At 38.4% G+C, this 70,358-nt stretch overlaps 7 protein-coding genes across 17 annotated transcripts; 4 read left to right on the top strand and 3 right to left on the bottom strand.

Moving 5' to 3' along the window:
* Positions 1–14,220: 14,220 nt before the first annotated feature.
* LOC109151305 (dual specificity protein phosphatase 1-like) lies at positions 14,221–17,567 on the bottom strand. Of its 10 annotated transcripts, none has more exons than XM_019299247.1 (7): positions 17,485–17,567; positions 17,198–17,252; positions 16,159–16,253; positions 15,914–16,049; positions 15,708–15,825; positions 15,476–15,623; positions 14,221–14,702 (listed from the first exon to the last, which is right to left on the bottom strand). In XM_019299247.1, the coding sequence occupies exons 1-7, from the start codon at positions 17,542–17,544 to the stop codon at positions 14,616–14,618; spliced, it is 699 nt and encodes a 232-aa protein (XP_019154792.1). In that variant the 5' UTR covers positions 17,545–17,567; the 3' UTR covers positions 14,221–14,615. The 10 variants fall into 10 exon arrangements, with proteins under 10 accessions (XP_019154792.1, XP_019154844.1, XP_019154835.1 ...); XM_019299299.1 differs by having other exon boundaries at positions 14,252–14,702; positions 16,159–16,260; positions 17,198–17,262; positions 17,485–17,513; XM_019299290.1 differs by having other exon boundaries at positions 14,252–14,702; positions 16,159–16,260; positions 17,485–17,503.
* A 1,939-nt stretch (positions 17,568–19,506) lies between these two features.
* On the bottom strand, positions 19,507–22,071 carry LOC109151795 (mediator of RNA polymerase II transcription subunit 7a-like). Its single transcript, XM_019299456.1, has 5 exons — positions 21,767–22,071; positions 21,436–21,505; positions 20,783–20,949; positions 20,571–20,644; positions 19,507–19,691 (listed from the first exon to the last, which is right to left on the bottom strand). The coding sequence occupies exons 1-5, from the start codon at positions 21,899–21,901 to the stop codon at positions 19,631–19,633; spliced, it is 507 nt and encodes a 168-aa protein (XP_019155001.1). The 5' UTR covers positions 21,902–22,071; the 3' UTR covers positions 19,507–19,630.
* A 7,999-nt stretch (positions 22,072–30,070) lies between these two features.
* LOC109153567 (IQ domain-containing protein IQM6-like) lies at positions 30,071–34,503 on the top strand. Of its 2 annotated transcripts, none has more exons than XM_019301423.1 (9): positions 30,071–30,340; positions 31,345–31,796; positions 32,132–32,246; positions 32,334–32,399; positions 32,486–32,574; positions 32,661–32,748; positions 32,842–33,081; positions 33,169–33,270; positions 33,564–34,503. In XM_019301423.1, the coding sequence occupies exons 2-9, from the start codon at positions 31,360–31,362 to the stop codon at positions 34,275–34,277; spliced, it is 1,851 nt and encodes a 616-aa protein (XP_019156968.1). In that variant the 5' UTR covers positions 30,071–30,340; positions 31,345–31,359; the 3' UTR covers positions 34,278–34,503. The 2 variants fall into 2 exon arrangements, with proteins under 2 accessions (XP_019156968.1, XP_019156974.1); XM_019301429.1 differs by having other exon boundaries at positions 30,089–30,340; positions 31,456–31,796.
* A 4,152-nt stretch (positions 34,504–38,655) lies between these two features.
* Positions 38,656–39,414, top strand: LOC109153309 (ethylene-responsive transcription factor ERF113-like). Its single transcript, XM_019301204.1, has one exon. The coding sequence runs from the start codon at positions 38,656–38,658 to the stop codon at positions 39,412–39,414; it is 759 nt and encodes a 252-aa protein (XP_019156749.1).
* Positions 39,415–42,502: 3,088 nt separating this feature from the next.
* LOC109150588 (5'-adenylylsulfate reductase-like 5) lies at positions 42,503–47,449 on the top strand. Its single transcript, XM_019298541.1, has 4 exons — positions 42,503–42,890; positions 45,816–45,997; positions 46,148–46,272; positions 46,476–47,449. Exons 1-4 carry the CDS (start codon positions 42,693–42,695, stop codon positions 46,889–46,891), a joined length of 921 nt encoding a protein of 306 aa, XP_019154086.1. The 5' UTR covers positions 42,503–42,692; the 3' UTR covers positions 46,892–47,449.
* Positions 47,450–51,651: 4,202 nt separating this feature from the next.
* Positions 51,652–53,082, top strand: LOC109150580. The gene is made up of 2 exons (XM_019298528.1): positions 51,652–52,547; positions 52,842–53,082. Exons 1-2 carry the CDS (start codon positions 51,996–51,998, stop codon positions 52,890–52,892), a joined length of 603 nt encoding a protein of 200 aa, XP_019154073.1. The 5' UTR covers positions 51,652–51,995; the 3' UTR covers positions 52,893–53,082.
* Positions 53,083–61,469: 8,387 nt separating this feature from the next.
* On the bottom strand, positions 61,470–65,562 carry LOC109150572. The gene is made up of 12 exons (XM_019298516.1): positions 65,313–65,562; positions 65,168–65,224; positions 64,949–65,035; positions 64,177–64,275; positions 63,740–63,835; positions 63,582–63,647; positions 63,402–63,492; positions 62,965–63,032; positions 62,807–62,872; positions 62,265–62,315; positions 61,981–62,045; positions 61,470–61,736 (listed from the first exon to the last, which is right to left on the bottom strand). The coding sequence occupies exons 1-12, from the start codon at positions 65,514–65,516 to the stop codon at positions 61,688–61,690; spliced, it is 999 nt and encodes a 332-aa protein (XP_019154061.1). The 5' UTR covers positions 65,517–65,562; the 3' UTR covers positions 61,470–61,687.
* Positions 65,563–70,358: the final 4,796 nt, after the last annotated feature.

Here is a 70,358-nt window from a genome sequence, read left to right as displayed (position 1 = left end):
GCTGGAAGCGAGGAATAGTCGAGCCGTCAAGATAACGGACGAGAGGCCGACTTGAGAAACCAGCTGAATAGGAGAAATGCCCGAGGCCATGAAAACGAGACGACACCGCCGCCGACGCCGCTGAGAAACCCGCAATTACCTCAAGTGCTGCTCACCCCGGAGCAGCTGCGTGCAATCGGACGCGCCTGCGCGGAAGCGAGCCTAAGAGTGAGAGAACAGTCCATCACCCGCCAACTGCAACGCGAGTTGCAACCGCCTCAGAGGCCAGACAATCGGCAATTGAGCCGACGGGCTGAAAGCCAACCGGTGCAATCCGTCCATTCCCGGCTAGGTCCCAGCGTCGGACGTCAGTCGGCAAGAGAACGATTAGGCCGGAAGGAGCCCAGTCGTGCCCCGTTAGTCGCCCGCGACCGACAAGCTGCACGAGAGAAGAGCCGAACCAAAAGAGCCGGAACTGAGACTCGTCGTGTGGAGCAGCCGCCTCGCAACCCCGTCCAACTGGCTGAGTCTGAAGTCGGCGAAAACACGGAATCCACGGGAAATCGCACCCGGGAGAGGATCGAAGTGGCCAACCTAGTACAGGAGGTACGAAATCTGAAAGAACGGATGGAGGGAAAAGCCAAATCCCCAGGACGTACGTTGCTGACCGCCTTACCCTTCTCAGATGAGGTTATGGCCTTTAAGATACCGAGCGACTTCAAGTTCCCGGAGCAAGCCACATTTGACGGATCAGGCGACCCGCGAGAACATCTATTGAGTTACCAAGCTAAGATGCAAGTCCTAGGAGTGCGGGATCCGGTCATGTGCCGTGCCTTCTTACCCACGCTGAAGGGGCCCGCCCAAAGATGGCTTGTAGGTCAGCCCCCAGGGTCGATTCACAGCTTTGAGGAACTGGCAGACCGCTTCATGAGCCACTATGCCGCTAACATCAAGCCACAGAAGGATCTGACGCACTTAGGCGACATCCATCAGGATGAAGGCGAGTCCTTGAAAGCCTATCTTGCTCGCTGGCAGAAGGAGATCCAGTCAATAGAAGAGGTGGAGGACCAGACAGCGCTCACCTTCTTCATTGAATCTTTGCGATCCGGACAGCTGTATCGAGACCAAAGGGACAATCGCCCGGCGACATACGCGGAGGCTGTCCAGATGGCCAACAAGAGGGCCAACACAGAGCAGGCCATGAAGCATAAACGGCAGCGCGAGGTCGGTGGGTCCGCCGGCGGAAAAAGGACGCGGGTGGAAACGAGAGAAAGGCGTTCGGATGCCGCCCGGCGATCCGAGGTCAGGCGACCGTATGACCGACCCGTCGTTCACACCTATCGACCGGTTCCAGAGCGACCAGTCCACGAAGTACAGGCGGTCGCCCCGCCTCCGCCTCCGCCGATGGACGACCGTGCAGCGGACGAGGATACGGGTAAGACTTTTAAATATTGTCGCTATCACAAATCTTATACTCACAGCACAGAAGAATGCTACTACCTAAAGAAGATTATGGAGGGGATCATCCAGCAAGGGACACCGCCCCCTAACCAATGGAAGCGAAGATCGACCAGTCGAGGAGGTGAGGGACCCGTCGCCGACTCAGAAAACAGCCGAGGCAAGCAGCCGGCTTCCGAAGAGGACGAAGCCCAATGGCGCCAGAAGCCGGTCATTAACATGATAGTCGGTGGGCCAGAAGGCGATGATTCCGCAAACACCCGAAAAGCCTGGGCTCGGCAGCTATATGTCGGAACAGTCTATGGTCGAGAAGAGAGCTCCAAAAAGATATGCCGGGAGCCCATCGTGTTCACCGATAAGGACCTGCCAGCCGGGGAAACCCCGCATCGAGACGCGTTGGTCATCGCCATGGACATCAACGGTGTGGTCGTTCGCCGAATCCTGGTCGACACCGGGAGCAGCGTCAACGTACTGTACCTGGAGACCTTTACCAAGATGGGGCTGACCCAAGAACAGCTCAGACCCGTGAACACCCCTCTCGCCGGTTTCACCGGGGACTCGGTGGAGGCGGAAGGGTCCATCACTCTTCCTGTGGAAATCGGCAGCTATCCGAACGTACAACAGTTGAGCATGAAGTTCATCGTGGTCGATCTAGCCTGCTCACACATCGCCATACTCGGCCGCCCGGGTTTGGAAGACCTCGGGGCTCTGATCTCAATCGAACATTTGTGCCTGAAGTTTCACACGCCGAACGGAATAGGAACGGTGCGTTGTGACCGCAAGGTCGCCCGCGACTGCTATCTGCAAGCATGTAGAGGAATGGGCAAGCGTGGGATGCAGGTCCACGAGATCACCGAGAGGCCCCCTAAGAAAACAGTGATACCTCGCCCAGAGCCGGCTATCGAGCTAGAGGAAATTGAGATCGACCCAGCACAGCCGAGCAGGCGAGTGAGAATCGGAGTCGGTCTTTCGGAGAAGTTAAAGGGGGAAATCACGAGAGTACTCCAGGAGCATCGGCTGGTTTTCGCCTGGGGCCCAGAAGATATGCCCGGCGTAGATCGATCGATCATATCGCATCGACTCGCCGTAGACCCGGAGCACCGGCCGGTCGTGCAAAAGAAACGATACTTGGCCAACGACCGGAGGGAGTTTGTGAAGAAAGAAGTTAGCACGCTGTTAACAGCCGGGCACGTCCGTGAGGTCAAGTACCCGGAATGGTTGGCTAACGTGGTCCTTGTGCCCAAGCCCCCGACGTGGCGAATGTGTGTAGACTACACGGATCTCAACAAAGCATGCCCAAAAGATCCATTCCCTCTGCCCCGAATCGACCAACTAGTCGACGAGACGGCCGAGTCGGCGCTGCTTAGTTTCATGGATGCCTTCAGAGGGTACCATCAAATATTCATGCACCCGGCAGACGAGGAGAAGACCGCCTTCCTAACTCCGGACGGAGTTTATTGCTATCGAGTCATGCCATTCGGACTCAAAAATGCCGGGGCTACGTACACCCGAATGGTCGCCCGGTTGTTCCACCACCTGCTAGGAAAATCGATGGCCGCATACGTCGACGACATGCTCGTCAAGAGTCGAGAAGAGGACAAGCACGCAGAAGACTTAGCCGATTGCTTTAAAGTAATGATAAAGTACAACCTCCGATTGAACCCCAAGAAGTGTGCGTTCGCCGTCCAGGGCGATAAGTTTTTGGGCTACATGGTCACCAAGCGAGGCATCGAGCCTAACCCAGAGAAAGTACAAGCCATCCTCGACATGCAGCCTCCTACTACTATCAAGGACCTACAACGCTTGACCGGACGACTGGCCGCTCTCAGCCGTTTTCTGAGCAAATCGGCGGATAAGACTGTGCCTTTCTTCGAAGCCATGAAGAAGAAAGAGGGATTCGCTTGGACTGTCGAATGCCAACAGTCGTTCGAGGAATTAAAACGATATCTGTCGACTCCCCCAGTACTGTCTACCCCCCAGGAGGGCGAGCCCTTACTGTTGTACCTCGCCGCCTCGGCCAAAGCGGTAAGTTCGGTGTTGGTTCGAGAGGAGGACCGAGTCCAGCACCCGGTTTACTATGTAAGCCGCTCACTGAAAGCTGCCGAGACACGGTACACCGCCCTGGAAAAGATCGTGTATGCCTTGGTGGTCACCGTGCGCAAGTTGGCGCCTTACTTCCAAGCCCATACCGTCCGGGTCCTGACGGATCAGCCACTCGGGAGTGTGCTACGGAACCCCTTGTCCTCCGGTTGGCTGGTAAAGTGGGCCGTCGAGTTGACTCAATACGGGATCGAGTACCAACCCAGGCCCTCCATCAAAGGAAAAGCTTTGGCCGACTTTCTGGTCGAGTGTACCGCGAGTGAGGAGGAGAAGGAACGCGCCTCGGAGAGCAATCCGGGTGAATGGTGGGAGATGCATGCGGATGGAGCATCAAGTCGACAGCACTGCGGAGGCGGCGTTGTGTTCATCACCCCGGAGGGATTTCGGCTGTATTACGCCCTAAGGTACTTGTTCTCTGCATCGAATAACGAGGCCGAGTACGAAGCGGTGTTGAACGGCCTTCGACTCGCCAAGGATCTAGGAGTCGAACGGCTACGAGTCAAAACCGACTCTCGACTAGTAGTCGGGCAGATCTCGGGTACGTGCGAAGCTAAGAACGCGAGGATGGCGTTGTACAAAGAATGTGCCACCAAGATGTCGAAGGGGTTCGAAGCTTACGAAATGGAATACATATCCCGGACGGACAATGTAGTGGCCGACATCTTGTCTAAAATCGCCCTGGAAGGGGTGCCTGACCGCTTAATAAAGATTTGCCAGAAGGAGGAGCTAAGTCGACCGAGTATCGAAGAGGCGCCGCTAGATGTCCAGCAAGTAGACATCGAAGGGTGGGATCGAGAGAAAAATCCTGAGATGTTCTGGATAGATGACATCCGGCGATTCAAGGAAACGGGCGAGTTGCCAACCGACCCAGCAGTCGCCGCGAGGGTTCGGCGGAAAGCCCCCTCCTTCCGAATCATTGACGGAGACCTATATAAACAGTCGTTCGGAGGACCCCTGTTGAAATGCCTACTTAGGCCTGAGGCCGAGAAGGTAATGGATGAAGCTCATAGAGGCATTTGCGCTGCGCACCAGGGTGCTCACACGCTCGCCCGAAAATTGGTCGTTCAAGGGTATTACTGGCCGACCATGATGCGAGATTGTGTTGAACGGATGTCCAAATGTGGCGTTTGTCAGGCATTCGCCAGGAAAGACACTCGGCCAGCCACCTTCTATACGCCGGTCACCACTGCCATTCCCTTCGCCAAATGGGGAATAGACCTGTTGGGACCGCTACCCGTCGCCCCGGGAGGATTGAAGTTTTGCGTCGTGGCCATCGATTACTTCACCAAGTGGGTCGAGGCGGAACCCTTGGCTACCATCACCGAGTACGAGTGTCGACGTTTTCTGTGGAAAAAGGTGATTTGTCGCTTCGGTTTGCCCGAGCACATCGTCAGCGATAACGGGCGACAGTTTGATTGCCAAGCATTCGCCAAATTCTGCCGCCGACACGGCATTAAGCATACCAAGGTGTCGGTGGCCTACCCCCAAGCAAATGGGCAGGTTGAGAATGTGAACCGAACCTTGGTCGATGGGATCCGGAAGAAACTCGAAGACGTTCGAGGACACTGGGCGGACGAGCTTGATCGAGTCCTATGGGCCTATCGCACTACCCAGCGGCGAGCGACGGGAGAGAGTCCGTTCTCGCTCGCATACGGCTTTGAGGCCAAGGTTCCTGTCGAAGTGGTCGAACCCACCCACCGGGTTCGCACCTACTCGGACGCAACAAATGAGGAGAGCCTGCAGATTGAGAAAAACTTTCTAGAAGAAAGAAGGGAAGCCGCGAGTGCGCGAATGGCTGAGTACCAGCAGGCAGTGAAAAGATACCGCGACCGTAGAACTCGCCCGCGAACCTTCCAAGTTGGCGACCTAGTGCTACGGGATCGACAAGCCAGCCAGCCTACCGAAGGAGGCAAGCTCGCGGTCAAGTGGGAAGGTCCGTACCGCATCGCGGCTGTAGTTCAGACCGGAACTTACAAATTGGAGACCATGGAAGGCAAGCGTATAGATCGTATATGGAATGCTACGCATTTGAAAAGGTTTTATCAGTAGCCAATGATAGGTCATGTATGAGATCGAGGATTCCAAGAAATCTGAATAAAGCGCGTGGATTGCAGCCAATCGCCCCAGGGACTCGGCGAGAGAAAGATAGGAAACAAGGGCCCAGACCCTTAGACGTTTCCGTGAAAAAGCCAAAAGGAGTCGCCTCGACTGAGGGACTCGGCAAGTATATATAGAAACAACGGGGCACTGACCCTAAACCGTTTCTGAGAACAGAAAAAGCCTAAAGGGTCGCCTCGACTGAGGGACTCGGCGAGAGAAAGATAGGAAACAAGGGCCCAGACCCTTAGACGTTTCCGTGAAAAAGCCAAAAGGAGTCGCCTCGACTGAGGGACTCGGCAAGTATATATAGAAACAACGGGGCACTGACCCTAAACCGTTTCTGAGAACAGAAAAAGCCTAAAGGGTCGCCTCGACTGAGGGACTCGGCGAGAGAAAGATAGGAAACAAGGGCCCAGACCCTTAGACGTTTCCGTGAAAAAGCCAAAAGGAGTCGCCTCGACTGAGGGACTCGGCAAGTATATATAGAAACAACGGGGCACTGACCCTAAACCGTTTCTGAGAACAGAAAAAGCCTAAAGGGTCGCCTCGACTGAGGGACTCGGCGAGAGAAAGATAGGAAACAAGGGCCCAGACCCTTAGACGTTTCCGTGAAAAAGCCAAAAGGAGTCGCCTCGACTGAGGGACTCGGCAAGTATATATAGAAACAACGGGGCACTGACCCTAAACCGTTTCTGAGAACGGAAAAAGCCTAAAGGGTCGCCTCGACTGAGGGACTCGGCAAGAGAAAGATAGGAAACAAGGGCCCAAACCCTTAGACGTTTCCGTGAAGAAGCCGAAAGGAGTCGCCTCGACTGAGGGACTCGGCGAGAGAAAGATAGGAAACGAGGGCCCAGAACCATAGACGTTTCCGTGAAGAAGCCAAGAGGAGTCGCCTCGACTGAGTGACTCGGCGAGAGAAAGTTAGGAAACAAGGGCTCCGACCCTTAGTCGTTTCCAAGAGAAAAAGCAGAAAGGAGTCGCCTCGGCTGAGGGACTCGGCGAGGAAGAGCTGGGAGACAAGGGTCCAGACCCTTAGTCGTTCCTCGGAGGAAGTGTAAAGGAGTCGCCTCGACTGAGTAAGGTCCAAAACCTTAGAAGAATACCAATATTAAAAGAACCCCGAAGACAAACCTCGTGAAAAGAGAAGGGAAAGTTGCTTTTATTAAAATATGGCCGATAAGGAGGCCAGCCCTTACAAAAGAGGGTCTATTCTAAAAAGACCCTAGGCTACAGGAGGGGGGGTATCGACGGCGACCCCTTCAGCTTGCGCCCCCGCCGATGGTCCAGCAAGGGGAACAGAGGAAGGGTCCTCCGCCTGAGGAAAGGACTCGGCGAGCTTTGGAGGCGTCGCCGCAGGAAGAGTCGCCAGGTCAGTAGGCGCAGTCGGCCCATCAGCGTCCAGCACCGGCTTGAGACCCCAGCTCTCGGGAGTGAACGAAGAGTCGCGGGCTAACAAGGTGGCGTGAATCTCCATCTGCGCCTCACGGAAGCCGAGGCGGTAATCTCGCTCACCCAGGTCGAGGAGGAAATCATCGCCCTCTGGGGTCGCCAGCCACTCCTTGGCCACCTCTCTCCTTCGAGCTGCCACCGCCGCCTGCACATCCGCCTCGAAGGCCGCCGACTTCTTATAATCTGCGACAGAAGTCGCGGTGATCGTGGCCACTTTGCCCTTCTCCTCCTCCCACTGGCGGGTGACCCTCAGCAACTCGGCGTTGTGCACCTCCACCATCTTGAGCTGCTTCGCCTGCTCTTCCAGGAGAGCTTCCTCCGTCTGGCGCTGCTTGGCGGTCATGGCCCGCATATCGTTCCTAAAGCCCTGGAACCGATTGCCCAGTTCCATCTGGAGGGTGAGGTCCTGCACGCCAAACCGTCAGTCAAACAAAAAAGAAAAATGAAAAAAAAAGAGAGTAAACATAGGGAAAGGCCGAATGGGTAACACTTACGCGATACGACTGCCGGAGCAAGGCTTCGATGATGAACCCGTCACCAAGGGCACGGGTCGACTCCACATCCTTTGGCAGAAGGACATCCTTGCACCACTTGCGAACAGAGGTGTTGCCCATCCAGATTTGGGCATCCTCGTCCACCTCGTGGCATAGCCGGATCCTCTTCGGAGTCGGCCCCTCCGTATGCTCAGCAGGCCGCTTAGAGCTCGGACTCTCAGTAGAAGGAGGAAGCGGCTGCCGACTGGGCGATACCACGGGCGAAGGTGTGAGGTCGACCACGTTGTGGGAAGGTGGAGGAGTCGGTCGAACCACCGGCGACGGCTGAGAAGAGGACGCAGTGGCAGCACCGGTAGAGCGTTGCGTCAGGCGACGCCTCATCTTTTCCGCTCTATTTGCCATCTTAGGAGTCGGTGCGATTGCTTCGCCGGAGCTGGAAGAGTCGGAATCGTACGGACCTGTAAAAAAAAAATTCACTCGCTCGTGAGTGTTCCCATAGGAAATAAGAAGCAAGTCGAGAAAGAGATGAAAAAGACGCTACCTACGGTGGCGGCGCCCTCCGGTAGAAGGCCATGCTTGGCCATGGCCCGGACTCGGGACCAGTACTTGACGGAGTACGGCCCGAAGCCCTTCAAGAAGTCGCCGCCCATGACAGCATCCTCCGTAAAGACGGCGCGCCGAGAGCAGGGCTTGAAGAGAGTCGCTGGCCAGAGGGTCGGAAAGGTGAAGGAAGAGGAGCGAGGTCGGACGAAGAAATAAAGGGGCTTCCACTCTTTTATCGAGTCGGACAACCCCTCGAAAAGTTGTCGCCCCGGACGGGCGGCGACTTGGATGAAGCCGGGCGAGTGAGAGCCGACCTTGTTCACGGTAAAGAGGTACCGGAATAGGTCCAAATCTGGCTCGCACTGCCACCAATGGCAGAGATTGATGAAGCTGGTCAGGAGTCGGTGAGAGTTAGGCACTAACTGGCCCGGGACCAAGTTATAATGCCGAAAGAGAAGCAAAAGAAATGGGTGTGGGGGCACTCGAAAGCCGAATGCAACCGAGTGCAAATGGATACCCACAAAACCCTCCGGCGGGTCGTGGATAGGCCGGCTCTCCGCCGCGACGACCATGGCCGATGGGCCAAGCAGAAAGCGGGCCATATCCAGGTCCGCCGCTGTGGCCGCCGACGGAAGACCGGACGGCCGGACAACCGAGTCAAACTTGCCTCGCGGCCGTACAACACCGCCCGGCAAAGCCGCCACCGTAGTCAACGGGGCTGGGCTCATCGGAGTGGCCGCCCCAGAAGAAGAAGGGGCTAAGAGCGAAGAAGAAGACACCGCCTGGAAGCCCGCCGGCATTTCCAGGCGGCGAACGACGGAAGAAGAAGAAGAAGACGACGGAGAGGTCCCCGCCGGATTGTCAAAAGACGGCCGACGGGAGGAAGAAGAAGAATGAGAAGAGGAAGGCATTACTTACAGATTAGGAGTTGAGGCTGAGAAGACGATGAGAGAGCAGAAGCTTGGTGGGAGAATTGAAGAAGAAGAATGGAAGGAAAAGGCCTTTTAAAGGGGGAAAAGAAGTCCAAGAGACTGCCACGCGGCGCCTCCGTAGTGGAGGAATTGGAGGCGACAAGACGTCGAAGGGACGCCGCATTTAATGCCTCGATGGGCGGAACGACGGTTCAGGCCTAGGGCTAGCCTGCAAACGGCGCGTCTACCCTAGACCGAGGTCGAGTGACAATGACCCGGCCTGCCAGGCCAAAGGCCCATCAAGGCAAAAGCTATGGGGGCCCATCCAGATCACGCTAGAAGTTTCTAGAAGTGACCCGGCTGGGTCTGGCCAAATGGAGAGGCCTGGACGAGCTTCAGGTCGCAAGGTCGGCCAACGGATTTGTCGAGTCCTTCATCCACAGGGCTTAGTCGGACAGGGCTTACAGGTCGGTCATGAAGACCAAGAGTCGGCCAAAGGAACACGCAAAAACCAGGAACCGAAAAGTAAAAACGAGATTTTTATTCCATAAAGACAGGGATACAAGGCCGAGGACTCGGCCACAAGCATTACACAGAAAAGACGGGCCTAGGGCTTAACTTCCTCCTCCTCCGCGTGACGCACCGGCTGCGGACCCTCTAGGTAGTAGTGGGGGCGGAAAGGCAACGGACTCGGCTCAGGCTCGGGCTCGGGCAGTTCATCCAGATACACGGCAGGCTTCCCGTCAACGACCATCCGCAGTGGCCTCTCCAGAGCACTTGGTGACATGGCCACGCCAAAAAGCGGAGGAGCCTCCCAGTCTAGGTCCTCCTCTGGCTCTGGGTCTTCTACCATGGGCTCCATCTCGTCCTCCTCCGGCTCCACGACCATCAGATCAAGCATGTCAGGAGGCACCACGATGGGATCAGAAGTGGAGTCGCCCACCAAGTGCCCTCCGCTAGCCGCCCTCTTCCGCCGGAGCTCCTCCTGCCGGGCATGCTCCTTATTACGGATGGACCAACGACGATCACCGTCCCTGAAACTCATGGCTTGAGGTTTTGAAATGTGAAATGGTGAGAAAGCACAAAGCTACCAAGAGCCCTTATATAGAGCCTCGAGAGAACGACGACCGAGGCACAAATCACGGAGGGAATCGTAACTGACATAACTGAGCCGGATTGGATGGGCAGCGCGAATCTCTGTCAGAGATTAATCCCATCCAATTAGCTTGGGAAGGGTGAGATTCGCACGCTAAACTGAAAAAAGCCTGGCTCGCCCTGGGAAGCGAAATTTTACAGGTGTCAAGCGGAGGGAGGACTCGACATCGCAGCCGACTCCTCAACAATTGGGACGGACGAGTACACTAAATATACTGAAAAAGATGAAAATTGAAGGCCGAAAATATTTTATTATAAAATAAAGAAGGTGCAGGTTACAAGGAGCTTATTACAGAGTAAGCAAGTGCTCCTAAAAGAGCTACCCCTCTAGAGAATCCGGCCGACCCCAGTTCACAAAGATCACTCACTCGGCGATGAGGAGTCGCTTCCAAAGAACCCTCCCGATGGTCCAGGAAAAGGTGGGCAAAGCGAGTCCCAGAACGCCGGCATGAGTGGTGGAATAACCAGCTCTTCGTCGTCCGGGTACATCTCCTGATAACGAGTAAAGTCTTCCTCGTTCATTAGCCCTGTAACCGGACCGTCCAAGTCATCCAGAGGAATAGAAAAGGTCATACGGAAGGTCAGCTGCTCTGGGACAGGCACGTCAACAACGGTCCCGCCTGGGGAAGTTACTCGAGCAGCCCTCGGAGGAAGAGAAGGGCGAGAAGTCGAAGCGACTTCGCGACGAGCAGGAGTCGGCGGATGAAGAGCCATGGAGGCAGTGCCAACAGGTGATCTCTGTGGAGTCGGACGGGGAGCCTTCCTTTTAGGCTCCCTCTCAGGCCGAGTCCGTTTCGAAGGCAAGGGGCGCCGGGGCGACCCAAAGTCAATCCGCTTCCCTTTCAGTGGTGAGCGACCCATGAGGAATTAGTGAGTTAAGAGAAGAACGGCCAAGATCATTTATAGGTGCCAGGCCAGGCCGAGGAGATCAGAACGGTCCCGCAAGATCCGGGAGATCGCAGATAATCTGGGCCAATCCGGAGTCATTCAAGGCACGGATTCGGTAAGCAGGAGGCGGTTACTACTTTTCCAAACCTAGGATGGCGGACCGGGTATGGAAAAGTGAGGGACTAGTTGATGGGGTGAGAACCCCGGCCCAAGAAAAGAGGCCCAGAAGGAATGCATGGGCTGAGTCCAGGACTCGGCCCAGGTCCAAAGAAGGACGGCCCAATGCCGAACGGGGGCGAGGAGTCGGCCCAGGCACGGCCCAGGAGAGGACCCGGCCCAGAGAGCCGTTGAAGGAGCCTTCAGAGCAGTTAAGGCAAGGAGCCGTTGAGGCATTAAAGGTCGGACTCGGTCCGCCAGTTACCGGCCAGAGAGAGCCGTTGGCAGAGTCCGTAACGTCGCCCAACGGCTCGGCGCATTAAATGTAATCTTGAAGTCGGCCATCGTGAGCCTTTAAGTCAGTAGAGGAGGAGCCACTATAAAAAGGGCTCCTCCACCCTTGTAAGAGGGAGATTGGAGAACCCGGAGAGGGAAATAGAGAGCACTATTGAGCATCATACTTCACTAAAAATATAGACTTTTTGTGAAAGGTGTATCCTCCAGCTTAAGGTTGTGTTGGACCTCCTTGGGCCCGAAAACCCAAAAACCATCATATTGTATTAAAAATGATCTTTCATTATACTAAAAATAAATTTTATGTCAATGATCTATGGTATAATGGTTGGCTAAGCTAAGGGTTGAAATGGTACAAGGGGCTCAATTTTATGAGAAACGTATTCAAAGGAGAGGTATGTTCTTGACGTATCGATTCAACATCTCTCGAGTATACCTTGGTGTTGAATCCTTATTTGTGCACCCAAGTTTATGCATTTTTTTTGAATGATGAAAAAAATCCACAATCACTATCTAAAGATGTGCACTGGATAAACTCTACTGGCCACAAAGGACCACAAGGAGGTAAACCAGCCTAAACTATCGATAAATGACCGACTGAAACCAAGAAAGTTGGAATTCAAACTCGTGATACTGTGATTACAAATTTGTATCCTTAATCAAATTAGTTAGTGTTTATCGGTCTCCGGGACAGTTGTGCACCCAGGTTTATGCATTGATTTAGTGGAGCAATGAGTAAGATTATTTTAACAAATACGCATTGAAAAAGTAATTGGTAAATATTTATATGAAATCTTGTACAAAATGCAAAACCACCTCTTTAAAAGTTGATATACATTTAAATAACACGACTAAAATGCTCAAATGTTCCATGTTCACTTTTGTCTAAATTAAATAATGGGAAAATGACACTTTTTTCCCTGAATTATATATTTATAGCACTTTTTTCCCTTGAATTATTTATGTAAGTATATTAGTCCTTTCAATTATTTTAAAAGTGGCAGTTTTTTCCTGATATATTAAATTGATATTTCTAACTCTTAAAATAAACATTTTATTTATTTATCTTCTCCAACAAATTATTGTGTATACATAGAGATGATCACGATTCGATTCGAATTGAACCGGACACTATAGGAATCGAATAAAAGTTTTCAGTTATAATTCAGATTCAGAACCCAGTATTTGGATTTCAGTTTATTAAAATTATGAATCGAACAAACTGGATCCTGAACCGTGAACCGGCGGTTCCAGATCTGATTCGCGATTTTGAACCGTCTTTATTTTAAAATAGTCTAAATTCAACAATAAATGCATTTTATTTTTTTCAGTTCGGAACATGAATCGGCCGTCCTCGGTTCGCGATTTTAATAAACTCTAAATATCGAGTTTCAATTCTAAATTGTAATTAGAATATTTCGATTTGGTTGCTATAGTGTCTGTTTGGTTTGAACCAAATTGTGGTCATAATTTGTTGGAGAAGAAAAATAAATAAGGATAAATATGTCCATTTAACATTTCGCGAAAAAAAATATTCACTTGAATAATTCAGGGAGAAAAAGTGCTATATATAACTCTAAGGGGAAAAAGTGTCATTTTTCCTTAAATAATTCTATATGTGACAGTGACACATTCCACTAGATGCTAGAGCCGAAATCTTTTTTATCAACAACAGTGGGCGGAGGGGAAAAATAAAGAGAAATTAGTGTGTAATTCCCCTATTTTGTTATTTCAATAATGATTATGATTATTATAATAAAGATATATACGCAATTTGGTGCTTCAAATAGTTTGTAATATTTGTGGGGAACCACAAAAGATTCATGTTTTTGAGACTTATCTGTTTTGCAGGAGAAAGGGGAAGAATGATCACTTTCTAGTGTACAAGCAACTCTTTTGCTCAATACGTAGAAGAATTGTACTCCAAATACAGACACACCTATGGCCCCGCTATACAAAAGTTTTTTTTTTTTTTTTTTTTGTTTTTTTTGGTTTTGCAAGTACTATTTACGTTGTTACAATGTAATGGCCCTGTTTGGAGTTGTTAGCTGATTGTGTTAATTAGATGATATAAATAGTTGATAACATTAGCTGATTGTAGAAAAGTGTTTGGTAAATTAGCTGTTAGCTGATAGCTGTTTGGTATAATTTCTTTTCTTAAAAAGCTAATTGAAAAAGTTGATTGGAATAGCATTTTGAATTTTAGCCTTTTGGAGTTGCAAAAAGCTAATTAACCAAACATTTATATTGATATTTTAACTAAATCAAACAATTAATAGTGGTCAAATAAGCCAAAATTGACCTATAGACCAATTTTTTTACCAAAAAGGGCCAATAACTATCCATACATACTTTCTCAATCTATTGAAGCACAAAAAGTCATTAATCCCACATGTCTAGCCTCTGTGTTAAACTGAGTTACCATCTTCGTGTTAAACTAAGTTACCATGATTCACATCCTCCCAGATGCTCTGTTGGGCCGGGGCGTGGAGCCCAGGGATTCAACTTCTTGGGAACAAAAATCCTATTCCCAGGTTGGATAAAGTTGGTCTCAGTTCATTAAGTATAACTGTGATTGGAACGAAGGTTTTAAGCATATTTAACCCAATAAGTTCAGAATTTCAAGGTCTAATTCCTGACAGGTGAAGAAATAAAATGGATTAACAACAAATAAAGAATAAGCAGGCAAAGGTAAAAAACATTTTTTCATACAAAATACAAAACTTGATATCCAACTATTTGGCTTCGTTCTAAGGTATTTATGGAAATGAATTATGCTTGCAATACACATGGTGGAAGTAAAGCTCATCATCACACAAATTGAGTATAACCAGAAGTATATAACTAAATGTTATCATAAATGAGACAAATGCAGACGCTTATAGAAATCTGTATGTCAGCCAATAAACCTGTAAATCCTACATATCCTATATATGCATTTATTTACTCAAAACCATGCACTTCAATGCTATGAAACATGATCTTGGAGGAAAGAGATTGCAGAAAGATCAGACCTGCAATCATGGGGCAGCTTGCGGACCAAGAGACTGGTAGGAGGTTCCCTAAATCGCCCTCCACGGTGACCTCTTTAGCTTGGACTTCTGTATCTCCTGCTATAGCCCCGTGGTGGTGAAGGACTGTAACTATAGCTTCTTCCCCTCATATTTCGACCGAGCTTCCTAATTCAAACACCAAAAAAAACAAACAATCACAACCAAACCGTAAAAAACTCCATTTTCCTCAAACGATTCATACTATTTCTAAAATTCGACACCATACCAAATCATATATATATATACTGGTTCAAATGAGGACAGGGCTTCCCGTGCGGCCGGTGCGGATTGCATCATTAGGTATGCATAAATGCACTACACAGTGTTCCGAAATGCACAAATGCACCACAAAATGCACTACACCAAATGGTGCATTTTCGGACACTTTGTGGTGCATTTATGCTTACCTAATGGGGCGTGACTGCACGGCCGCACGAGAACCTGACCCTATATATATATATATATATATATATATATATATTCCAGTGACAAACTTATAAGCAACTAATTTTATCAAACACATCTAGCCCCAATCGCCTAATTCCAAGTTTTAAGGTGTTGAATTAAGTTTTCAGGCTAGCCACCTGACAAAGTTTTTGTTGAGTTGAACGGTTTGGATTGATCCCCCAAGATACACACCCACCCCTTAGAGTAGTAACCCATGCTTAAGTTGAGTTTATGTTGAGCCAACCCCAATAAAACTAACAATTATGATGTATGAAAATAAATGCTACCTAAAATTGTTATGACCTATATGAATTATGAAATCCCTTAGCCAAATCTGATAATTCTTTGAAGGAAATTAACAAGTGACACCAGGCCAAATATTTGGTTTTAACCAAAACTGAAATGTTGAACTTTGTTCAATCACGTGATAAAAAGTCGAAGGCAATACCTCTATAAGAATTTTTTCATAGTTCTGTAGCACCAACATAAAACCAGCATTAGGACAAGCCAATGGCCTTTTACTTTTCACAAGTTCCAGCGCTTCAGACATGCCCATACCATGCTTTTTCATCAGATAAGAAACAACAACCGTCACACTACAATATAAACAAAAGTATTTTGTTATCTTCATCTCTAACGTATGCAATCACAGGAATTCAAGGCAAGGAACAAAAGTCCACCTTCTGGATCTTCCCATATAGCAATGAACCAAAACACCGCCTACTCTTTTGCCCTCTTCAATGAAATTAAAGCATTCATCGAAGTACTGTGAAATTTCTACATCTTCTCGGTCCAGCACTGTTCACAAAACAGTAATTTCTACTCATAATCAACTACTGAGCACTCCAATATTCAGAGAATAATTTTCATTAAATAATTTTCCTACCAGCAATAACCTTGTAGGTAAAATCATTTGGATGAGCGGGTGCCAGTGCACGGGCAACTGTCAAAATATGTGTAATGTTCAAGCTTTTCAATCTAGTTTTATCATTTGCAGCTCCAAGGGAACCCAAATAGAGACCCTATAGAGGTAGAAGAAAGCTCATTTACTAAGGACATCAATAAACCGAAAAAAAAAAAAAAAAAAAAAAAAAAAAAAAAAAAAAAAAAACTAAAATCCGTAGTTAGTACCTCTTCAATCTTGCAAGGAACATTATCCTCCTTAATGAGCTTTGTTGCAGATAATGCTTGCCGTAGAGCTGCAATTTGCTGCTCCATTTGTCTGCCTTTTGCCTTTATAATCATATATCGGTATCAGTTTTATGCTATTGAAGAGAGGTAATCAGTGTGGACATAAATACAGAAAGAACTCAAAGAAGAATAGGAATTGCAATGCCTTGAAAGCATAAAGATAGAATATTATTCAATAATGCTCAATATAAAGTGCCACTAACTTTAAAAGTACCATTTATTACATTGCACTACATGATATCATGCTCAAATCTTTTTACTTCTTGGATTGTACATAAAGGTCAACTTTGCTTTTTTAAAGTTTCTCTTCGTTCGGTTTTGAAAAAATGAAACCATTTGGTTTAACATTGTAGTTCAGTTTGGTTTCAAAAATTTCAATTTCGGCTCAGATTTTGTTCGGTTCGGTTTGTCATCTTTTCACCAACTAAAAACTTCAAACAAAATCAGACTGCATCAGCAGTTTCTTCTCAAGCTCAAATCAGTACTTGAAAGCAAAACAACTTCATGAAGGAACAAATATATATATAGTACATGATTTTGAAGTGCACACATATTTCTTAAAATCAAAATAAATAGAAATGAACTTAACTGTGGGCAAATCAGACTACATCAGCTGCTTTTTTACAGCTTTACTCACTATTTGACAAACAAAAACAGCTTAAGGAAACATAAAGTTGCATGATCTCAAAGCAAACTCAAAATTATATAAATCAAATTATATCCAAGTGAAAAAAAAAAAAAAAAAAAAAAAAAAAAAAACTAAAAACTAAAAACGAAGTTATATACACAGAACTAAAACCCTGTTCAAAATAAGTAAATGTCACCCACTAAACAAAATCATCTAATTTAACATGAAGAGTAAAAGATAATTCAAATTAAATAGAATAAAATTGAAAGGATAAATCTCACAAACCAAGCTGAATTCAAGATTATTTCCATCCATGCAAATAATAAACCGGAGAAAAGAAAATTCAAACACCTTGAAATCCTTCTTCCAATTCAGAAATGTGATGCACCACCACCGTCAATTCTCTCTAGAAAAAACTAAAGCGCATTCAAAAGCCACTTAATTGCAGAAAATAATGATAAGCAGATTTCAGCTAGTCTTGAACAATCGACACGGCAGGGAGAATTAAACCATCCCTACTTTCAACCCATCCCTTCACAAATCCCAGCCTTCGCAATGAAGAAAACTTAATTAACCCATCCATACTTTGAGTGGCGAGGACGAAAAAACTGAAATCTAAAGGGAGCAAGAAGACGAACCTGAGAAAGTGAGAAGGGATGGACAGGGAGAGGCGAGGAGCAGAGAACTGAAAACTCCATTTACTAACCGAATAATTTCTCAATTCTCCAAATTTCTGAAAATTAGAGAATTTTTTTTGAAAAGGAAAATTAGAGAATTAGAAAATAAAAAAATAAAAAATAAAAAACATGTTTTCAAGCATAATTTTTTCATTTTAAAAACTAAAAACAGAATTTATTGAACTTCTAAAAATTATTTTCTAAATGAAAAAACATGATCATCTATAATTTATTTAGTTATATATCACTATAACCACATTCTTACAATTATCTAGTACATATTTATTATTTTCTCTATCTCATTTTATCTGTAGTTGTGAGTCTTACGAGAACCAACTTCTTAATTTTCTTTCTTAAATCATTTTGCTGTCTGGACTAATCAAATCAATTGTTATTTTTAATAAATCTGAATTACACAAATGCAGACGAAGAAGAAAACTGATATATGAAATACCGTGTGTACTTGGGTTAAATTGTGTGTGTTATAACATAAATAATGAGTATGTGAATTACACCCTTTCTCTCCCTCCCGTCCCATCCTCCGGAGCCGGAGGGGGTCGTGGCAGCTCGCTGGCCGCCGATTGCATGGAAAAGGAAAACGCGAAAAAAACTGGATCACAAGAAATTTTCCTTACCAAGTCAGAGAGTCGAGAAGAAAGTTTTTTCGACGATCTTACTTTGTGTCATGCTATAATATTGAATTATGAAGTAATTTATTAGTGGCGGTAGAAAATATAAAATTTGAAGGACATATGAAAGATCATTTCTTGCATATCATTAATGACAATATGACATTTGCAGGTTTAATTTGCCTCAAGTAGATGCAACATTTGTTATGTGACTTGTGTCCATATTCCATAAAGAGGCAAACTGTCATGTAGATAGGCATGACAATTTTTCTCCAATATCTCAAATCTCTGTTCCAATGTGGACGGGGGCTAAAATTTGGAGGAGGAAAAAGGCGGACATAGAGTTGGATTTTCCACCGAGGATGAGGATATCACTTCTCACCTTGTCCTATCCCTAGTACATTATATATATATATATATATATATATATATATATATATATATATATATATATAATGAAGTTATGAAGAATTAAATATTTAAGTACTAGGCTAATATTTAAATTTAATAGTTTAAATTAAGATTTTAATATTTAAAGTTTTTATTTAAATATTAAATATAAAAAATTAAAAATTATTGATTTGACTATGAGTTGTCACGCGTAGAAATTCTGTCTTTGAAAATTTCCTACTATTCCTTCCCCAGGGAATAAGGAGTGTACTGTAGCATTCGTACAACTTATGTAGCATTCGTACAACTTTCCTACGAGATTCGTACAACTTTCCTACGAGATTCTGAGGTTTGCTACATTGCTCTAGAGCTTTCTTGCACATGTACATAGCATCTCATACTTTGTAGAATAGTCTAGAGGCATATACATATCAACTAGAACATTTTAGAACCTTAGAATCCTCAAGTTTGTATAGAGATTTTGGGAGGATTTTAGAGAGTAAATCCTAACCGTATGATTGAGTAGATTTCCACCATCTATTGAAGAGATGGAATAGATATAAATACCACTCAAGATCTCATTTGTAACCATCCATTACCATCATGTTGGTGGGTGGTATGCAATATAGGTGTGGTGGTTTGGAGTCTCAAAGAGAGATAACAATTATAATGTCATGCAATCAATATACAATCATCAGGCATATCAAATTAAACATAAAAAAATATCAACATTGTCTCAGAGAAGGCCAAGTATCGCCTCAAAGCTCATATGAAAGTATTGTCTCTTGAGAAGGTGAGTATTGCCTCAAAGCTCATATGAGAGTATTGCCTCAAAGAAAGACGAATAGGAAGGACGAGTAGGAGATTAGGAAGGGAGTATTGCTTCAGAAGGACGAGTAGAACTTAATGGGATAGAAATTGAGAAGAACTTAATAGATATCAAAAGGACTGACTAGTAAGGATATAACCAACACAGTTGTCTGCAACTTACATATCATCACCAGAATACTATTGCATTTTACAGACAAGGTTAAATCATATACTTCTTCAAACTAACAATATAATAATAATTTTCAAAACTATGCATTTTACTGCCCTTCTAGGGTCCCTACTGCTTCCTTCAAAAGTTTTTGTGCTTCTTCTCTTCTTCTGCACACAAAAAAAAAAAAAAAGTTAAAATTTTTATGAGTTGAAGCATTCAACTAATATTTAGACTTCCCTTAATTAGTACCTAATAAAGAAGGCATCAAATTGAGTCAATTTTTTCATTTATACAAGCATGTGTATGTGGTATTAAACTTGTAACATCAAATTTCCTCTCACCCATCCCACTCGAATAAATAAAGGCATAAAGCAAAGGCACAGTCTTAGATGCTCATTACATGTCTTTCTTCCTCCTTATCAATGATGCCTCATTATATAACTGTGTTTCTCAAAGCCAAAATTAAGCATTGAAGATATCAATAAGATCAACAGAATGTTGTGCTAGATTGATATCCTAAAATGAACAAATGAAAATGATTAAACAGAACAATGTCTTTGAAGCATGAAGCCAGAAATCCAAAATCATTTCTTGAAAATTTCAACTAATGAAATAAAGTTGTTCATAGAGAGCATTCAGCATAAGATAAACTCTTCTGGTGCACAATTGAGCATCTATTGATTGGAAATCATGAAGAACAGTTGCTTGCTTTATTTTGACTATATTCTAATAAACTCACATTGCATATATCCCGTATTTACTAACCATTGGGCCCATAGCCTTGAAATATTCAAGAAAAACCGGTGGGAGACCCTAGTCTAACTAGTTGGAAGTTACAAATCTGATTAGGATGATGGTATTAATGGACACATTGAAAGAGAAACATCATTTAACAGTTCAACATATGATTCCTTCTCTTTTTGAGACACCAATTTAAGAATTAACGTTAGGGTCACATATTATATATTTTTATTTCGGAAGAGCTAGCAACTTCACCATGAACTACTTACACCTATGTTTCAATAATACTTGCAAATATCACATACCTTTTAATGTCCTCAACAGCTTGTTTACGCCGTTGTATCTGACGTTCTAGGATATGGATAAGGGTTGCCCTGGCCTATCAAAATGGAAGGCAGATGACAGAAAATAACACGAGAGTTTAATGATGGTCTCTCCCAAAAAAATAAATTAAAATAACAAACAAACAAAATGAAAAAAGGTTGGGGTCAAGATGGAATTAAACAAAGAAACACACCTGGTGGGGACGTAATGAATTGAGAAGGTGATGTAAGTTCTTAAAGATGAGAGATATTTCTTCCACTCTCCGAGCATACTGTGATGGCCTCTCTACAAGAATATCAGCAAGCTCCAATATATGTAGCTGCAATTCTCTATTGAGTGATCGCAGCTCCTTCTTGAAATCTGTAGAGTCAAAATTTAGACATAAAGCAAATTAAGCTGCATACTTGATAATAACATTCAAAGTCCAAACTGGAACTAGAATCAAAGTCTCATCCTGCTCAGAACAAAATTAAAAACTGAAGTGAAACAGGTCCAAAAAGAAAAAAACTGGGAGAACCAGATGACCAGAAAAAAAACAAATTTACAGAACATTCACTCTCACATATAACTACCCTATGAGTTGGATTTTGAATCCACCCTAAGGACGGATCTATCTCACTCAGTGTTGTAAAAATCAGCCCAGGCAGCCGCCTAGGGCGCCCCTTGGCCGAGGGGATTTCAGATTCAAGATACTGATCACTAACACATTAAATTTATCTTTGGGAACCCTTGAAAATAAAAGAGAGGGTAAAGTATATCAATAGGTTGTAACTAAAGAAAGAGGATATATATACATTAATATAGCAAGCTTTCCTTAAATAACAAGGATACAGAGAAATATCCTACCAATATTTGGCCCTTTTGGATATAACTGGCGAACACCCTGATCCTCCAAACTTGGAAGAGCATCATCAGTCTGCATTAATTGTAATGCTATGCTCAGAACATAACGAACAAACGACAAATCTCAAAAGCAATATTCAAACAAAAGTTATTTTTCAGGGAAAAAAACAGACTTGTTACAGGGCACCATAGATTTTGAATTGATCCATATAAAACTAAGTAGATGCTAAAGGGAAATAACTAATTAATTCAAGGGAATTTAACACAAAAACACGCCAACAAAATCAAAATTTTATGTTCGCCAGGAAGAAATTATTAGATTAAAGGATTATACAGTGTAATTGCACCCGTAAAGGACATAAGTCCCTTCAATGGGAGGAGGGGGTTCCGGAGCGGATTTCGGGTCATTGCTGTAGTCCTTGTACAGCCGGTAAAACGGCGGTGGCGGTGGGTATGTTGCTGTCGACATGATTTACTTCCTCCAAATTCAATTCCGCTTCTTCTTCTACTTCCGGCGACGGGACTAAAGTTCTTCTTGCGTGTGTTCGCCGGCGTTCAATCGGCGAAATCTCTCTGAAGTCTGAACTCGCTAGTCGCAGTTGAAATTTCTGAGCTTCTGCCCCTGATTTTGGATTTAAACCGGTTAAGGCCAGTTAGCATGTAATGTCGGCCTAAATCTAGTCCCAGTCCCAGTCCCAGTCCCAATTGGTTTGTTAATCCAAAGCCCATATCTAGTGAAGCCTAGTCCATGAGCTGCCCAATTGTTATACCATGGACCAAGATCCACCTTGCATTATGAATCCTGATCTAAAAATTGACAAATTATACTGTGAAAAATGATGTTGTCTCAATAAAAAATATTTTTTGCTTTCTTTTGCCGTTAACGGCGTTTGTCTTCAGGAAGTCTATGTTCATTATTATTGAACTCTATATTTATAATTATAGAAGTCTATGTTCATAATTACTGAACTCTATGTTCATAATTATAGAACTCTATGTTCATAATTTTTGAACTCCATATTTACAATTATTGAACTCTATATTCACAATTACAGAACTCTATGTTCATAATTATAGAACTTTATGTTCATAATTTTTGAACTCTAGAAGTCTATGTTCATAATTACTGAACTCTATATTCACAACTGCAGAACTCCATATTCATAGTTACGTAACAGTATATTCACAAAATTTGATGTCACTGAATTCTTTTGACAAATTAAAAAAAAAATTAATTGGTAGAGGGAAAACGGTGTTACTAACGGCACCGTTACTCTCAAATTGCAGAACGACATCATATTGGACCCGTGTCCACCTTGCAAGGTGGACACGAGTCCATGGCATAACAGTCCCTAAAAAGTATGTGTCCTGTAATTAACCAATCGTTATACCGTGGATCAGGGTCCACAGTGCACTGGACCGAGGTCCTATGCGATATCGTTTTAAATTTTAATTTTGACAGCGACAATTTGTTGTTCAGTTCACATTATAGGATTTTTTTTTTTTTTCTGTAAAGCATGTGTTATGTGTTTCTATGTCATGTTATGTAATTCTATGTCTTGTGCTATGCATTTTTGTGTCTTGTGCTATGCGTTTTTGTGTATTATATTATGCAATTCTGTACCTTAAGAATATTGATTCTATATATGACCTAAAGTAAATATAAAACCGCGTATGAATTTTGTACTTGAAATTGATTAGTAGTTATATAACACACAACATATTGTGTATCTTATTTTATGAATTTATGTCTTGTATTATGAAATTATTTACCTATAGAACACACACACACACACACATACACACACACACACACACACACACACACACACACACACACACACACACACACACACACACACACACACACACACACACATATATATATATATATATATATATATATATATATATATATATATATATATATATATATATAATCTAAATAAATCATATTTGAGAATAAGTAAATATATAACATGTGTATCTGTCTTGTATTGTGAGTTTTTGTGTCTCGTGTTATGAAATTTTGTACCTTAAGAGTATTGATTCCGTACCTAGAATAAATTAAAATTTGTGTTGAAACATAATAAACGGAAAACTATAGAATCTGTTAAAGCTTAAATATCAAAACATCGTCATTTTGATCTAGGGTCTACAATGCTATTTTGGACATGGTCAACGATATAAATTGTCATAATTAACATATTATATGGGCCTTCAGTTAATAAATTATGTGTCTACTACAATTAACATACTATGTATATGCAGTTAATAACATATTATGTGTTTATATTTAATATATTATGTGTCTTCAATTTATTAAATGCACATAATTTGTTAACTGTAAACACAAAAATATTATTTAAAGATATATACTTTGAATGTTATTTTGGATCAAGTCCACAATGCAAAGTGAACATGGGTCCATGGTATAATTTGCCATGAGTTACCTAAGAGCATCCAATAGGGATTTTTTGCTCAGTTCTTGTCCAATAGTAGTTGGTGTCAGTTCCTTGAACATGTGCTTTATCGTTCGCAAATTATGCCATGGAATCGTGTTCACCGAGAATGGTGAACACAAGGCAAAACGACGTCATTTTTAGGCAAAAAAAAAAAAAAAATCGCGGATGTGGAGTTAACGGCGCGCGTTTGATCAAATTATGAATTTTCTGTTATGAGATTATGAATTTTATGAAAATTCATAATCTCATAACAGAAAATTCATAATCGCATAACAGAAAATTCATAATCTCACAATTGAAAATTCATAATCTCATAACAGAAAATTCATAATCTTATAACAGAAAATTCATAATCTCATGGTTCCAAAGTGAATGTGTAGGCATGGTTCCAAAGTGAATGTGCAGGCATGGATTCATAATTTATGAATGTCCGTGATTTCGGACGGAAATATGTAGGCATGGTTCCAAAGTGAATGTGCAGGCATGAATTCATAATTTATGAATGTCCGAAATTATGAATGTAATGAAAATTCATAATCGCATAACAGAAAATTCATAATCTCATAACTGAAAATTCATAATCTCATAACAGAAAATTCATAATCTTATAACAGAAAATTCATAATCTCATGGTTCAAAAGTGAATGTGTAGGCATGGTTCCAAAGTGAATGTGCAGGCATGGATTCATAATTTATGAATGTCCGTGATTCCGGACGGGAATGTGTAGGTATGGTTCCAAAGTGAATGTGCAGGCATGAATTCATAATTTATGAATGTCCGAAATCTTTGTTCACCTCAAATTAAAGTGAAACCGCAAAATATGAAAATAAAGAAGAAAAGTCACACAATTAATTAAGAAAAAAAAAAAGAAGAAGATAACGGTGTACTAACACCGTTGGAACCGTGTTCACCATGAATGGTGAACACGGTTCCATGGCATAACGTCTCTTTATCGTTATGTTTGCTTACCTCTACAAGAAAGTAGTTGATGCCTCTTAGTTTTATTGACGATCGGAGTAGTTAAACGGTGGGGCAACACAATCGGAAAATAAAAACACGATGACGAAAAAGGTAAATACTTTGTATTGCTTTGTGCATTTGTGTGCGTATCGAAAAGTTTAACCTTTTTCAAGGTGTACAAGGGCTTATTTATACAAAAATGTAAGTGCCTAAACTAGGCAAGTCTTCTTTGCCATAAATATATTTGGTGTGTGTTTGGTTGGTGGGTTTTGCCCATAGGAATGGGTATGAAAGTAATTGTTGTTGTTTGGTGATAGGTTTTTAGAACACTACTATGGGTTTCGAATACTCCATCAATTGAAAAACTCATACCCAAATACAATAAGGTTTCATTCCCTTATTCATTTTCAAGCACTATTATTAGTAACCATTCCCATTCCACCCTACTACCAAACATGTTAAATACTTTCACCAAAACCCATTACCATTACCAAGTATTTGATACCCATTCCGATTTCGATTCCTATGTGCGAGCCAAACACACCCTTGATCTCTTTTTTAAGTGCAATTGATTCCCTTTCCTAAGTTTAGTTGATCTCATTTTCTTATTGTCTCTGTGTATCTTGCCGCCCCACAAGATCCGCTCCCCTGATCGCCTAAGGATTCCGTCATATCTTCTATGCCAGTCTATGTCCTCTCATGAGTCGGCTATTCTACCCTTCGGCAGACTGCTTTGCTTAGTTGTCCGCTTGTGCCTCTTCCCCGACTATTCTAATTAGTACTTGATGCCCCTTAGGCGACTTCACGTCTTTGGTCTTCCAGTCAAGTCATTGCCCATGGCCACTCGATCCCCCTTCCGACTACTACAACCTCTCGACCAGTTGCTGACCGATTGCTCATTGGTCCGAACGATTACTCTTGGTACTCGATCACCCTGGGGCCCGTCTGGCTGAACCTCTGTCCCGGTCGGCTATACCTAGGACCCGTCCAGTCATCCGACCTTCTCACTCAGCCAACTGCCTGACCGAACGCATGGGGCTCCCATTCATTCGGATTAACCGCGTAGAGGACTCATCCAGCTCTTCTCGTTTATCGGCCGACTACTCTTATTCTTATCCGATTGTGACCAGGCAGGGTGACCTCGATTGCCTTTGTCCAGCACTACATCCCTGCCCCTGTGCCTATCTCCGGTCTCATTTATTGTTTGACCCGACTCGAAGTGTATCATGCCAATGTCCCTCCCATCAATGCCATAAAAGTGATGAACGTAGTTGCGAAATTTGTGTGTGTGTGTGTTTTTTTTTTGGTTTTAGTTATGCTGACAGCTAGAATCTCTCTGTGGAGATATTTGACGCTTCCCAATAGCAGAGACCGCAACTTCTGCAAATAATGTTAGTCCCATGTTTGTACTGCTAATTTGTACATATACTATTCTTCTCCACGTACCATATATACTAAAGTATGTTGTCTACCCACCTCATCATCTCACCCTTACACTTAGCTTCTAGCTTCCTACTGTTCGTAGGCATATTTGATTTATTTTTAGGCATATTCGATTATAGTTTCATATATACTTTGCTCCCTATTTTTTTGCAAACATTTCTTAGCAAAAACACAAAATAGATATTGAAATAATGCAAGCTAGCTCCTCTACTTGATCCTCTCCGCCGTTGTGCTTTTCTCTTGGAATGCTTCCCTTTTGATTATGTGTAAAAGACAGTCTATTTAATAGTTGGTGCTGCTTCCTTAGCTTGGGCAGTTATGTTTGCTCCCCTCTTTAATACCACGGTTTAATAGTTATGCATTTAATTTGAAAATGTTAATAGTCAAGAATCGAATGTGATACCAATTGAATAGTTATGCATCAAATTTAAAAATTTTAATAGTCAACGAGACAAAGACTAATATTGATACATGTACTATAGTCTAGAGACTAAAAATGATATTTTCTCTAAATTCTAGAGATTAGAGAAATAGTTATTTGTTGGGCAGCAGCTTAGAGGGTGAGTGCAATATCATGTCACTGGGGTGATAGTTATTACGTAAATATAAAGAAATAATTGTGTATGGGTTAATAGTTATAACTTTTGGCGTAATGGTTGCAGCAGAATAAGTTGATAAAAAAAAAAAAAAAAAAAAACTTAGGATTCAAAATTATATTGAGTTAATACTCAAAATCGTCTTCGACTATAGTGGTTTTTCTCAATTTCGTCCTAAACGACTTTGGTGACCTAATATCGTCCCAGACTTTTGTGTTTCGCTCAATTTAGTCCTCCATTTGTTATTCCGTCAAATTGGTATTAAATTAAGGGACAATTCAGTAATGTCAATATTGATCTCTCTTTACTTTCAACTTGTGAAGTGCGAAATTCCTCTTTCTTGTACGAATTACACCCAGATTTACTCCCGGACCTGCAAATCAAATTTTATATTCGCAGTTTTAGGAGTAATTCGTAAAAAAAAAAAAAGGATTGCATAGTTCACATGTCTATGAGTAAAGAGATGCCAATATTAAAATTACTGAATTGTCTATTTATTTAACACCAAATAGACAGAATAACAAATGAGGGACTAAATTGAGCAAAAACACAAAAATCTGGGACTAAATTGAGCGAAACACAAAAGTCTGGGACGATATTAGGTCACCAAAGTCGTTTAGGAAGAAATTGAGAAAAACCACTATAGTCGAGGACGATTTTGAGTATTAACTCAAATTATATTCTTATTAAAACCCGAATCCACTTTAATTTGTCAAACCCAAATCGAAAGTGAATTCCAAAATTAGTTGTACCACAAAATGAGTATCTAAAATGCTATTTTAGTTAAAATTTTAACGGTAGTAATTACTTGATCTTGACATAAATTTTAAGTCAAATTATTATGCAATTCTTTAACACATTTGCAATATTCAAATTCAACAACTTGGCTTGAATCACATGTTTTTAGCTGCAAAGTTGGATTCAATACTCGTACATAAAACTTTCCGATTCAATATTTGCTTTGCGAAATCAGAGTAACGTTGTCGGGGAAGTAAGGCTGACTATGTTGACATTCCAACTTACTTTCGGGAATAATTCTTAATAATTAAATAAATAAGCATTTTTTTATTGTTGAAAAGTATAGTATTTATTATTATAAAAAGAAAAATTATATTTTAAAAAAATTTATAATAGTAAATATGGTTTCTTTTTTTGTTTTTGTTTTTTTTTTTTTTTGCATTGTGACATTTTAAAAAATAATTTAATGAGAAGTCAATACACATTAATAGATATATTTACAGACAAAAAAAAAAAAAAGTTTGAGAGAAAGACTTGTCAGACATTGAATTAATAATTTAATATGTAAGTGTGAAATAGGACAATTTATATTATGTATCACGGCGGCACATAGCATGATAGCAATGTGCGCCCAGACACAAAGCGCGTGCATTTCAATTTCTGATGTCACTCCGTCCGTCCAAACGACCCAAACCCCATTATGTGTATTCAGTTAAAAGTTTCTATGTATTGTGTTATGAGTTTCTGTGTATTCAGTTAAGAGTTTATGTGTATTCAGTTAAGAGTTTCTGTGTATTTAGTTAAGAGTTTATGTTATTATGTATCATGTTAGATTATATGTATTCAGTTATGAGTAGGGGTGTCAAAGTGGGCCAAAGCCCGCGGGTTAGCCCGTACCCGCCCCGTAATGGGACGGGTTAGGGCCTCAAGAAATTAGGCTCGCGAAAATGCGGGCCTAACGGGCATGGTCCGCGGAGGGCCAGAGCTCGCGCGGGTTGCGGGCTGGCCCGCGGGCCAGGCCATATTTAAAAAAATAAATAAATAAATTATATATATAATATCATTTTTTTTAAAAATCATATATATAATATCTTAATTCTTAGGCAATGTGTAGATCTAACTATCTAAGAGTACGCAGAAGGGGAGAAATACAATAATTCAATAATCCTTCACCAATTCTTAATTCAATAATTCCTAGAGTACGTAGTTCTTCGGTTCTCCCGTCTCCATCCGCCTCTAACTCTATCAAATAATTACTAAAACTAAATCATTAATTCATACATATTTATGAATTACTAAATCGCCTCAAAGTCTAGCAAACATACATATTTATGAATTACTAAATCGCCTCCAAGTCTAGCAAACATACATATTTATATATGTATTATACACAGACGGAAATTGTAGAGGGAAAATCTGAAGCCGAGAGAGAAATCGAGTGTGCTGTTGAACCCTAGCTTGATCACCCTTCTACAGTTCTGCTGAACGCGCGGTATCGATCCGGGAGATTTGGCGAGGTTTATGGATTTTATGGAAGTTTCTCGTGCCATATTTCAAGCATTTTTAACATGTTTATATACTATTTAATGGTTTTCTTAAATTTAAGTGATGGCCCGTGGGACCCGCAAGCCCGCGGGCTTCGCGGCCCGGCCCGCCAAAGCCCGTCAAATAAAAAGCCCGCGGTGGGGCGGGCCGGCCCGTATTAATACCCCTAGTTATGAGTTTCTGTGTACTCCGTTGTGAGTTTATGTGTATTCGAAACAGAGAATTTTTTTTGGACAATGCACCAAAACGACATCGTTTTGGGTAGGGCGGGCGCACAATGCATTGTGCGTCCTGGTGCACGATATAACAACCGGTGAAATAGTATTTAAATATCTGTAATAATTTTACAAGAAATTAGAAACTTTTATGATAGTGAGCTTCACACACTTGAAGAAGATGATCAAGTGTTCCTTTGTACAGAGTCTCATGTTCCTTATAAGAGACCGATGTTTCTAACAAGTCATATGAAGATTATTGAAATGCTGTTGGATTTGAAAAATCTTGAAATAGGAAGTTGGGAAGCGGAAAATAATGTTGCAAAAATGGTTCCAATATAAGAAGGAAAAAATGTGAATTTCCTATTTTACTCCTCCAATAATAAAACATATTTGGATTTTCCGTCAAGTTGAAACAGAAATCTAACGTTAGGGACCAAACACGCTACTTTCATCATCAATTAAAAAAAAAAAAAGGAGTATTGTATTGTAATTGTATAGTGGTGTAGTGAAGAAGTAGAGAAACACGTGGTTGACAAAGTATGTCATCACGGAGTATGATATATAATTACGTCGTCCCCCTACAAAAATGGTGTAATTGTTGGATTACATTAAGCACAGCTAAAGCATACATCGTCCCTGTATTTAAATGTCTCCACACACAATGTCGGGCCTGTTGAGGGGGAGAGAAACGCAGAAAAACAATTGAGGAGGGCCACTCCGTTTTTCTTTCTTCAATTTCCAAGGGGAAACCCACCCCTTTCACTCTTTCATTTCCCTTCCTCCTTCCATTCTCCTTATCATCTTCCTATTTGCTCTCTGCAATTCTCTCTCCTTTTGCATCACGACCAATCCTAGCTTCTCATTTTAATCATAATGTTCTAACTGCTCTCTTTTTTGTCTGTTTGAACGTGCAGCATTGCCATTGAGGCCTTCTTTAACAAGGTGAAAACACATTTTGGTGTTTATTTATGTTTGATGTTTTCTGATGCAATGCAGTTTTTGCTTAAAAGATTGGATTTTGAAATTTGGGTTTGTGTTGGCATGCGGTGTACGCTAAGAAAATGGATTCAAACCAGCTTGGTTGGCCTAAGACGTGAGTGGCCGTGCCCTTTCATCTCTTAAAAGAGATCGGAAATTTGAACCCACTATTGTATGAATTTGGCCAGTACTTTGCCCCTTAATTGGGTCGGCCCGGTGCGAAAGGGGAATGGTATAGGTTCGGGACACTTCATGGTTTGACCAAAAAAAGAAAATGGATTCAGACTATGCATTAACGGGGCATTTGGTTGGAAGGAAGGAATTAGGGGGAAAGGAATTGTAATTCAGTAGGAAAAGAATAAGGTGAGAATAAAGTAGAAATTCAAATTACGTTGTTTGGTAGAGAGAAATAGAATTATTGGAATTGAGAAGGAAATAAATGGTATAAAGACTAAAATACCTTGTCTAATAATAATAATAGTAATAACAACCAAGGGTAGTAGTGTTATTTCATATGTTTTTCCTTTCTCAAATTCATTGAATTGCAATTCATGGGTACGGGGTACCCCATGAATTGCAATTCGGAATTGCAATTCCCTCCAACCAAACAATGTAAGTGAGACATCCACTGAATTGCAATTCAACTACAGCTAAATTACAGTGAACCAAACGCCCTGTAAAGATTGCATTTTTAGCATTGGGGTTGTGTTGATTTTGGTGTGTGAATTCACATAAACGAATATGAGGCATTCCTTTGGTTTGGTTAATTGCATTTGAATATAATTGGATTAAATCCAACGTTGGAATGGTGTGAAATGCACTTTCCACATTGTAACTTTGCTGTTTTGGAATGAATTTTAGGACAATGGTAATGCTATGATATTGGAGGTATATATCTTATAATGCTTAGGAGATGGGGTTTCTCCATAGAATTATTGTGTTGTCATTATAATTTGATACATTCACAGGTTTTTTTTGCAAAAATGGGAACATCCTTTTCCTCCTCGTTGTCCAATCTTAACAATTTGGATAGTCAGATTGAATCTTATTTAGTGAGAACAATAAGCTTTGGAGGAAAGGGAGTGAAGAAGGCTAAACTACCGAAGAGTTTAGATGGTTCTGGACCTTCCATGTTGAAGTCCTCTGGTTCTGTAAAGATGATCCTTAAAGGGTCTGTTAGCTTCAATGGGATTGAATTTGTGACCAAGAAGCCATTCTTGTCTCCTTATGTGATTAGATCATACGGCCATGGAAGTCGACAATTTTCTGTCAAATCGCCTTCACCAGGCACTATCTCAATGCCACCTCCAAATACCCGTGACCAAAGAAACCAGGCTGCAGTAAAAGTGCAGAAGACTTATAAAAGTTTTCGCACCCGGAGACAACTAGCAGATTGTGCTGTCCTCGTCGAACAAAGATGGTAAGCATCAAAGTTGTTGTTCATGTTCTTAGGGATCAGACGTTTTTGGATAACAGATTGATCCATTTCATATTGCTGGATTGGAGAAGAAGTAGCCAATTAACAAGACAGATATTATATTTAATACTTAAATCATGTTGAGAATATAGCCAACTATCAGCTTAGGCTTTTAGTTGAGATGGAGCACATGCTTCAATTTGATATCAGAGCCATGTCAAAGGTCGGTCCACGTGTTGCTTGGAACCCACCGCACAGGATAAATGATGAAAAACGATAAAGTTTTATCACAGATGCTTTGTGCTATTTGCTCAATTTTGTGCATATATAATGTGCAGGTGGAAGCTTGTAGATTCGGTTGAACCCAAACTCAATGCTATATCATTCTTCGACATTGATAGACCTGAAACTGCTGTTTCACGTTGGTCAAGAGCGATGACAAAAGCTGCTATGGTAAGGATTGGGTCACTGCTCAAAGAATCCTTCGGTTAAACTATGACATTTAATTCTGAAATCGAAGATTTTTTCCATTGTTGGTAGGTGGGAAAAGGTTTGTCTAAAGCTGGACAGGCACGCAAACTTGCTTTGCAGCATTGGCTTGAAGCGGTAAGTTCTATAATACTTCATGTAAGCATACTAAGTCGCTTTCACTGTGTTTTTTCATTGACATCCATTCAAACTTGTGTGTATAGATTGATCCTCGCCATCGCTATGGTCACAATCTTCAATTTTATTATGCCAAGTGGCTTCAATGTGACAGCAGACAAGCCTTCTTCTATTGGTAAGTTTTGCTTTGACTCGGAAAAGGTTCAACGTCTAGAAAATTGAAACTCTTCTCGATCTCCTTGAATCAAATCACCACTGCAGGTTGGACATAGGTGAAGGCAGAGAAGTAAATCTCGAGAGATGTCAACGATCAAAACTTCAACAACAGTGCATCAAGTATCTTGGTCCGGTGAGCTTCTTCTTCTTCTTCTTCTTCTTCCATAGTGAAATCCATAATTATTTGCTCTCTCAGTGTCTTCAATCATTTAATGCAATTTCACAGGTAGAGAGGGAGGCATATCAAGTCAAAGTGGTAGATGGAAATTTTTTGTATAAACATTCTGGAAAGTTGGTTGACACGAGGGAATGCACCGACGATACGAAGTGGATCTTTGTGCTTAGCGTGTCCAGGGTTTTGTATGTTGGGCAGAAGCGTAAAGGAACTTTCCAACACTCTAGTTTCTTGGCTGGTGGTGCAACATTGGCCGCTGGAAGATTAGTTGTTGAAAATGGCATTTTGAAGGTACAAGATCAGTACTTAACTTTAACTTTAAGTCTTTAACTAAGAACCCTGCAGATTGATACCCTTTTATGGGCTGGTATAATATAGGCGGTCTGGCCTCACAGTGGACATTATCTCCCAACGGAGGAGAATTTCGAGGAGTTCATTTGTTTCCTCGAGCAACATAACGTTGACATCACTTTGGTCAAGGTACATATATACAAGTAACTTGCAGTCTTGAACGATCAAAGTTTAGAACTCTTTTATGTTGCGGAAACTGAAGTGTTATGGAATATATATTTGATATATAGATTAGACAGTCTTACTGATTTAGGAAGGTAAGACATATGGAAACTTGTTTCTTTTTCATAGTCTTCTAGCTCCTATTTATAGGGCTTTGTATTCTCTTTTCTATATGACAGTTTGAGACAATATCAGACAGCACATTAGAAACTCTCTCTTTACTTTCGTAATATTAAGATACTATTGTCGTGATTGTGCAGAGAGCACCAAGTGTGGACGAGGAGGGGTCGTTCATTAAGAAGGAATACAGCTTTAGCCTGCGTAGTAGCATGTCAGAACCAGATTTGAAGACGGGGAAAGAAGAGGAGTCGTCGAGCATAACATATAGCAAAGTAGAAAATGTGAGGGCGCCCTGCAGGTCAAGGCGGTCTAGTAGATTGCGACCAAACATTCCAGTACTTGAAATTCCAAAGAGGGAGGATATACTCGAGATGTTCAGGGATGAAGAGAAAGGGCAGGCAGGAACGAGTAGCCCCGTCGTAGAAACACCTGCAGGTGGGTACGAAACAGCAGAAGAATACTTGTCAGACACCGAGTTCTCAGTCTCTAAGCATAACTTATTCGATGGAGAAACTGAGGAAGACTACGAGGAGCCTGTCCCGAAAGAAAAGATTGCGAGAAGAATAGTGTCACACCAAGGAATGAAGTCGTATCAGCTGGCAGACCAGTTATCATGCAGATGGACAACGGGAGCTGGACCGCGAATTGGATGCGTGAGGGACTATCCAGTGGAGCTCCAGTTTCGCGTGTTGGAGGAGGTGAATTTGTCTCCCAAGAGCACATTTTCATCCCCGCGAAAATCTGCTCGAACCACGCCCAAGCACCACCTGTCCTGCAGAGAAGCAAATGCAAGCAAAAGTCCTATGGGAAGAGAATCAATGTTGTTGTTGAATCAAGTTGCTGCAACACCATGAAATTAAGCAGCACACAGATTCATACACAACTCATCCATCACTAGTGTTTAGATGGAAATTTAAGGAATCTTTTTTGTTTTTCCTTTGTTTTTGAAGTTATAGAAATTTGTGTTAGGAAAATTGTTGGCAAAAGTAGCATATGGTCGGTCTTTCACATACCTCAATTGTTGCCAAACATAACACAGGCACAGTCGTCAGATGTAACCAACAACAATATGAATCTCATTCACAATGCCTGCATTTGTTACTATGATATTGATAATAATTAATTAAAAAAAAAAACGGGGCACCCTAGCGCCTAGTCAACGTCTGAGCGGCCGCCTAGGCTGATTCAAACCCTCACATTGTGCCTGTACGTCGCAAGACTTTAAGGTGATCAAATTAACGACCAACTAGACTATCTCCACAGAGCAATTCAGGTGATTTTTCCTCCTAATCAATCAATTTGTCAAAACTCAACTAGTTTCCTCCTAATCAATCAATTTGTCAAAACTCAACTAGTTTAAAGGTCAAAACAAATTTACTAGTCGATGAAGATTCAATTAGTTCTCATTTGAAGTCTAGCTAGGATTATAAAGGCGAGAAAGACAATAACATTAGAAGTAGGAATTTCTACAACCCAACCATTTAAGCACTACTTTTCAAAACTATATTTCTCTTTAATTTCAAGATCGATCACTACCCGTAGCATTCATTTCTCCCATATTACAAAGTTATGAGACTCCATTAATGGCTTTCGAGTTAATTACCGATTTGGTCCCTCGACTATGAGGATTTCACTAATTTGATCCTCGACTATCAAAATTTCTCAATTTAGTCCCTGACTATGGCATTTTACCTGATTTGGTCCTAAGTGTTATTTTCCGGTCAAACCTAAAGGGCAATTTGAGAATTATTAAAAAGAATTATTATTACCTCATCATCTTCAACCCAAATTATTATTATCATCTCCAATTTCCAGCCAACATCATCATCATCAATGCCAACATGCCATTTCTTCACTAGACTTCACCCTTCATTCTCAACATCAACTCAACATCATAGCCGATCACCTCTCAACTACACCGCCGGACACCACCACCATCCACAACTTCGCGGATGCTGCCAGAACGTTCCGCCGTCGTTGCACGCCAGTCAACGCTACATCCAACTACTACTGCTAGGTTAACCGAGAGAGGGGAATGAAGTTAGAAGGTGGGAGTTGCTACTGCCGCCGCGAGAGAGGGAGACCGTTGCTCGCTACTAACCTGCTCTGCTTTGCCGGAAAAGGACATCGCCGAAGTTGCTTTTGAGATGAGAGGGATAGGCGAGGGAGAGAGAGAGAGACGAAGGTCCACCGCCATGCCTTGCTACTGTCACTGGTCAACACTTCGCCAATCTACAGTCTATGTCGTCAACGAGTGAGGAGCGAGGGTGAGAGGTCGCCGGAAAGGAGCTAGCTGAAACCAGAAGTCAATCCACACGTGCCGGTGCTTTGCTCGCCCACTGAGACAGTCGAGAAAGGAAACAATGTGCAATTACAAAAATATCTTCAAGTTTATTGCCTTAAACAAGTTGGCTTGACTTTAAGACCAAATCGGATAAAAATACCATAGTCGAGGACTAAATTGAGGAATTTTGATAATCGAAGATCAAATTGGTGAAATCCGTCGAGGGACCAAATCGGTAATTAAGTCAATGACTTCCAAATAAGGCCAAGCATCAATATGTAACATTACAACAAAATACATGAATCCTTTAGCTTTTCTTAATCCAAAAAACCTCATGATTTTTCTTCTTAAGTTTTCTTTCATTAAAACTTTGACTTATTTTAACAAGTATTTTTTTTTTTTTTTCAAAATGATACAATAAAAGTTTTTAATAGTTACAGAAATATTATTACATTTTTCATTTAAATACGAATCTCATCCTAGCTTCAACTATTTACAATAGACGAATGATATTCATTTTTATTTTTAAAGAGAATAATTATTTTTACATGATTCAATTCTATATAACCTAGGGTGCTGGTATCCCCATCCACAATTGTGAGTCTTCAACATAGAATTATATTCATCCATGTCTTTATCACCTTTTATTTATTTATTTGTACTTATTCTTTTGTTTTTTTGTTTTGTTTTGTTTTTTTTTTTTTTTGTTTTTTTTTTTTGTTTTTTTTTTTACATTGGTAATATCATTCCCTAAAGCAACTTGGAGGATAAGATTCTTAATCATTTGGGATGACAAGGGCAATGATAAGATTTTTAATTATTTGGGATAATGAGGAATCAATAATTATTATTGAAGGTGTGTATCACGTAAATTTCAATTCTGTGTAATAATTTATAACTATATATAAAAGAGATAAATTACATTAAAAACATCTTGTGTGAATTCAATTAAAAAACAAAAATCACACTCAAGACCTTTTGATATAAAAATAATGTATTACCTATTTATCCGTTTCAGACCGATTTTTTATTATTTGGTGTTTTGACTAGCTCATTAATACTGACTGAGTACTTATATTGTCTTTGTTTGTCAGTGTTATTATTAGGTCATATATAATTAAGGCCTCTATTTTGTCTCCACGTGACCCCATTTCATGTTTCTATAATCCTTTTCTTAGATTTGACGTATTTTTTAAAATTTTCTTTGAATAAACTATAAAATTGGAATAGTAGTTAGAACAATATAATAGTAAAATCAGAATGATTTAATTGCTCCAATCGGTTCACTCTCAATGCTTATTTATTTCTTTAGTTGAAACTTACACAAAATGGTGATGAATGGTTTCAAATGTTCTAACCACAATTCATTCAAACTTGCTTCAATTATTATGTCAAACATATACTTTATATAATAAAACTATAAGGTTTGGGAAATAATTAATGCTACAATTAATGCCACAACATCTTTTATTATAAAAAAAAAAATACAACATTTAAAAAATAAAATAACTATATATTATATAATCATATAAAAATATACTTTTGAAAAATAAAATAGTTATATATTATATAATCATATAAAAAATGTGTTCAATTAGAGTTTAAATTTACACATACAAAATTTGAAATTTGCTTTCCAAATGTAATTATCTTAGTTATTATTCGTATTGTGAAAATTATAATATAGATGAAATACAATTAAGAATAAATCAATGTAATTATGTAAATTCTCTCTATAAGTTTATTTGAATATGCACATAATTAGAGATTATATTAATCATACAAAATTATAATTTTAATTTTAATTGTAATTTTGTATTCTATAAAAATAATAAATACTTGACCAATGAAAGCTCAAAAATATTATTATATTAAATAATTTAAAATATTTTAGTTTTTCTATTTTTTATTTATATTTATAATAACATAATTTTTTCCCGTGCATCGCGCCGGTGAATTACTAGTTTTTGAATATAGCAGGAAAAATAAAACTACTAAACAAGAGTTACATAAACCTTGGCCAGTTGGCCAATAGCATTGACATTTGTATGTAAACAAAATATGAAAGGGTCATAGTGGGTAATTATTCAATCAGCACACGCAATAGTTTTTCTCTAAGGATGTATAACCAAACAATGATAAACAAACAAAAATTAGCAGTACTCATACAGCCTCATAGTATTTAATTTGTTTGCAATAATGTTGTTTCATATCACCTCGTACTATGCTTCCTTGTTACAATGAGCATATACGAGGGCAAGACTGCATATATGGCTCCTTTTCTTGAAAGATCCTTCTAGTCTTGGAAAGAGTAAACTACATTTTTGTAAATAATTGAGCATCGAAGTGCAAGTAAAATATATTACAAGTGCAAGTAACAGTTTCATATAATGCATATAAAATGTATTACAAGTGCAGGTAAAATGTGTTACATGTGCATGTAAAATTTATACTGAGCATCAAAATTAAGTGCACCTAATATTATAACTAGGTGCCCCTATAGTTATAAGTAGTTGCATCTAGGTGCATGAATGTTAATAAGACAAAATTATATGCATTTATAGGTGAAAGTATGTATAAGTCCATTGGCAGACAGTTCGCACTAGTTCGATCCTTTTAAGCCCCTATCATACTTAGATTAATCCCTGTTCGTACCAGGTCAGCCCAATTAAAGGACAAAATGTTCATACGATAGGCGGTTTTAAACTCCCCACCTCTCTAAGAAATGAGAGTGCACGAAACCACGATCACTCACACCAACCAAAGTGTTTATCAACACAAATTTTGGATCATAGAAAACTCAAACCTCCACATATATATAGGCTATAGCACGTACTCCTCGATCAACTGCAAGAACAAAGACATCCTCATCAACTAAATATCCTTAAAAGCCAGCCTCAAATAATATAATCTTTACCGTATATATATACTGCGATCCGATCCGATCCATGGAGATTCATGGGCAACAACATGATAAAGAAGTGATGAAATCCCAGGAGCAGGAGAGGAGGCAGAGTGACAACAAGCTTAAGAAGAAGTTTGTGGGAGTGAGGCAAAGGGGTTCTGGGAGATGGGTAGCGGAGATCAAAGACACCACAACACATAAAATAAGGATGTGGCTGGGAACCTATGCAACAGCAGAAGAAGCTGCCCGGGCTTATGATCAGGCTGCTTGCCTCCTTCGTGGATCAAACGCGCGGACAAACTTTGTTACTCATCATCGTCTTCCTGCAGATTCTCCCCTCGCTGCTCGAATCACAAACCTTCTCAACACCAAAAACTGCTCAAAGCCTCAACCAAAATCATCTTCCTCTAATACTATCCTTACCTGCAGAAGGAATAATAATAATAATAATAATTTAGATGATAATGATTCTGTGTCGTCTAATGGGAAGATGAATATTCCAGACACAGAAGATTCATTATTTTCTTATTATGATATCCAGAAGACACAGTTTGATGCTGATTTGCACAGCTGTTCATATGAACTCCAGAAGGGCTCGTCGTCATGGAGTTTGGAGAAAAGCATTGATGAATTTGGTGAAGAACTAATAGAATTTCCCAAGACGACTACAGTAGCTGAAATGGGAATCTCAGAATTTGAGAGAATGAGGGTTGAAGAGTATATGCAAGCCATCATCAAGGATGGCGCAGGCGAATCCCTCTGGGATCTGCCTCCCTTGTGTTCTTTATCCAACACTTATTAAACTGCAGATTCCTAGCTAGATAGATAGATAGATGCAGATCCATGAACTCGATCACTCCACATTCTTCAACTGGATTTGTGGTATGTTGGTATCTTAATTGGCCCAACAATGTCTAACGTTGTGTTCATCGTTTATCTGTCTCTTATGTTAAACGTACGTTGAATCTGGTAGCTAGAGCCTAGCTAGAGGGCCGGGACTGAATAGGCTGATTACTTGTCCTTGGAAACTTTCCCCTGATTTTGTTAGTACTATCTTTTATCTTATCATATTTTATCTTTATCTTACTTCTTATACTCTATATAATAGGAGTTCTAGACTCTCAGATCATACTCTTTCAATTTTATTGATGTGGCAGACACTGATAAACTATTTTTTTTTTTTTTATGTGGGTCTCAATAGAAGTCTTTACATCAAGATTTTGTGTGTGGAATTAAAAATTTGGAGTAGAAAATGGGAGTACATATAGTATTTTCCATATAATAGCCAAATGTTTTTGCCACGTCAGTTTCCTGCCCATAAAAAACAACATCGTTTTTGGCTTATGAAGTAATATTAAAACGCAAAGCACCTTGTGCTTGATGACACCTTTGTGTCTCCCATTGAGGGAAGGTCACAGGATCAGTTTAGAGAAAATATAGAATATTTATTACATTCTCTTTGATCAGATAAAAAATGAGACCAATCATTTCAATTATTATTAAAAATGTCATTCCAATACCTTCTTGTAAGTCAAATTAGCACAAAGAATGCATTTTCCATGATGAAGAGGTAAATGTAAGTAGGATCATATATATATATATATATATATATATATATATATATATATATATATATATTGTGTGTGTGTGTATAATTGTATAATTCATATTAATATTTTTGAGGTAAAAATTATAGAAATGATAAATTATTAAATATAACTATGGTAACATTTTAATTAAAACTTAAATGAATTCAAACTTACTATGGAAGGATGTAAGAAATAATATTATGTATGCATGTACATGGTAATAATAATGTAGAAAGATAACAGAAGTTATAACTGCAGAGATATTTTTGTCCAAAAAATTATGTAGTACAACTTTTATAGCATAAGGTACAAAAGAATTTAACATAAAAAACGGACATAAACCAGGGGTATAACCTGGATTGAAGTTTATTATGTTTTTAGATATATATATATATATATATATATATATATATATATATATAGTAAAAGCATTACTTTGATCTATGAATCGATTGCTATATTGGAGAGGAGAATCCTAAAGAAAAACAATGTTGTTGTGGTTGAAGTCCTTGTACAGTGGGTGAATCTTTTACTAGAGGAGGCTATGTGGGAAGATCATCACCATTTGAAAACACAGTTTCTAGCAAAATTTGATCCTTGAGGGTAAGGAGTTTCTGTTGGAAAGGGGTATTTACTAATTAAGCAGTGGAAATAAATGAAGCAAGCTAAGACGTCACCGTTTAAGATGCTAAGGTTGGTTAAAAATCAATTAAAAATCATAACTAATTAACCACTGATTATTTTTTTTACCAATTAAGTCTCTTAACTTAAAAATCATAACTAATTTAATCCTCTATTTGTTTTGCCGTTATACATTCGTTAATTCGGAACTAAATTGATAATTTTGCTATAGTCAAGGTACTAATTCGGTCATTACACATACACCATTTTAAATTTATATTTAAAAAATAACTAAAAAAGCAAGTATTCCACCTGTTGTTTCCTGTTAAAACCAGCAGAAGGTAAAGCCAAGTAAATTCATAAGAGTAAATACCCAAAATGGTCCATCGACTATAGCTAAATTCACAAATTGGTCATCGACTTTCAATTTCAACCAATTAAGTCCTTAACTTTGTAATTTTGACACGATTTGGTCCTCCATCTATTTGACCATTTGTTGACTGTGATTTTTGAGGATATATATGTAATTTCATGGTCCACCGTCGGTTTTTTAAGGTTCCGGTTGCATTTCCAGACCGCACTGTTACATTTGAATCCACTGTCGAAAGTAATCTACCAAATCCGGTCGTCTTTCTTCATCCTCCCTTTGGATTCAATGTAGTTGAGTTCGTACCAGAGCGAAGAAGACAGCGTGTTTTCGAACCAGTGTAACATCATCCTGGAGGCCTCCACGTGCTCCGACGAGAGCTGAAGGTTCCTCTAGAGATCGTCGATCACGGTTAACAAACGGTCAAATAGATGGAGGACAAAATCATGTCAAAATTGCAAAGTTAAGGACTTAATTGGTTGAAATTGAAAGTCGAGAATCATTTTGTGAATTTAGCTATAGTCGAGGGACCATTTTGGGTATTTACTCAATTCATAATCAACCCAATATGAGCTCTGACTTTTTTTAGGCTGTGTTTGGAAACCCGAATTATTTTCTAAATTTTTCATATTTAGATGTCATTGAAAAATCCACTCAACGAAAAATATTTTCTATCGACTAAAAAAAATCAAGTGATTTTGACAAATTTGACGGAAGTCATTTTCCGCCAAATACCAAACATGGTTTCCGGCGGCCGGAAACCTTTAAAAAAAAAAAAAAAAACATCACAGGTACGCAGGTACGGTTTTCGGCGAAGAGTCATGAGCTGATGTCTGGCTACAAGACTGTTGTGATTGATAATTTGGATAATTCTTCTGTTGTTGCCATCAAATGAGTTCAGGAGCTTTCCGGCCAACAATTTGGATAATTCTTCTGCTGTGGATAATTTTAATATAATTTGTAATAAATAAAATTATATTTAATATTATTATAAATATTTTTATATTCTAAATAAAATAATTAAAATATTTAATTATATAATTTTACTATTTTTTAGAAAATAAATCAAATACATCAAAATAATTTTTCAAAATTATGAAAAAGAAAATCATTTCTTCGAAATTATTTTCATACTTTTCAAATGGACCCTTAATGAATATGAATCGGATTAATTAATTATGGTTAATGAATAATGAATAATGATAGTGGAACTGTGGAAGGGTGGGCTTTCTTATCACCACGAAGATATAAAAATAGATAATGCTATTTATTATGTATTTTCATTTTCAGCCTAAATTATGATCAACCACCTCCAGCGTTGACCGGAAACCCAATACCCTTCTAACTTCTAAGCCAGCCGGTCAACACCATTATTACTATTAATTAAACAATCATCGATTCGCATACGCGGGCGGATACATTTTATTATAGGGAGCAAACTAGGAATCTGATAGCTCCGCAATTTCTCAATTTTCTTCTGAGATTTCTGATCTCCCCTCCCCAATGGCGTCGTCTTCCACCATAATGCGACTGTTTTTGCTCTGCGTCGGTATCGTTTCTTCGATTCAGACCCTAGCATCATCTTCCCCATCTCCGTCGCCGTCGCCGCCGCCTATGTGTCGGTTTCAGTCGAGGCCTGCGTTTCTGAATCATCTCCGTTCTCAATGCCCTCTCTCGGTTTCTCTCCACCCGCCTCTTGAGGTAAATTTCTGCGTAATTCTTTTAATTTATTCCTTTTTTTTTTTTTTTTTTTTCTTTCTTGTGCGGTAAAATTTTATATTCATAATAATATTTTGCTCACAAATTTATGGGAATTCTATGTTTTTAGGACTTTTATGATACATTTGAATGCATTGGTGCACGTCTTTATTTCAATTTTGTTATAGCTTGTAGCGAGTGAAATAGAATTTTGGAATATTGCAGTAATTCAGTAGGACTTTTATTTGTTATTTTTAGATACTTTTCTTGAGTTGCAGGTATAACCAATTTTTAGATGAAATACAGATTTACCGACTACAGATCCTGAACTTTGTTATTGGTATTTAGAATTCATAATGCCTAATTTGGCTTGTTTAGCTAGTGGTGTGAGTGGGGGTGGGTAGATATTGATTGATTAATGGTTAGTATTTTATTATTAGGCTTATGCATATCCTATCTAGTCATCCATTACAGAGTCAAATATGAAGCAAAATTAGTTTAGACCAAAGATGTCACATTATTCTAGAAGGTTTGAAATTTTTGTGCTTAATTTATTTTGGTCATGTTGGCACCATTATTGAATTTAAAGGAACAATGTAGCTGGTATGTAGAATCTACCTTGCGGTTGACTTACATTTTCAATACCTGGGAACCATTTCTATCCACAAGGATCAGAAGTTGAATTTTACTTGCAGTTGAGGAACAAAAAGTGGGATTATTTTGAAAAGAATTATGCTTAGTTGGCTATAGCTCTTTGGTGATATGTAGCCCTTTTGGCTTGTTTTTTGAGGTCTCTAGCAGTCTGGCTGCTCAGTTCTTCAAAATCAAAATTGACTAGTTTTGTTTGTCTTGAAGTTTTAGGAGCTTCCAACAGACAAGTCACATGACCTTAGCCTTCTTCTAATACTTGTTTTTTTTTTTTTTTTTTAAATATCTTTCCCATTATAATTTTTATCTTCTCAATTTGAGACAGATGATTATTGGTTCCTAATATAGGTGGAAGGGTGTGATCCTTCCAAGGAAAAAAAATTGCCAATATCAGTATGGGCCTATTCTTGCCAGAAATAGGCAACGAATAGAGAGAGCAAAAACTAATGTTTAGGCCAAAGGCTACAAGCATATGGAGAGAGAGAGAGAGAGAAGAAGAAGAAGAAGAAGAAGAATGTTTAAGGTAGAAAAGAGACAAACTACTACTAATATTCTAGTAATAGGAATCGACCTTATGGTTGACTAACATTTTCAAGTTTCAACAATCAACAGTTGGGAACCATTTCTATCCACAGGGACCAGAAGTTGAATTTTACTTGTAGTTGAGGAACAAAAATTGGAATTATTTCGAAAAGAATTATGCTTAGTTGGCTATAGCTCTATAGCTCTTTGATGATATGTAGCCTTTTTCCTTGTTTTTGAGGTCTGTAGTAGTCTGGCTGCTCAGTGCTTCTTCAAAATCAAAATTGACTAGTTTTGTTTGTCTTTAAGTTTTAGGAGCTTCCAACAGACAAGTCACATGACATATATATATATATATATATATATATATATATATATATATATATATATATATATATATATATATATATATATATCTTTCTCATACTTCATAAATTGTTATCTTCTCAATTTGAGACAAATGATGATTGGTTCCTACCACAGGTGGAAGGGTTTGGTCCTTCCAAGGCAAAAAAAAAAAAAAAAAAACCAATATTAGTATGGGCCTATTCTTGCCAGAAATAGGCAAAGAATAGAGAGAGCAAAAACTAATGTTTAGGGCAATGGGTATAAGCATATGTATATATATATATGTGTGTGTGTGTGTGTGTGTAGAGAGAGAGAGAGAGAGAGAGAGAGAGAGAATGTTTTAAGGTAGAAAAGAAAAAAACTACTCGTAATAGGAATTGACCTTACGGTTGACTAACATTTTCTATAGTTGGGAACCATTTCTATCCACAAGGATCACAAGCTGGATTGTACTTGTAGTCGAGGAACAAAAAGTGGAATTATTTCGAAAAGAATTATGCTTAGTTGGCTATAGCTCTTTGATGGTATGCAGCCTTTTTGCCTTGTTTTTAGGTCTCCAGCAGTCTGGCTGCTCAGTTATTCTTCAACATCAAAATTGACTACTTTTGTTTGTCTTGAAGTTTTAGGAACTCCCTACAGACAAGTCACATGACCTTAGCCTTCTTTTTATACTTGCTCTTAAAAAAAAAAAATCTTTCCCATACTTTATAAATTTTTTATCTTCTCAAATTGAGTCAGAGATGATTGGTTCCTACAAAAAGGCCAAGGGCAGTATGGGCCTTATTCTTGCCAGAAATAGGCAAAGTATAGAGAAAGAGAATAAAAGCTTATTGAAAGTTGGATCACTTGGTGGATGTTTAGGCCAAAGGCTACAAGCATATGTATACAGAAAAAAAAAGTACTGCTAATGAACCATAAAAGAATGTTTAAGGTAGAAAAGAAACAAACTACTACTATTAATAGGAGTGATAATTAATTTAGGCAAAGATGTCACCTTATTCTCCATTTTTTGTTACCAAGGGACTATGTTTCTTCCTTCCAATTCATTGTAAATGCTATGTGTTTGGTATGTATAATGGTTACTTTGATTTTGCTGCAGTTGAGAACTTTTACCATGGTGTGTATTATTGTTTTCATTGTTTTTTTTTTTTTTTTTTGGATGACGAGGGAAACCCCACAACCTTTTCGAGTGTGAGTAAACCCCGCCTTGTGACTCTAGCTGGCAAAAGATCACAAGGAAGTAAACCAGCCTAGGTTACCCATAGTTGACCGGCTCAAACCAAGGGGGCAAGGATTCGAACTCGTGACCTTGTGGTTACAAGCGTGAATCTCTTGTCACTTTGGCTGGGGTTATTATTATGTTGTTGTTCTGATGATTTGAAATCCTTTTCATTTCTCTCTGAGTTTCAGGTCACTGGGGAATTCATTGAAAGGTTGTTGGCATCCAAAGATCAGGATGTGTACACTTCAGTCTTGTTTTATGCTTCCTGGTGCCCATTCTCAAAAAGTTTCCTTTCTGTATTTGAAGACCTGAAGTACATGTATCCTCAAATTGAACATGTGGCAGTTGAACAGTCTTCAGCAATGCCTAGGTGAGACATTGATGACTATATTCCTGAAAAGGAATTAATAAAAAAAATCAAATCAGCAGATGTCAATGGCTTAAACACTATTTGCAATTGTGTTCTATGTTTGGCAAGTTTGTCTAAAATACTGAAGAACTACTTATCGTGGATTAACAGATTGTTTTCAAGATATGGCATTCATAGCTTTCCAGCAATACTAATGGTGAACCAAACATTAAGGGTGCGATTTCATGGTTCTAAAGATTTGACCCCTCTCATAAAGTTCTACAGGAAAACCACTGGTAAATGCTGCTTCTCCTTATTAAATGTATATGCATGTAGAACACTAATGCATCATTCATTGTTTTAATCTTGTTCTGCTTTCCTGATATCGAAGAGGCTGCAGTTGGTCTATGCTGAAAAACCAAGCCAGACTATTGCTTCTACTAAAACTTAATTAACCGTGACCTCATGGCTCATACTGAACTTATTCTCTTGAAAGCAGGGCATGAGCCAGTTCACTTTATTGGCATGAATCGATCTGGCAGCTCGAGAAATAATGGGAATCCCACCATGGGACCAAATATCTGGTCATCACTGAATGATAAGTTAGTACAAGATCCTTACTTGGTATTTGCTATGGCATTCCTCTGCTTACGGGCAGTTCTTTTTGTATGCCTGAGAGTCTGGCATCAGGTCAAAGCTCTGTGTGTGAGGTTTGAACCTCATTTAAACTTGGGAATTATCGGTGAGAATAGCCAAATTGTGGGGCGAATTCTTCATATGCTCAATGTGAAGATGATTTGGACTAGGCTAAGATTGTGCAAAAATAGGAACTTCCACCACAGCGCAACAAATGCTCGACTCTGGGCATCGTCTTTTCCTTCTGTCTCCCTGGGTGAATCATCAACTTCCAGATAAATACGACTGTGCAATCAGATCAAATAGGACGACAATGGGTGACACAACAGTGTTTCTGAACTTCACGATGCGCTAGAATCAATTCCACACCCAATCAAAGTAAGAGAAAATCGAGTCTCCATGCGTCAAGTCAGTCATGCTGTCCAGGTGATTACCTATTCCCGGATACAAGCTTCTCTCCCTTGTTGATCAGAGGTTAGCTCTTTTATCAAATAACTGTTGGGTATGGTATAAAAGCATACAGGACAGCCTTGAAGAATCATCTAAATGGTTAGACTCATACATCCTGTAGATTACATATAGAACCAAATCATATGGTTGCCAGTTAGATTGGCAGATGAGGAAATGACAAGCCTGTTGTGTATACTTTGCAAATCCAGCTTGTACTAGCAATTCAATGAAGTAATCCTAATCCTAATGTTTGTAAATTTACAGAAAAAATTTAGACTTCTGAAACATAATCTATGCACATCATGTTATTAGTAGTTTTAACATGCTACAGCTTAGGCATCTTACATTGCGGCCTTTGAATTTTATTTTATTTTTTGACAAAAAAAATATTTGAGATATTCTGTGGGGGTAATTTTTTATTTTCACTTTTTTTTTATTCTCTTTGTGACATGCTTCGATTGATTTATATATAAAGTCATCACATTTTTTCTTCCTCTAATAAAAACAAGTTGGGATCTTTTTATTTTTTTGGTCATTACCCCTACATACTATTTTTCTGTTCTGTTTTATGTTGGTTGTCATTCTGTCTTTTAATTTTAAAACATTTTATTAAGTTTTTCACTAATAATATAAATGCTACTAAATAATATGATTGTTCATTTTTAAATACTTCGTTACTATGTTTGTAAAAGCTCAAGGGATTTTTTTTTTTTTTGGTAAATACTTCTTAGCTATTGGGTTAGTGAGTTTGACTAGTTGATAGCATTAACTAATTGTAGAAAGATGTTTGGTAAATTAGTTGTTAGCTTATAGCTGATAACATGCAAAATGACTTTTTCAAAAAGTTGCTTTGAATAATTTTTTTTTTTTTTTTTTTAATTTTAGCGTTTTGGAGCAATAAGCTATTATAAAAGGTTAATTAATCAAAAACTTATATTGACTGTTTAACCAAGTCAAATATCTAATAGTGGTTAAACAAGTCAAAATTGGCTAATAAGTTAATTATGTTACAGGGCCGAAATTAGTTAGATGATGTTTGGTTGAGGACTTTTGCACCCTACTATGATCTTTGATATTCATTAGCATGCTTGTCTGTCTATTTTTGTTATTTTACTATAAAAAGTTTTAAATCATTTAATAATTTCGAAATCCATTACTTTTTACTCTTTTACTTTTGAACAATGAAATCAAAAATAAGGGGGAAAAGATGAAAAAATAAAAATTCATTATCCATGTATTAAATATAGAATTTAACACACACACTCTCTCTTACTTTTAAACAATGAAATAAAAATAAATGAAAAATGAAAAAAATAAAAATAAAAATTCATTGTCCATGTATTAAATACATAATTTTAACACACACAGGTAGTTTTTTCGAGCGCAAATCACTCTTAATATGCAGCCCATATTAGTCCTCAACTTCACATAAACATATTATCATTACTAAGTATTTAATTTTCATTATCATTTCCAAATATTTAATTCTCATTATCATTTCGATTTTAATGTTTGAACTACAGGCACCCTTAATACTTATTCTTATTTTTTATTTTATTTTCACTTTTTATTGGCGTTTAATTTTTTTTTTTATATTAAAATATGTAATAAAAGTTTACTCTATAAAATATGATTTATCATTTACAAATTACTCATAAAAAGAATAGCAGACACTTTTGTAAATGAATTTTATCCAACATTTTGTGGTAAAACTTAGAAGTGAAAAAAAAATAACTATTTTATAAATTAAATTGTATATTGCGTGTACATATTTAACAATGTATTTGCCAAATTCCGATGATATCGTTGGCCGTTTCACTGTCATCTTTTCACATTTTGTGTATCAAAAAATGTCACTACAAAGTCCAAACAGACTTCCACAAGAAATCTGCACTATTTGTTCTTTTTCTTTTTACAGTGGTATTTCTTTTTACCATTTGCGCTAGCAGGAAAATGATGTTGTCAAATCACAATCTTATATAAGGGAGTTTTTATTTTTTATTTTTTATTTTTTATATTTAATAATAATAAATCTAAAAAGAATGAGAATTAAAATTTTAAACTTATATGGTTAAGACATATGGAGTTAATTCCAGCAATGGTTCTCCGACTATTGCGATTTTCCAAAATTAGTTCTTGTCTTTTAATTTGGACAGAATAGACCTTTGACTATTAAATTTGTTCCAACATTAGTCCTTCCGTCAACTTTCAGTTAGTTAGGTGTTAGTATAGGGGTTAAAATGGTCATTTCATTAGCTTCTTTCTTCTTTCTCATTTCCTTAACTTCCACTACCGGCGAAGATGCAGAAAATTAAAGAAAAACGAATGTGAGTATCAAAATGGAAAACAAAGCAATGCAACATGGCGACAAAATACTACAATTGTCTTGGTTTACGCCTCCTCTCTCCGTTTTTCATCCACCAAAGCCCAGTGCTGCATCGTTTTCACACTCATCACCTTTGCTCAAATATCTCCTCTCTCGCCAAAAACAATATGGAGACTGCCACTTCACTCTCCAAAACCTGCCAAGAACACCTTGAAATTAGGAATTTAACTACAAAAGATTTCCAAAAAATAAAAACTGAAAAAAGTCTGAAACTGATAATAAGGAAACCCCAAATCTGCAGAAGCAGAGAGAGTGAGAGGGGGGGGGGGGGGGGGTGATTTAATCATTTGATTTTCTCAACGATGTTGGAGACAACCTTATCCATGTCGAGGGCCTTTATGGGTGCAAATGGTCTCTTCATATCCAGAAGGCTGATGAACTTCTCCCCATTCTCTCCAAGAATCTCGAAGCATCCCCGTCGGGGCTTTTCCGGGTTGACCACCACCTTCACGCCGGCGACGCCTTTCTCCAACCCCTCCTTCACCGTCAAAGCCCGAGTCTTGAACGAGTTGCACTGCTTGCAATGCTCTATCACTATGGCCTTCCCATCCCCGACCGGCAATGGTGGAGGGGAAGATGGCAAGTAATTGCCACGCCTGAGCAGAAACTTCGGCAGGTTTTGGGACGACAAATAGAACCAGAAGCCCAACAGGAACAGAAATAATCAAATGAATAATCTTTGCGCTTTGCGGCTCCCGCTTTGGCTTGGTGGCGGTGGAGATGTTATCCCCTGAGGATGAGAAACACGTGACAAGTGATGGGCCTTTCGAAATTGGCTTGGAAAGGGCGGAAATGAGCGGTTTATGTTTGAGTGTAGGAAGTTTTGGCACGGAAAGAGAAGAAATTAGGCGGAGAACGGTAACGGTGGTGGGAGGTTGGAAGGTAGAGAAATGGAGGGACGTGGTCGGAGACAATAGAAGGAGATATGAGAAAAGGAAGTGGGTGAAGATGGAGAGTGAAATGACAGTCTCCATATTGTTTCTGGCGAGAGAGAAGATATTTGAGCAGAGGTGATGAGTGTGAAAGCTGCGCAGCCGTGGGCTTTGGTGGATGAAAGGCGGAGAGAGGAGGCGTAAACCAGGACAATCATTGAGAGTGTAGTATTCTTTCGCCATGTTGCATTGCTATGTTTTCCATTTTGACACTCACAGTTCTTCTTCTTTAATTTTCTGCACATTTCGCCGGTAGTGGACGTTATGGAAATGAGGAAGAAGAAAGAAGCCAATGAAATGACAATTTTAACCCCCTACACTAACACCTAACTAACTGGAGGTTGACGGAAGGACCAACGCTGGAAAAAATTTAATAGTCAAGGGTTTATTCTGTCCAAATTAAAAGACAAGGACCAATTTTGGAAAATCGCAATAGTCAAAGGACTATTGCTGGAATTAACTCAGACATATGTCATTAAACTATAAAATTTTAAGAGTTAATTCCACTTTTAGTCCTAGATTTATAGATTCCGCTTTTAGTCTTTTTTTTTTTTTTTTTTTTTTTTTTTTTTATAATCAAAACACCCCCTTTTGGTCCTCTAATATTATTGTGACATGACCAATTTTGATTCTCTATCAACAAAATCCTTTGAAATTTTGTTAAGTAAAAGAATATTTCAAAGTTGCAAAAATCGCTAGGCGCCCTCTAGGCAGGCGCCTAGGGCGCCTAGAGCGCCTAGGCGGGCGCCTAAAGCGGTTAATCAGCGCTAGCGATTAATCAGGCGCCTAGGGCGCTTAGGTGGCCGCCTAGTGCCTAGGCGCCGATTAATCGGCGCCTGGCGCGATTTTTGCAACAGTGGAATATTTTGATCTTTTTATTTTTGCAACAGTGGAATATTTTGATCTTTTTAATACAAAGTTCATTGACAAGTTACATAATTTATGTTTATTTTTTTAAAAAAAAATCATAATTGAAGAGCAAAATGCTCTTGTATTTAATGCAATTTCAATAATTTTTTTTATAGTGGACCAAAATTGATCATGCCACAATAATATTAAGATCAAAAAGACATATTTTGATAAAAAAAAAAAGACTGAAAGTGGACTATCACTTATAAATTTAAGACAAAAAATGAAGTTAACTCAATTTTTAACAAGTTAAGAAAGCGTAATTCACAAATTTTTGCCTAAATTAGATAGGTGGGGTTGCCTTCGGAATAAGCATAAATATTTAATAATTATTTAAGACCAAATATTTAATTATGTCATATCATTAAAAAAATCTCTCTTATTCTTGTTTTGTTCCTCTTTATCTAGGTGACACCAAAGTAATCTAAATACAAATTCCTTATTTCGATTTAAAAAATTTTAAGAAATATCTGGTTTCCCTAACGTGGGACCCTGAGCACCCTTGCCTTGTCATCTTTGGAGGTGGATAATCTCACAACTCTCAACTTCACTGTCCCAAAGAGCAAGACAGACACTGGGGTACACTTCTCTGAAATTGAACTTGAAAGCCACCACCTTCTTCAGCTCCAATAATTCAACACAAACTAACCAAAGATTCATTTCCCCTGCCTCCCTGCCTGCTGAGAGTTTTACAGTTTCTCCATTAATGGATCTTGAAGGTTGGGAAATCTTACCAGACTATGGATTCCTTGAAATCCATGATGTTGATGGAGGAGGAGGCAAGAAAATCTTCTCCAGAGAATGTTACACTGACTCCATCAACATCAACCAGTCCACCCAATCTCAACATGAACTGTTACCAGTTGATGATGATCATGGTGTTGAGTCCCCAGTGGTATTTGATCAGGCAGAGCAAGAAGTTTCTCAGGTTTTCTTCAAGAAGATGAAGGAGGCTGAGTTTTCGGGCACCGCGAAAATGGAGTCACCAAGATCCAACAGCAAGTCCTTTGTGCCTAAGGTGGAGGTAGGAGAAGCTTACAGAAGGAAGGCCATGGAAGGTGATCAGATGGATGGTGGTGTTCAACAGAATGGAGGAGTCAATATATGGAGGTGGAGCTTCAATGGAATTGGAGCTATTTGTTCCTTTGGGGTAGCTGCAGCTGCTGCTGCCACTCTCTGCATAATTTTCATTGGAAATACCCAGAAGCACAGGCACCAGAATCACAAACTCTGTTTCCAGATCTGCACTGATAACAAGGTTAGTAAATATTTTCCATCAAATTTCATTCAAAACCAAACAAACAAACAAAAAAGTCATATTTTCAGCAAAGAATCATAATATCATGCTATGATATGATATATGAGAACCTGATTCTACCCTTCTATTCCCCATCTTCATATCTGATCAGCAGAGAATCAAACAAGCTTAGTTGGTTCTTTTAATTTGTTTTGGATAAAACAAAGTAAAAGAATGATGCTTTTTAAATTGAAACAAGTTCATATGCTTTATCTAACACCACTCTTTTTACATGTTTTTTTTTGTTTGTTTAAGAGAATCAAGAAAGCAGTTCACCCTGCACCCAAGTTGGATGAAGCAAATTAAGGGAAAAAAGAACTTTTCACTGTCATCAGGTCTTGTGAATCCTTATTTTCCAATTATGCTATCTCAGTGTTTCATAAGATCCCCCAATGTAAATATGTAGAGAAATATTTTAAAAACTGCTTCTACCTGGAATGTAAATATCCTTTATATTTTGCAGAAATTGAATAGTGAAAGTACTTTTCAATAGTTAGTTGTCAAGACAACAATCCTTCAAAGTCTTTATCCAAAGAGCATATGATATAATTTAATATTTTTGATATTGATATTAGTTGAAAAGGTCAACAGTATTAGCTAATCATAATCTTGTAAGGATAATATATTATTATCACTACTACTACTGGTAAGCATGAAACTTGAAAGGGAAAGAAGAAGACTGACCAAAAAAGGTAAAGAAATTCATATTTACCCTCTTTTACAATGAAATGATCAACCAGTTGAGACCACTTTAGCAATGTCAGTGCAAACAAGTATATCATGATTTTCAAAAAAAAAAAAAAAAAAAGCACACACTATCGTATGTTGGAACTGCAAATAAAAGAAGGAATTTCCATGGCCTCAAACTAATTCTAGAAAAAAAATATAAAACAAAAATCCATTTCATCTCTTTGTGAAAGCCCCTGTCTAAACCTAATGGCAGCTCTGCAATAATGCGCAATCGAGGTATTCAGGGGCGATTCGGTTCATTCAAACATGAATCAATATAACTATTAGAACGAATCTTGTGAAAACAATTTTATGATATGGGAACAAAGCAGATATAAAAATCAATTATATTATAATAAATATCACGAATATGTCCAAGGTACAATCCCCAAATTATTCAACAATATCAAAGAATTCATCTCGAAAACCAAAACAGAAAACGAAGCTCTCATATATATTTCCTTTCAGAAATCTGAAAGGACTAATCTCCAGAGCCATGGCCTGTTCGTAATAAATTGAGCGTTTTGAACACCAAATAGACGGTGTACTTCATAGCTTCACCGATTTAGACGAGGAATCCAAATGCCAGAGCAACGACGGAGGCCAAAGCGGCGGGAACAAAAGCGACGGCATCGGAGGAAGGGCCGGGTGCCGCTGCAGGAGGATCAGCCGCGGCTGCGCTTTGGACGGCGGAGAGCGCCACGAGAGCCATGATGAGAGCAGCGAAGAAAACTTTAGCGTTCATTGCCTCCATTTTTGTTTGTTTTTTTTTTTGTGTGTGTAGATAATACAGAGTAGAATAGAATGATGGATGAGTCAAAATCTGTGAAGAAATAGAGAATTTCTTTCACAGAAGGAATGGAGGAAGAATGGAATGGTGAAGGAGATGATGAGAGAGGAGGGTTATATAGGGAGTGTGAGGGGTATAACGGGAAGTGCGGTCCGAGAAATGAGAAGGCCGTTACACAAGACATTCGTCTTTTGCTTTATCATCTCCATTGATTTAGATGCCCCAACTCACCGTTCGTTGAATCCTGACAGGGTGTCCCGCTTGCGTTACAGCTGTCGCCAACGGTAACATGCCTTTTTTTTTTTTTTTTTTCCTATTATTCCAATACAATTATTTATGCTGCTACTCCAACCTTTATTTTTATCAACGTTAATCATCAATCTATTGTTTAATGAACGTTTTTTCATTAATTTTTTTGATTAGGAGAGAAAAAGAAGGGGAGGTGATAAAAGAGAGAGAATGTGTGTGCTTTTATATTATTTTGAATTTGAATTTTTAGTTTAAAAAATAAAAGAAAAATGTGATCGAACTGTTGTGTTGAAACACAAAAGTTGTGTCTGTAGAAATATAGCTGTTGAAGTTGTGTAGGGTTGTGTCTCTTAGTTTGTATATATATTTATCTATTGTCTCCTCATTGAGACAAGCAAGTAATAAAAACTTCTTCTACATCTTCTTTCTCAACATGGTATCAAGAGCCAAAAGTCAAAATTTGAAATTTTTTTCCGGTGAACAGTACATTTACTGTTCATTCGAAATTAATTTTTCAAATTACTTGCTATTGGTGAGATATTTTATCAAATTAGTACTACAGCCGCCTTACCCATCCTCCGGCGACCATTACCCATCAATTCCGGTCGCCGGAATCTCCTCCACGCGCCACCGCGTCGCCGGCGCTCCGACACCACGCGCCGGCGCGTGAGGCCATCTCCGGCGGCCTTTTCCGGCGAGATTTTCCAGATCGTATCGTCGGCTCTCCTCCTTTCCTTCCGTGCAATCAGATTTATTTTTGGTCACGATGTCTTCCGACGGAAATTCTGATAATTCGGGTACTATTTCTCCTGCCAATAATTTATCTACTTCTTCGAGCTCTGTTTATGTGCCTAATCTGTCTGGAAACCCGGTAATCACTTCTGAAAGATTATGTGGTTCTCAAAATTACCACTCTTGGTCGGATGCCGTAGAATTATGGTTTATGGGCCAAGGTGTTGTTGACCACTTGCAAAAAGAAGTGGATATGATACCGGAAAAAGAAAAGACAGTTTGGCAAAGGTTAGATGCTCAACTGTGTAGTCTCCTTTGGCAGTCTCTTTCTCCACAATTGTTGCCTTTATTCCGGCCCTTTAAGACATGTGTCGGGGTGTGGAGTCAAGCTCAATCTCTGTACACTAATGATGTCTCTCAATTCTATAATGTTGTTGACAATTTGGTTAACTTGAAGAAAGATGGTATTGATATGGAAACTTTTCTTGGCAAAGCCCAAAGTTTGATTGCTGAGTTTGGTACACTCATGCCTATTGGTGGTACACTCGCAGAGCAACTTACCCAACGAGAGAAATTCTTTGTCATACTTCTCTTAACCAAATTAGGTCCAGAATTTGAAAGCATCCGGAATCAAGTTCTTGGAAGCAACATTGTCCCGGGGACCACCGAGTTGTTCAAACGGCTCTTGCATGTCACCTCCATTCCGGGTACTCACACATCCACTACCGAACAATCTGCTCTAGTCACACAAGGTGGTCGTGGACGAACTAACAATCGTGGTGGACAGAAAAACACTAGAGTGTGTGATTATTGTAATAGAACTGGGCACACACGAGATCAGTGTTGGAAACTTCATGGGAGACCGGTACGTACGCAAGCAAGTGTTGCTCAATCTCAACCTGGGGAACCAAATTCTCGAACCATTTCTGCTGCTGAGTATGAAGAGTTTGTTCGATTTAAAGCCACTCCCAAAGCTTCTGGTTTAACTCCTGCAGCCTACACTGATGGAACTCATACTGCCCTTGTATCACAATCTGGCCTGAGCGGACCATGGGTTATCGATTCAGGTGCCTCTGAGCATATCTCTGGTAACTCATCTTTATTTTCTCATTTCACCAAGTCTAAGTCCCTTCCATCTATTGTTTTCGGTAATGGGTCCAAGAGTACGGCTACTGCAATTGGAAAGGCTTCCCCCCTTCCTACTTTGCCTCTCTCTTCAATTCTTTATATACCTAACTGTCCTTTCAATTTAATTTCTGTTCATCAACTTACAAAATCTTTGGACTGTACGGTCACTTTTTCTTCTGATTCTGTCATTATGCAGGACCGTCGTTCGGGGAAGATGATTGGCTCGGGGTATGAATCAGAAGGACTTTATCGATTATCTACCCCAAACCCTTCTACAGTTTGCACTGCTACCATTCCTCCTTCCCTTGCCCATGACCGACTAGGACATCCTAGCCTTAAAAAATTACGGCGACTTGTCCCTAGTTTGTCTCACTTATCTACCCTAGAGTGTGAAGCCTGTCAGCTTGGCAAACATTCTAGAACATCGTTTCCTAATCGTGTTAATAAAAGAGCTGCTTTCCCTTTTTCCTTAGTTCATACTGATGTTTGGGGACCTTTTCGTTATAATTCAATTCTTGGTTTTAAATATTTTGTTACCTTCACTGATGATTTTTCTCGTTGTACATGGGTCTTTTTAATGCAAAACCGTTCTGAAGTACTTAATGTTCTTCAAAAATTTGTCAATGAGATAAAAAATCAGTTTGGGGTGTCTATTAAAACTTTACGAAGTGATAATGCTGGAGAATACTTTACAACTCCTTTATCTAACTTTCTTGATTCAGCGGGCATCCTCCATGAGTCATCTTGTCCCGACACTCCACAACAAAATGGGGTATCTGAACGTAAAAACCGGCATCTCGTTGAAACAGCCCGCACCATGATTCTCCACTATAAAGTCCCTCCAGAATTCTGGGCAGATGCTATCCTTCATTCCTGTTATTTAATAAATCGTATGCCTTCATCTGTTTTACATGGTAAGATACCTTATAATATTTTATTTCCCGATAAGCCTCTTCATACTCTTCCTTTAAAAAATTTTGGGTGCACCTGTTTTGTCCGGGACACTACCCCAGGGCGTGATAAATTTTCTCCAAAATCCTTAAAATGCATGTTTGTTGGGTACTCTAGGTTGCAAAAGGGTTTCAGATGTTATTCTCCTGATAAGCATCGATTTTATGTATCTTCTGATGTTACTTTCTTTGAATCAACACCTTTCTTTTCGTCTAGTTTACCGACCTCCATCTCTCATTTTCCTGATGTTCTTCCTGTTCCTACTTTTCAAGGAGGGACCGAGGTACATTTACCTCAAGATCCGTCATCACCTAGAAATCCTAGTCCCTCACCTACTGAACCTCCTTTACAAAACAACGGTGTTACCCCCTTTCCTTACACTTATCATCGCCGCTCTCGACCACCCGCGACAGTTCAAATCGATGAAATCCCAACTGAATCATCTCTCGAGCTATCTATGCCCTCGAACCCGGTTCCGGCAACAAGCTCTCCTATTGCAAGTCGTGTAGGTAACAGGTCATCACGAAATCCCTTTCCCATATACAACTTTATTTCATATGATAATCTCTCACCTTCATATAATGCTTTTATCACATGTTTATCTTCTGTTTCTGCCCCTAAATCTGTTAAAGAAGCCCTTTCCCACCCTGGTTGGCGTCAGGCTATGATTGATGAAATGGCTGCTCTTCATTCATCGGGAACTTGGGAGTTAGTTTCATTACCCGAAGGTAAAACAACTGTTGGTTGCCGATGGATCTATACTGTGAAAGTTGGGCCCAATGGACAAGTTGATAGACTTAAAGCTCAACTAGTAGCTAAAGGATATACACAGGTTTTTGGGATTGATTACACTGACACCTTTTCACCAGTAGCTAAAATTGCTTCGGTCAGAATCTTTCTTTCTATGGCTGCCGTTCATCATTGGCCCTTGCATCAGTTAGATATTAAAAATGCCTTTCTGCATGGAGATTTAGAGGAAGAAGTCTACATGGAGCAACCTCCTGGGTTTGTTGCTCAGGGGGAGAGTAACTTGGTTTGTAAGCTCAAACGTTCTCTTTATGGTCTAAAACAATCTCCTCGTGCCTGGTTTGGACGGTTCAGCATAGTAGTGCAAAATTTTGGTTTAAATCGAAGCAAAGTTGACTATTCCGTCTTTTATAGACATCAACATGGTAAGAGCATTTATCTTGTTGTATATGTTGATGATATTGTCATTACAGGAGATGATGTTGAAGGAATACAATTGTTGAAACAACATCTATTCCAACATTTTGAAACAAAAGATCTGGGGAAGTTAAAATACTTTTTGGGAATTGAAGTAGCACAATCCAAGCAAGGAATTTGCATATCACAAAGAAAGTATGCATTGGATATACTAGAAGACACAGGTATGATGAATTGCAAACCTCTTGACACTCCTATGGATCCAAATAGCAAACTCCTACCAGACCAGGGGGAGCTTATCCAAGATCCGGGAAAATATAGACGATTGGTTGGAAGATTACTTTATTTAACTGTAACTCGACCTGATATCTCTTTTGCGGTAAGTGTTGTTAGTCAGTTCTTGGCATCTCCACGTGAAAGTCATTGGGAAGCTGCCATTCGGATTTTACGATATATTAAAAAATCTCCAGGCACTGGTTTGTTATACAAAGACCATGGAAACCTTGAAATTATTGGGTACACAGATGCAGATTGGGCAGGTGCATGGGATAGAAAATCAACATCTGGATATTGTATCTTTCTTGGTGGCAACTTAATCTCTTGGAAAAGTAAAAAGCAAAATGTTGTTGCTCGATCAAGTGCAGAAGCCGAATATCGATCTATGGCCGTTGGAACATGTGAACTTGTGTGGTTGAAAAACCTCCTTACCGAACTGCAGATTTGTACAAAGGAGTCCATGAAGCTCATTTGTGATAACCAAGCAGCTTTGCATATTGCATCAAATCCAGTTTTTCATGAAAGGACGAAACACATTGAAATTGATTGCCATTTTGTTCGAGACAAAGTTACTTCTGGAGATATTACTACATCTTTTATAGGCTCAAATAATCAATTAGCTGATATATTTACTAAAGCTTTAAGAAGTCATAGGATTGAATACATTTGTAACAAGCTTGGTGCATATGATATACATGCTCCAGCTTGAGGGGGAGTGTTGAAACACAAAAGTTGTGTCTGTAGAAATATAGCTGTTGAAGTTGTGTAGGGTTGTGTCTATTAGGATTGTGTCTCTTAGTCTGTATATATATTTATCTATTGTCTCCTCATTGAGACAAGCAAGTAATAAAAACTTCTTCTACATCTTCTTTCTCAACATGTTGAAGGTACGTATGTGTCAAGCGGACATATGCTCTTCACATGCTTGTTAGACACTTGAGAGTTGAGAGTGATCGCCAAGTCGCCAACACACTTTGACAACTATTAATTTTTCTTTCTTTTTGGGGTGCATAATAACCTTTTTTCCGAGGATGCCCGGTTTTCTTTTTAAAGTCTTAGTTGGCCAAAAAAAATAATAAATAAAAATATCTTGAACAAAAAGCATCACTATTGAATCCTTGAAGGTGTCTTAGTTAAATATTTACTTTTGACTTTAATTTAAAAAAAGTAAAAAAAAAAAAAAAAAAAAAAAAAAAAAAAAAAAAAAAAAAAAAAAAACAAAGTGACTGAATGTAGACTAAGCCTCCTAAAAGATTTTAATTTGAACTACAAATTTTGATACACAGTCCAAAATCTAGTTATTAATCCAAAAGGTTTAACTAAAGTTTGAACCATGTTTATATATGCTTTTGATTAAAAAATAATGTTATTAAAGATATTTTTAAAACCTTCAATATCAATTATCAATTATCAATTATACTATATATATATATATATATATATATATATATATATATATATATATATATATATATATATATATATATATATATATAACAATTTTCATTACATTAGAATTAAAATCAAATCAATCAATATAGTATATATAACTGTAAGCTGTTTCAAAAAATTTCTATTTCCTCCCTAATTATACGGAGTCATTGCTTCTAATAAAATACTACAATTAAATAAGTTAACGATGATATCCATGAAATAATGAATGATGAATCTCCCCAACAAGTAATAATCATTAAATCCTGATAATAATGAATGATGAATCTCCCCAACAAGTAATAATCATTAAATCCTGATTTCACGTGATAATCTATGTAATTTTTTTTTTTTTTTAACTTTAAATAGTATTTGCAAATACTATTTGAGTACCTTTTATTATAGTTTGAAAATGAATTAGAATGGTAAGAATGTAAAGAAAATATTAGTGAATTATAAATAGGGAAAATGACACTTTTCCCCCCTGAGTTATATACTTATAGCATTTTTTCTCCCTGAATTATTGAAGTGGCTATTTTCCCCCCTGAAATGTTAAATGGACATATTTACCCTTAAAATAAATATTTCTTTTATTTTTTTTCAACAAATTATGACCATAATTTGGTTCAAACCAAACAAACACTATAGCAACCAAACCGAAATATTCCAATTACAATTTAGAATCGAAATCCGATATTTAGAGTTTATTAAAATCATGAACCGGAACGGACGGTTTATATTCCGAACTGAAAAAATAAAATACATTTATTGTTGAATTTAGACTATTTTAAAATAAAAAATAAAATTTTAAAATAAAGACGCTTCAAAATTGCGAATCGGATCCGGAACCGCGGGTTCACGGTTCAAGATTCAATTTTTTTGATACATAATTTTAATAAATTGACATTTAAATATTGGGTTCTAGATCTGAATCAAAATCGGAAACTATTAATTCGATTGCTTTAGTATCCGGTTCAATTCAAATCGAATCGTGGTCATCCCTACATATACGCAATAATTTGTTGGAGAAGTAAAATAAATAAACTGTTTACTTTAAGGGTATAAATGTCAATTTAATATATCATGGGGAAAAAGCACCACTTTTAGAATAATTGAGGGGACTAATGTGCTTACCTAAATAATTGAGGGGGAAAAAGTGCTATAAGTATATAACTCAGGGGTAAAAAGTGTCATTTTCCCTTATAAATATGTTAATATGACAATGGAGTATGCTTTTCAAAATGAGAATTGTAAGGATAAAAGGCTTGATTTGATAGAACTTATTTTAGAGCTTATAACTTATTCTAATTCTTGAACATCTAATTTTTTTTTAAACATTCTTCTCCTTCCAGTATTTTTTCTAAACATTCTTCTCCTTCTTCTAATGGTGTTCTGTGATGTTCTATTTTTGAACCAAAAAGAATTACATAATGAGCACCTAAAACTCCATCCACTCATTCTGCAAATTTTCCATTCCTATTCTGAGAAAATCTTTTACAAGCTTTGTGCAATTCTGTATCAGTTCAATAAACACAAGATAGGATTACAAATGTCAATAAAGGAGTAATACACCATATTTTACTATCATATATCAGATGTTGTAAACTGGAAGACAGAAATGCTGATGTGTTGAATCAAACATTCGAACACCTTAAGTCCTTGCAGCCTGAAGCATTTCGACAATCAGCATCTTTACATCCCTGCAAAATAGGTGTGGTGCAAACGGATATTAGTCATGGGAGCCAAGCATAGGAGCAAGGCCAACACTTCTCAATGTCTATAACAATGTCCATAAAAATCACCATTTGCAAAGGGATGCGTATTATTTGCGGGAAGTGTAAAAACCAGTGCATGACCATCAGACATGCCGTTTACATTATGCAATAGAAAGATAAAAGAAAGCAAAGCAAATGAGAGGCAACTGGAATGGACATGTCATCTTACTTTCTATCTACTGCTTGTCTAGGAAAAGGAACCCGGAGCTTGAAAGTGCTCCCTTGATACCCAGCCTGAAAATAAATAAATACACACACACACAGAGCTTAAGCATCTATAAACTTCTAATTCTGAGGAAAGAAATATAATAACTGATCCCTACAACTGAACTACGTAAAGTAGGAAAACCAATAGAATCTCAAAGTTCAAAAAGCCCCAAGTTAACAAAGTCAACATAACAGGAACACAACAGATCACCAATGTATATACAGGAAGATGGTAAATCACAACACCTTAACATTAAATCCAAGACTGTCCACATCCAGTATGTAAGCAAACTCCACCTGGGCAACAAAGTAAGTTTTTACTTTAGATGTACAGAACATTTTCATAATATATTCGGTATAACTTTAGAACCAGCTGGGCAGCTGGTACTGTGGGCAGTGTTTCAACTAAAAAGAATACTATCAGATGCGGGCAATACTCAGGGAAAAGAAAAGGATGAAGACACATGCTACATCTGGTCTCATACTATGTGTCAATGTCTCCTTTTCTCTTACAGATGAAAACACAAAAAACAAAATCACATTAAGACTGACTAGCATCTCAATTATTAACCACTATTTGATCCAAGCATCAGAAAGCTGTCACTTCAGAACATATATTTGAGACTTATTAACATTATATGATGCCACTAGAAAGCATTTGCTTTTGTTGTTATGAATATTATCCACGTCTTTACCAGGTAAATTATCTAAGTTCCACAACTACTATTAGACAATTGTAATCATGTACCAAATAGCAAGTTCTATGAGAAGCTAAATACCAAACTTACTGGAACAGATGTTGAGTGCTGCACAATTAGTTTGGTATCTTCTGTGTGGTCTTCATTCATGTGGGACTGACAAATTATGGGAGCGCAATTAGATAGATTGCATTAAATTTAATGTAACACTGATCTACATTATAGAAACAATCATTAAGAGGTAATACCGAGATTGGCTTAGAGAATTGGTATATTGGATCTATTTTTGCAGCTCTGAATTCCTCTTTGCTGAACTCTGAAAGAAAGCAAAGAGAAAGAAATATGCAATAAGATTGGCATGCGTTTACTTCAATTATCTGTTTTCCAGTCTCCATTCTACGTTTTACAAAGGTACAAGTAAATGTATTTCTCTAGTTAGTAAATGCAGATGCACAGAGTAAAGGAGAACACACTCAGTTGAGATTCTACTTAAGTAGATTAAACTTTATTGGTTATTCCTCATCTTCTAGGGTGAAGGGGAAAGCAGGAGTCTGTTCAGCCATTACATAACAAAGATTATGTCATCAAAAAGAGATAAGAAAATAAGAAATGGCAAAGGTAAAGAAAAAGGGGGATAGTAAGTCATAAGAGGGTTATTTAATTAAAAAAAAAAAAAACTACAAACCTCCTGATCCCAATAAAGCCGTTGCAACACCTGATAAATATCGCACAACCTTGGGTTCAATTCTAAGGAACTGGAAATCTCCAAAGTCAACCTTCACAAAAGAAAAACATCAAATGAAACAAGAAGAGATGTTGATTATAAGACCATAATACTATTCACAAGTAAACAATAAAAACTTACCCAAAATGCGTCAGGATGCCTGGCCAAGTATGCAGCACGAACAGCATCTTTATCTGTCTCAGACACCTACATCTTAGAGCATAGCATTATAATATGTGGAACAGGCTAAGGGTCCCATAGAAAGAATGAATAGAAACCTGATAAAAGTGACAACTTACAGGAACAGCATCACCATGCACAATTATGACTAAATCAGTCCTATCCTCAGGATCTTTTGCCACAAGCAATGAGCATTTGGGATTAGCTAAGAGATCCTGAAATAGGATTCAGATTAAAATTCTTTTTTTTTTTTTTAATGAAAATATATTCCAGAAAGGAAATAAAAAGAATTCCAAAAAGACTCCAATATTGGCAACAGCCAGCCAGTCAGCATTAAGTACAAGTAAAGCTATATTTAACACAATCAACACCTATATCATGTAAGCAACTCAAACACTCCAAACAGCGGTAATCTTCAAACATGGCCTATTTGAATATATAAGCCCAGTAAATTTGTAAGGTATGATGACTGTACATTAGCAGAACAAGAATTTTTTTCAGAAACTGTCATCTCGCATTCTTGAAAAGTGAGAACTAAATATTGATTAAATCAAACCTTTGAATGAACTGCCAAGCTGCTGGTTGCTAATATTGGAGATCCGTAGGCATCACATGCAAAATCAACCATGGAACCTGATGGATATCCTTCATGTTTCTGCTAATAATAAACACATTGCAGTGAGTAAATATGTAAGCATAAATGCAGTTGTGAAGAAATGGTGGGAAAAATAAATTATGCATGACTATGGCATTCTTATCAATTTAAGTGCTTAAAGTACTATTTTCAATAGCAGATACGCACTGTGTAGCGGGAAAAGCAATCATACAATTCTGAAAGTTAAATTAGATGTGCAAAGTGATCATTCATATTCTCAAACACTTTTAGCCATACATGAGAGCAGTAGCCACTCCATACATCTCTGACTCTCTTCTATCATCCTTTAGTTCATGTAAACAACACATGCATGATGCAACAAGAGAAAGAATGAGATTTGCCTATTGCATTGCATGGTCTACATATTATATGCATCCCAAGCTTTGTCTGAATTGAGCAAAAACTTGTCTCCCTTCACTAGACATGGTAGAAAATGATCAATAGCTGACCATCACGCAAAACCACAACACTGATAGGGTGTCAAGCTCTGATAACATTTCATTGATTCTATTCATTCAGACAACACGGATAAACCTAAAACCATTATTCTAACTAGACACAGCTTAACCACATATAACACTTCATCATTGATTATTTTTTTTCCCCTGAATTGCATTAATAGGGAATCATACAACTGACTAAATGCATAAGAGTTGCAACAGAAGAGGACGACCTGGGAGAAAGTGGAGAGCACTCCACGCAGACTGTAACCGAGAACAGTCCTAACTTCCTCTATAGGAGGCAGCCTTGCAGCTTTTTCCTGCCATATAAAATCGTAATCAATTCAACAAATCCTAATTAAAATTTTCCCCGGCGTGGCGATGTATATATGAATACACGAAATTCCTGATCAAACTAATCACTAAAAAAATAGCATAGATTAAATCCATACCTGATGAACTTGAATTAACTGGAAAACATTCACCTCATCGCCAGCATCACTCACACTCTAGATTTAAAATTGAAAAACGATATGATTAGTTAATGATTATGAAGCTAATTTTGATTAATAGCGAACATATAATACATAGAGAAACCTGAGTTGGAATATTAGTAGAAGCAGCCATGGTGAGAGGAGGCAGACGAGGAGAGATGAGCGGGACGAAGGGTCTGGGAGGAGGAAGGTAGTTGAGGGCTGCATAATTGTAATTACGGAGATAATTAATGTGATTATTGTGAAATCGTGGAAATGGGTAGAAGCAGCAGCGCAGAGTGGATGGAGCTCTTAGATGAACCTTCATCTTCACGGCGCAGAGAAATAGCAGGACACGTAATCTCACTATCTCAGACCCAACCTTTGAATCTTTATTTACCTGTAGGGGCTTCTATGTCATTTCAGCTGTAGTTTTATCCATTTGCATCATATTTATGCAGAGAAAAATCAATATTTTGGTCCCTCAATTATTTATTAATTGTTAATATAGTCTTTAGTTTTCAATTTCAATCAATTTGATTATAAAATTGTTTAAAATAGTACGGAGTATCAATTAAACTCTTCTAGGAATTAAATTGATGAAATTTTAAAAATGTGAAAATTATCATTTTGGTCTCTAAAAGAATTTAATTGACGAAATTTTAAATAATTTGAAGATTAATTTAGTTAAAATTGAAAACTATAAATTACATTGACAGTTGAAAAATAATTGAGGGACCAAATTAATTATTAACTCTTTAAACAATTTGTTTAAGAATATGATAATTTACTATTTATTCCAATTATAATATCACTTTACAATGAAGAACCAACAATATTTACAACGAAAAGTTTTATAAATTTTATTAGAGTTGGTCTAACATAAATCTTCAAATCGTGCACTTAAACTTTTCTCATAAAGATGATTGATAATTGTGAGAAGTTATAAACTGTTGATAAAAATGAGAATGTGTTTCTCTATGATTTTTAACAAGTTAGGTTAATTAATACAAATGATCTTTAGCCATTAATGTTTAACCTTCAAATAATGTTAGTCTAAGAGGAGTAAGAGTATACTTATCTGTGTAAATTATTTTACAATTTGTAAGGTGTCATATAGGATAGAGGTGTGGGGAAAAGAAAAAAAAACTCGTATCCGCGTAAATTATTTTACAATTTGTAAGGTGTCATATAGGATAGAGGTGTGGGGGAAAAAAAAATGCAAAAACGAAAAGCAAAAAAAAAAAAAAAAAAAAAAAAAAACTTTTTATGGGCATCTACAACGAAAATCCTTTATTTTATTTGTGATAGTGGGTTCAAAAAAAAAAAAAAAAAACTTATATTTACAAGAGTAAAATTTTCCTCTCGCTTCTTTCTTCTACCTAAGCCAAAAAGCGGAAAAAAAAAAAACATTAAAAAAAATGCACTATATGGGTTGCTCTAAGCATTTACAAATACTACATTAACTACACATGTAATGTTCACTGAAGATCTAATATCCTTCGCTAAAGACACCTACCAATGATCACTTGTGTCGTTCAAGAATTTGTGTCTCTTGAGATGTGTCATGCAATTTGTTGAGTGCAATACGAACACATTACCAAAGACACCGTAGAGGAGTTGACACTTATCACTTTTCTTTTTTTTTTTTCTTTTTTTTTTTGGATAAAACAAACTTTTATTAATTCAAATCATAGTAAATAGCATCCGCAATGGAAGGAGGAAGGTAATTCCTCAATTTCGTACGGTCAGCAATGAATACAACTTCTCTATCCGAGTCGTTCTATTCGCAGACCGTTTAGTGAACATAAAGTTAATTTAACGAAAACTATTAGTTAGGACCCTAATATCTTATAATATGAGATCAAAAGAAGAACAACCAGTGGCATTATATTACAACACTACAAGAAAAATGCACATAGACAACACTAGAAAGACAACAGTTTTTAAGAGAAGTGTTGTCTTTTGTATAAAAGACAACAGTTTGGTCCAAAACCGTTGTCTTTGATGCAACACTTTTATCAAAGACAACGGTTTTTACTTAACCGTTGTTATAAGTGTGTTGTCTTTGTGCATTTTATGAAAAGACAACACCACAACGACAACGGTTTTTTAAAACCGTTGTCTATGTGCATTTAAAAAAAAAAAAAAGACAACGGTTTTTTTAACCGTTGTCGTTGGTGTGTTGTCTATAAGCGCACTGGAATACACAACACTAGAAAGACAACGGTTGTTTAAAACCGTTGTCTTTGTGCGCTCTTTTTTTTTTAAAAAAAAGACAATGGTTTTATTTAACCGTTGTCGTTGGTGTGTTGTCTTTAAGCACACTAGAATACACAACACTACAAAGACAACGGTTTTTTAAAACCGTTGTCTTTGCGCATTATTATTTTTTAAAAGACAACGGTTTTATTTAACCGTTGTCATTTATGTGTTGTCTTTAATAGCACTTGAATAAACAATACTACAACGACAATGGTTTAATATAACTGTTGTCGTTGCGCGTTCTTTATTTGTTTAAGACAACGGTTTATTTAACCGTTGTCTTTGGTATGTTGTCTTTAAGCGTATTTGAATAAAAAACCGTTGTCTTTGCGCATCGTTATTTTATAAAAGACAACAGTTGTATAAAATAAAAACAAAGATGTTAACAACCAGAGTCAAACCTATGACCTCAAACATAACAAATAAGGTTTAACCAACTAAGCAACACAAACTCTTATATACTAAAGTGCAACATCTGGTATATAACTGTGTTGCTTCTGTGTTGTCTGTGAAAATCAAGACAACGATTTTATAAAATAAGTTAAAGATGCCCCTAAGAAGAATAGAACCCGAGACTTCTAACATAACAAATTAAGTTAAGCCCACCAAACCACACTAACACTTATGTATTTAAGCACAATATCTAGGATATAACCAGTTTACTTCCGTGTTGTCTCTAAGAACCAAGACAATGATTGTATAGGTTAAGGATGCCACCCGGAAAGATAAAACCTAAGACCTCTAACATAACAAACAAAGCTAAACCCACCAAGCCACACCAACTCTTGTTTAAAAGTGTTCACCTTATCTTTTATCTATAATTTGGACCTTCATTGTTTTTATCTAGAAGATCCAGAACAAAAATAAAAATGTAATTAAATTTTTTTGTCCAAATAGAATGCATAAAAATTTAACAAAGAAAGAATACAATTCAAAAGTTAATTTAATAGTTCTATTTTCGTTCATATTTAAATATAAAATTATTCACCAAAATTTCAATGTCAATTCATTAAAGTTTTATTTTCAATTCATTAAATTACATGGCATAGAACGGCACCGTGCTATGCGGTATGGTGTGGTATGGTGTGGAGGAGTTAATAGCGGTATGATAGGGGCCGAGGTTGGTAATCGACCCTTCCGGCATGAATGGGACACATGGAGAATGGATATGAAAGAGTAGTTAATATCGTACAGTTAGCTATAACTCATTTCTTTTGCCGCGATCTTTGTAATAATTGGACCGCCAGCTGTCTGGGTAATACCCTGGTCTAGTGATCTTTGTATTTGGGCTACAAGAAAAATTGGTGGTGATATTTGTATTTGGATATTTGTAATTGGGCTGTCAGTATGGGCCTATACCTCGGACTTTATACGTACTATTTTGGACCTAGCACCCCGGGTAATAAAGTTACTATTTTTTACTCTCCATTCTGTATCTATATACCCAATACTATTTTGGGTCTAGCGCCCCTGATAATAAAGTTATTATTTTCTTACCCCTGTTCTGTACCTATATACTCGATTTATAGTGCTCCCAATTCTTATAAAATCATGAATTTAGTTATTTAATTTAGAAAAATAATAAGACTTATTATAAGACTAGTTTTTTACGCGCATTGCGCGATTGAGATAATGCCCAATGTTTTTTTTTAAATAAGTACTTTAAAGTATATTAAGGCAAGATTATATTGAAATTGTTCATGCATAGATAATTGAATGTTGAATTTGCGTATTTAAATAGGTAATTCTTCTCCCTAAGTCCCCTACCCCAAGGGCCCCCCACACTCTGACCCGACAGAGCATTGTAGGAAGTTGTAAATCACGGTGACTCAATGGTTCAGCAGACAGGACCAAATGCCGGTGCGAACAAGGAATCTGCCCACTTTGGACATAATTCCCGCACTGCCGCCGCCGAGGTTCAAACCTTGGTCTTTTCTCCCAAATACTGCCCACTAAACCATTGAGCTAAGCCCGTGCGGGTTAAATAAGTAATTCTAAGTTTACAAATGCAAGATAATATAGTCAAGATTGATTATAATTGTCAATAAAATAATTGTATAGTTATGGTTGAAACCAAATACGGGACATAAGGGAGAACAAATAAAAATTAGGGCATAAAATATTAAATATATACTAATATTGTTTGAGGAGATTTCGACATTAGGATTTGTGGTTAAGTTCTATTAAGACTTTAATATTAGAATTAGATTAATGGTGTAATTATAATTCTATATTAGACGTTAATATTAGAATTAGACTAACGGTGAATTAACGGTATTTAACGGAAAAGTTAAATGGATAATCATATAATTAAGGATAAATTAGAAAAATTTTTAAAAAAAATTAAAACCTGAACAATTTGAACCATCATTTGATTTAATAATTTGACAGTCATTTTTTCTACCCAATGTTAATAATTAAATAAATTCGTTGGTCAAATCCGCTAACTGCTGATTGTCAAACAAGAACATTGCAGGGTAGTTCTCACTTCAAATTGTTGTGTGATTTGAATACTCTCTTTGTCACAAAATCTCTCAAGTAGTTAATATGATTGGCTTTATTAATTATATATATATTTTTTTTAATTTTTTCATGGTATTAATAAAATACTTGGTAAATAAATATATAGCATTATTTTGTATTATAACTTTGATATTTAATTAGAAAAATAGTGCACAAAAAAGATAATAGACAATGTAGTGAATATAATCAATTGATGAATTTGAATGTAAAATTTTTTACATTTGAGAAAAATAAAGACAATATAACTAATGAAAATATTTCTCTTAATTAATTTATTGATAATGAATAATTTTTTTTTCACTGAATTAAGACATTGTAAGGATAATGTAGCGAATATAATCAATTAATAAATTTGAATATAAAGAATTTTTATATTGTAGAA

Source organism: Ipomoea nil, unplaced genomic scaffold, assembly GCF_001879475.1.
Source record: "Ipomoea nil cultivar Tokyo-kokei standard unplaced genomic scaffold, Asagao_1.1 scaffold0268, whole genome shotgun sequence".
NCBI classification, from domain to species: Eukaryota; Viridiplantae; Streptophyta; class Magnoliopsida; order Solanales; family Convolvulaceae; genus Ipomoea; species Ipomoea nil.
This window is presented reverse-complemented; position numbering and strand designations above follow the sequence as displayed.

Coding starts and splice junctions, on each gene's coding strand:
- LOC109151305 (XM_019299247.1), bottom strand. CDS start 17,544: ATGGAGTTTTCAGTTCTCTGCTCCTCGCCTCTCCCTGTCCATCCCTTC. Junction 16,254..17,197: donor ATTGGAAGAAGGATTTCAAG/GTGTTTGAATTT, acceptor TAAAGGCAAAAG/GCAGACAAATGGAGCAGCAA. Junction 14,703..15,475: donor ATGAAAAAATTCTTATAGAG/GTATTGCCTTCG, acceptor TGAATTAGGAAG/CTCGGTCGAAATATGAGGGG.
- LOC109151795 (XM_019299456.1), bottom strand. CDS start 21,901: ATGTCGACAGCAACATACCCACCGCCACCGCCGTTTTACCGGCTGTAC. Junction 20,645..20,782: donor ATTCATTACGTCCCCACCAG/GTGTGTTTCTTT, acceptor CCATTTTGATAG/GCCAGGGCAACCCTTATCCA. Junction 19,692..20,570: donor GCTGTTGAGGACATTAAAAG/GTATGTGATATT, acceptor TTTTGTGTGCAG/AAGAAGAGAAGAAGCACAAA.
- LOC109153567 (XM_019301423.1), top strand. CDS start 31,360: ATGGGAACATCCTTTTCCTCCTCGTTGTCCAATCTTAACAATTTGGAT. Junction 32,247..32,333: donor CGATGACAAAAGCTGCTATG/GTAAGGATTGGG, acceptor CATTGTTGGTAG/GTGGGAAAAGGTTTGTCTAA. Junction 32,749..32,841: donor GCATCAAGTATCTTGGTCCG/GTGAGCTTCTTC, acceptor GCAATTTCACAG/GTAGAGAGGGAGGCATATCA.
- LOC109153309 (XM_019301204.1), top strand. CDS start 38,656: ATGGAGATTCATGGGCAACAACATGATAAAGAAGTGATGAAATCCCAG.
- LOC109150588 (XM_019298541.1), top strand. CDS start 42,693: ATGGCGTCGTCTTCCACCATAATGCGACTGTTTTTGCTCTGCGTCGGT. Junction 42,891..45,815: donor CTCTCCACCCGCCTCTTGAG/GTAAATTTCTGC, acceptor TCTGAGTTTCAG/GTCACTGGGGAATTCATTGA. Junction 45,998..46,147: donor CAGTCTTCAGCAATGCCTAG/GTGAGACATTGA, acceptor GTGGATTAACAG/ATTGTTTTCAAGATATGGCA.
- LOC109150580 (XM_019298528.1), top strand. CDS start 51,996: ATGGATCTTGAAGGTTGGGAAATCTTACCAGACTATGGATTCCTTGAA. Junction 52,548..52,841: donor AGATCTGCACTGATAACAAG/GTTAGTAAATAT, acceptor TGTTTGTTTAAG/AGAATCAAGAAAGCAGTTCA.
- LOC109150572 (XM_019298516.1), bottom strand. CDS start 65,516: ATGAAGGTTCATCTAAGAGCTCCATCCACTCTGCGCTGCTGCTTCTAC. Junction 63,493..63,581: donor GGCATCCTGACGCATTTTGG/GTAAGTTTTTAT, acceptor TCTTTTGTGAAG/GTTGACTTTGGAGATTTCCA. Junction 62,316..62,806: donor AGCACTCAACATCTGTTCCA/GTAAGTTTGGTA, acceptor TTTGTTGCCCAG/GTGGAGTTTGCTTACATACT.